This window comes from Ictidomys tridecemlineatus, chromosome 15, assembly GCF_052094955.1.
Source record: "Ictidomys tridecemlineatus isolate mIctTri1 chromosome 15, mIctTri1.hap1, whole genome shotgun sequence".
In the NCBI taxonomy this organism is placed as follows: domain Eukaryota; kingdom Metazoa; phylum Chordata; class Mammalia; order Rodentia; family Sciuridae; genus Ictidomys; species Ictidomys tridecemlineatus.
In genome coordinates, this window is record NC_135491.1 from 4,310,943 (window position 1) to 4,383,031 (window position 72,089).

A 72,089-nucleotide genomic window follows, 5' to 3' on the forward strand; every position below is an offset into this window, starting at 1 on the left:
AAAAGACAAGAAAGGATTACATGGAAAGTGGTTATCAAATGAAACATTAGATTTGCACATGATTATTGCTCAAGTATTTAACTCATTAGCTATCTCATCAATTTGATCCATAGTATATGGAGTAATAATTTTATTGGGAGAAATTCCAAACACTCCCTTTGCTGCTTTTATTCCTTTGAGTATTAATGATCCTACAGCCTCAGGATACCTAGTAAGAATAGTGTTAGGAGAATAAGATAAATGTAACCACAATAATGGACCTTCTTGCCAAAATACTCCTGTAGGAATATTTTTTATTGGTAGTACAATAAATAATAAAGGCAAACTTATATCAATTCTATCCAAATGCATATTTTCCATATATGTTTCAATGCTTTTTAATGCCTGATGGACCTTTTAGGATATCAAATAAAGGTTCCAACTCTTCTGTTTGTATGCCTAGATAAGGCCTTATCCAATTTATGTCTCCTAATAACTTTTGAAAGTCATTAAGTGATTTGTGTTGATCTACTCGTACTTGAATTTTTGGTGGAGAGATCATGGTTGAAGATAATAGAACTTCTAAATAATTATTTGGAAAATTTAATTGTACTTTATCTATTGCTATCTCAAGATTATAATTTTTAATAAGTCTCTAAGTGTGGCATATCATTGTAGCAATTTGTTTTTATCTTTGTGTGCTAATGATACATCATCCATATAGTGAAATATTTGTAGTTCAGGATTTTGATTCTAAGTGGCTGGATTACTTTGTTAACATAAATTTGACACATAGTTGGGCTGTTAGCCATCCCTTGAGGGAGTACTTTCCATTTATCCCTCTGATCAGGACCTTCATGATTTAGTGCAGGGAATGTAAATGCAAAACGTGGACTATCCTCAGGATGAATTGGAATTGAAAAAAAAAACAATCTTTAATATCTAAAACTAAAACGTTCCAGGTTGTTGGCAAAGCAGACAATTAGGGAATCCCTGAGTGAGCAGGTCCCATAATACTCATCTCATTATTACTGGCTCTTAAATCTTGCAATAATCTTGCAAATTTACTAGATTTCTTTTTGATGACAAAAATGGGAGTATTATGGGGAGATATGGAAGGTTATATATGTTCCTTCGCTAATTGTTGTTTGACAAGGTCATGGGGTGCTTGTATCTTTTCTTTAGTCAGGGGCCACTGAAAAACACACACTGGTCTTTCTGATTTCCAAGTAATTTTTATTGTCTCAGTGACCCCTCCTGAAAATCCAACCCATGTCTGTCTGTTCCTTGATCTATTTGTATTGGTGCTGCTATACCTTGTTCTTGTTCTCCTAATCTTTTTCCTTTCCTAAAATCTTGTCTAGCCATAATAGTGGACACATTTGAATTGATGTTATTTGTTAATGCTAGTCCTAATTGATCTAGGACATCTCGTCCCCATAAATTTACGGGAAGATGATCCAATACATATGGCTGTACATTTCCTTCACATACTTCAGGATTCTTCCAATCTAATACCATTGCACTTCTATGCAGATTAGTCACCACTCCTAGGCCTCGAAGTGTTTGAGTGGCTTGTTGTAATGGCCAATGTTTTGACCATTCTTGATGAGAGATGATTCTAAGGTCTGCACCTGTATCCATTAGCCCATTAAATTCATATCCTTGGATATTTAGTTTTACCATGGGGCGAGAATCTGAATTTAAAGAAAGCATAGCCCAATCTACACCTGTGGAGCATAATCCCCTGGAACCTCTTTCTACAGTATGACTGGAAAATTTATCATGTAGGCTGGGTATTTTTAACAACTGTGCTATTCTATCTCCTGGTGAAATTACTGATATACCCTTTGGAGAACTAGCTATAATTTTTATTTCACCTTCATAATCGGGATCAATTACCCAGGACTTATCATAAGTCCTTTTAGAGTAGAATAACTGCATCCCAATAATAAGCCTACTTTTCCTTTGGTAAGAGGCCCTTTTATCGATGTGGGAATGATTTGAACTCCTATCTCTGGAGTTAGTACTGTTCTGGCAGAGGCACAGATGTCCAATCCTGCACTTCCTCTGGTTTGTCTAGTGAGGGATCTAATGGATAATGTGTCCTGGGCACTACCCTGATTGTGTTGCTGGGTTCCTCCAGTGCCCCGTATATTTGTGGTTGTGGGCCCTGGAGCATCGGGCCCCCCAGTCCATTTTTTGGCAATGGAGCTCGATGTCTTTCTCCATGATATCGTGAATAGACACCTGGTCCTTTTTCGTATTTTGATATTGGAGTACCCTCTATGGTGGTTTGAGAACAGCATAGCCCAATGTCTCCCTCTACAGCATTGTGGGCAAATACCCAGTATTCTACTCCTTTTATACCTAGTTTTGTTAAACCCTCCTCCTATGGGGCAATTCCTTTTAAAATGTCCTGTTTGTTCACAATTATAGCATGTTTACGGCCTGGCATCTAAAGCCTGTTGTACTGCAGCTGCTATGACTTGCCCTTGTTCATTAATGTCTCTACATAACTTAACATATGTGTTTAAATCTTCATGTTTTCATGGTCTAATGACTTCTATGCACCAACGATTACTTGCTCATAAGCCGGTTGTTTTATTAATGACATTATTTGTTCTGTATTCCCCAAAACTCTGGTAGCTCTTTGAATAAGCCTATCTACAAATTCAGCATAAGGTTCATTAGTCCTTGTATTACTTTAGATAATTGACCTTATAAACCTCCATGTCCTTGTAAAGTCTTCCATGCTCTAACCGCATCTACAGCAATTTGTAAGTATATGGCAGGATCATATGCAATTTGTTGCTGCTGACCCTCATAAGGTCCCTTTCCTAATAGCATATCTAGATTTTTTGGAGGATATCCTGCTGCTGCATTTTTCCTAGCCGTCTCCTTGCAAAATTCCTCATTGGCAACCTTCCATAACAGATATTGTCCTCCATTTAGCACAGCTTTACACATACTAGTCCAATCTGCTGGCATCATGTTCAAGTTGGTAATGGATTCGACCATGCTTACAGTGAAGGGTGCTTGAGGACCATAGGTTGTTACAGCCTCTTTTAGCTGCTTCACTGTTTTGAAATCTAAAGCACAGTGAATTTGCTGCCCTCCTACCTGCTCAAATACAAGGCATGTTAATATTTGAGATCCTGTCTCAGGATCCCATCTATCAACTGCGGGTGTTGGGGGCCTCCCAGCATATGGATGTGGCCTTGTTGATTGGACACTTATGCCTTCTGGTGATAAAAAGGTGTTAGTAGCAGTCTCCTGTTGTAACTTTTCTCCTGATGGCTTCTTCTGCTCTAAACTTTCTTCCTCTGTCTGACTAGCTCGATAGACCCTTCTCTTTTAGTTGATTTTTTTCCTCTGTCTGACTAGCTCGAGAGACCTTCTCTTTTACTTGAATCAAAATGTCTTCTTCCTCTACCATTGTCTGAACTGAAGGCTTTGGAGTAAGCAAACAAGATACCAACGTCCACAATGACAATGTACCAACTGGCAGAGTCCCTGGGCTTTTCTTTTCTATTCTTTTTAAATCTTCACCATGATGGTTCCATTGTGATATATTTAACAACTCCTCCTTAAAAAGCCATATGCTACATTTTTGTGTTGTATCAACGTGTGTCCTGACTGTTCTTGATTTTACTGAGATGCCCCCTTCCTCTAACAATTTACTTAACATTCTTTCGGGTTTTTTTTTGTTTTTTTTTACTAATTTCTGATCCCATATTTCTACTATAACTAAAACACAACCCAACAAGATAACACCAAACAAAACTGAAACAGAATGAAACAAAAAAAGGAACAAAAAATCATTATATCAGCTTTTCTATCCTCCTGAAATGTACTTCTCCCTATCTGCTCCTCAGATGCAAATAGTTTTTCCTCATATATGAGTGGTTTTTCTTCCAACTCACCCATCTCCAGGGACAGGCAACTTAAAACAAAAGCAAAACAAAATGAAAGAAGAATCTTAAAATGGGTACACATCCTCTCGCCCTGCCCTCAGGGGCAAGCAGTTTATCTTGTCACTTACCCTCATTCATTCCCCGTGCAGGCCACCAAATGCTGCAGACTGGCTGGGCACAATTCATGAGCCACTTGTCAAGCAGAAATGTTCTTTATTTTTAGAACACACACACCACACCACAGAAGCTCTTCAGGATTTTCCTCAGAGCCCAACTGCCACCACCAGCTTCCTGCGAGTGAGTCTCTCAACCCCCACTCCTCTCGCTCTTGAGGCCGATTGGATGTGCCATGTGGGTGGAGCCAAAAGAGTCCCTCAATGAGCAGCTCCATGGTCTGAAAGGGCAGGGAAACAGCCCATTGAGCATCACCACAGAGGAGCCAATCAGCTGGCAGCTGGAAGTTTGCTGGGGCCACTGTGAGCCAATCAGCTGGAAGTTTGCTATGGCCCCTTCAGCTGTGGCTCTCAACACTTCATGTTAGTTTTTAACACTGAGAATTGCATGCCTGACTTTTACATAAAAATATCTAAAAACATGTATCCGTAACTTAAGAGCCAGGTGCAAGGAAAACATTACTATCTAATACTATATAATGTCAAGGCGGACAAAATGTACTTTATGAGTATACATTTTAATGAATTTTGAAAAATGAAATGTATTTGAAATGTATTCTACTTTGGGGGAAAAAAGAAGAAACCATCATCAAAAATGAAATAGAACAGGTGTCATGGAGTGAATATTTGTTAATCCTTGTTTTCCATAATGCACAATACTTATAAACATGTAAGACTAGTTTCACTTGTTAAAGGCAAACATTGTTTGAATATACTTACATTTATATTTCTTTCATGACATGCAGTTCACACATAAACAAAAGTAGATAAATAAAAATACATTTCATATAATTTAACAAATAAATCAATATTGGGAAGAAAATACAAAAGAGTATATTTTATGTGTGAACAGATGCCATTGCTGAAATCATTATTTTTTCAATTTCAAAATTTATGTTTGTTAAAGACAATTTTCCAGAGTTGTTGCTTTATGCATAATAAGTATCATTCAAGTGATGTCTGCACAGGTGCTCATGTCCACACAAACACACACCACACACACACGCACACACACACGCACACACACACACACACACAAACACACACACATACATTTAAAGTATAAAAGAGTATTTTGGTTATTGGGATTTTAATGGATTTTTGACTCTTTATTTTCTTTTGTAACTAAGTCTCTTTTTGCAAACCAGAGAACAGAATCAACCTCAGGATCTAGTCCTCTAGGCATCTAGGCCAAGTCTTGAGATCTTTAGGAGAATGGTACAATGTAGCAGTGATCTACCTCATGTTTTAAATATAGCTCTTGCTGCTTATCCACTGAGACTTATTTTTAAATGTATAAGATTTCTTTTCTTCTTATCCCTCTTCCACTCCCAACCTGGGGGTAGGAAACAGGAATACCCATTTCCTTTCTAGAATAACTTATCCATCTTTGAGCACATGCTCACCACAAAAATCAAATAATTCAGACTTTAGGGATCAGGCAAAAGATCTAAGAAATTACTATACCCCAAATTAACAAGAGAATCACCCACCCACCCCCCCACACACACAAACACACACGGGGAACATCTGGAATGAATCACTTCTTTAAAAACCTTCTCTTGGTCTGGGGTTGTAGTTCAGTGTTGGAGTGCTTGCCTTGTATGCATGAGGCACCAGGTTCAATCCTCAGCACTGCATAAAAATAAATCAATAAAATAAAAGTATTCTGTCCATCTAACTAAAAAAGTCTAAAAAATCCACCAAACTCTCTGTTTTCCCTGATGGGCAGCATCAGAGCATCTTGGACAGTAGTCCCTGTGCTTCTCCTTTGATAATAAGCAATAAAACTTGTTTTTCCTTTTTCACAAAACCATGAGCTTGTTATTGAATTGGCCTTGGGGACAAAGAACAAGCTTTCAGTAACAATACTACCAGGTGCTAGCAGCAGGAGTTATAAATTCTGAAAGGTAACCACTTGTCCTCACTTCACATTAGGGAACAGCAAATAGTCCAGTCCTTAAGGGGAAGATCCGAGACCTACTTGATCTACAAAGGATAAACTTACCCATACAATATGCAAGCTGCTTAGTCAGTTTTTTTTTCTCATCACTGTGACCAAGATACTGAACAAAAACATTTAAGAAGAGAAAAAGTTAATTCTGACTCACAATATCAGAGGTCTCAGTCCACAGAGAACCAACTCCATTGCTGTGAGTCCAAGATGAGGGAGAACATCATGGAGGATTGGCATGAAGAAGGAAAGATGGTCCCCTCATTGCAAAAAGAAATCAGAAGGCAGGAAATGAGACAATTAAAACCACTATTCTTCCATGATACATGTTGCCATGAAAACTCTGTTGTGCTTTAGTCAGGAAAGGAAGCGAGAACAGAGCATGATGAATAAACAGAGCATCACTCGTAATTTCAGTGAACATTTTTGAGATGGACCCAGGATATCTTGCCACCATTTTGTCACACATCTGTAAACTGCAGGATTCCAAAGACTTTAGCCATACTTTCTGCTCCACATTCTACAGGTGGGTGCAATGCCACTGTGCCTCTTCTCATGGCTGAGGTGGGTGCTGGTCACTGATGTCTGGAATCTAAGCATATGAGAAATTCAGTTAGCATGCACAGTAGATGTGCAGATGGTGAAGTCCTGGCAGGAACACCAGAGTGCCAAGGCTCAGCACAAAGAAAGACAAGAATTCCCTAGATACTGATGCATACTGATGCATTGCCTGTGGCAATGGAAGGTACCAAAGACGAATATCACATAGGAAGAATAGTGCCTTGTAAGATTCAGGAGGTCTTCTGTTAAACTGAAGGTCAGCAACCTCATCCTCTGTGCTGGAGACTTGAGCTTTCTACTTCACTCCTGGTAATGACAGCAACCAGGTTTGAAGGAGAAGCATGAAGTTCCAATTAATCACATCAACAAAAAATCCAAGAGTGTAAGGCAAAAAAAGAGGAATGCTTGTTTAGGCAAAGAGAAATTATTAATGGCTGGTGAGCACATGCTTCACATAGAGGACTCAGGATTGCTCCAAACATGGATGCAGAATTTGCACCAGAAAAGTGCCTTATTACAGTTCCCACATACCCCAGAAAAATGCCAGGCTCCAGGTATCCAGAAATCTGAGAGCTTTCTGCCCAGGTGACCTAGGGTATAGATATTAAACACCATTCTCACGTGACGTAACTATATAGAACCATGCTTAAGATTTGGTGAGTTAGAATAAATGAATAAGAATTGTGCAAAAACTCTCAATTTAATTGTTTGTCAAAGTAACAGTTTTTTTTTATTCAGAAACCAAGCCAAGGAGAACCTGAATGCACTATAGCCTTGGCTCATGAGCAGGAAAGGGCTCACAGCTGGGAAACACCCAGTCAATACGGCAGCCGTGCTCACCAAAAACCAGTTGGGATTATAAACAACAGTCAAGCAACTTTGATAGATACAGGAAACTGTGTAAAATACACAAAGGTGCTCACCAGGAGGAGGATGGTTTGGGAGGCTCTGGACTCAGGGGAGGACCTGAGGGAGCTGGTCTTGTGAATGTGCTGCATTCTCTGCTTGTGCCTGTGCAGGATGAGCACCATGGAGCTGCTGGCCCAGAGCATGAGCCCCACACACAGGGCATCAGGGAAGGTTAGCAATGCTGCAAAGAGTGAGTCTGTGGTTATATTATGACTAACACCAGAACAGTATCCTTAATCTTTTTGATTGATGATGGTTTTGTTTCTCTTGTTTCTATTTGTGTACATAAGAATAATGACATTTATAAGCATGTACAGGATACAGCTCAGGAACATGGAGAAACCAATGTACCTGGGAGCTTTCACTTTCAGCCCTGCCCACCTGGAGTCCCAGGAGCTGATGGTGATGGCCCAGGAGACACTCAGAAGGCACATGGTAACAATGGACACACCCCTGCCCACCCTGTGAAGATAGAATAGTAGTTTGCATCCAAAATCACTAAGTGAAAATCCCAGACTAAATGCTGCCACTATCTGGGGAACTCCTCTACACAGGAGAGTTAACAAGTTGGCCACAATCAAGTGCTGAAGAATCAAGTCTGTGTGTCTTACCCTGCACCCAGTGAAGTCAAGGACCAGGTAATGGAGGAGAAGAGAGGAATTTCCCAGAGCTCCAACCACAGTCTGTGCCAGGAAGATGATGCCTACAGCCACATCACTGGCTGCCATCCTGCCAGTTTTCTGCTGTCCCATCCAGAGGGTCCTGCAGGAGAAGAGGAGGCTTGGGCTGCATGTGTCCTCTCAACTAAAATCCAGTATTGCCCACTCTCCAGAACCCAAAGTAAATGTGAAAATTTACTTTGAGTTCTTTATTCTATTAGGTTTATTGAATTTTGTTCAAACAGTTAAAAGCATCAATTGTGCATAAATTCCTGGTATGAAGGTCATATACATCATGACTTCTTGAATCTTCACAACATGAGGCAGGCACTGAGCGCTTTGCATAACAATCCAGAGCAGAGGAATTGCAGAGGTCCAGTGTCTGTTGAATTGTACAGCCTGAATAGGAACAAAGTGCTCTTGAACCTGGCTGAGCTGTAACAGAGACTCTACAGTGAAACACCAAGGATTCCTATGCTAGTGAGTGAGATTCTTTAAATAATTCTACTGTATGTTTAGTGTTCTATTTTAAAATTCCTATTATCTTCTAAACTGCTGGTATTTTAAGTTTTCATTGTAACATGTTTTTATTTTCTGGAAAGAATTACTCTATAAATCAATATCACTTATGAAGGTACACTGAGTCATTTTATTAATGCAGATGCACCACGGGAAAGGTGCCTGCTCTATTATAATTTCTTTGGTGCATTCACATTAATAAAAGGTGAAAAGGTTTACCATACATCTCTAAACACTCCACAATAAAATTTCTACACCAGGTTGTGTACTTGATACAACAAGAAGAATATTTTCCAAGAGGTGAAAACAAGATGATATATGGATAACAGGTGGATGTTGGAAACCCATAATCATTTTGCTGACCTATACTCATGAATTCCTTAGCACTTCAAGAGGAAAATAACCTTATCAAAATCTCAAATCACGTGGTTTTAGGATTGGTACAAAGGCCGTCTTCATCTGTTTTTTTTTTTTCCCAGAATTAGAGAAAAATTTCTGCTCAAGAAGTTACCATAAGATCACTTTCTACACAAGGCAAGAGGATATCTGTAAATTTGTCTTACTCTAAATAATAAACATGTAGAGACTACAGGTACACCTCTAGAAATCATGAAGATTCAGTGTAGAACTCCTATAATGGAGAGGAAGCACCTGACTGGCTTTAAAACAACCTCCACATGCACTTTAACAAATCAGTAGAGTCTAGTTCAGCAGTGACCATCAGTGAGGATTACTTTTGTTCAACTAGGAGCCATAAGGGATTGGTGCAGGACCAGCCCAGTGCTCTTCACTGCCTGAGCCCACTCCTCAGGAATTTCTCAGCTTTCTCTGTGTGATTTTCACACTCAACCAGGTTCCATCCACAACCCCTTTTTCTGATGTGAATATTTACCCAAACTCTTGAAATGGGTCTTCCCTCCTCACAGAGGCTCCACTCAGACTGACCTTTCCTCACTCAGCAGGTTCTTTCTCTTCACCAGGATATGATCTCAGTGCAGAGACTTCTGTGACCAGGACATGTGCTGCAGAGATGTGGACAGCTCCTGAGATATAGGTCTGTGACGCTGTGACCTCACCTTTCCTCGGACCAGTAATTATCACTGTGCCTGTAGCAGCAATGGGTTGCAGAGGACAGCAAACTGTCTTGCCAGGTGACACTTACCAAAAAACAATTATAAGTTTCTTCCTAGAACCTCTTAAGGAGATTTTGGAGTGTTTGGAGAGGATCCTAATTATTTATGGTCTTTAGAAGAAGATCCTCACCTACAGAGGGGTCAGTAAGTTCTGTGGTCTGACATGTGAAGGCCTGGCAGTGAGCTATGCCATCCTATGGCATTCCTTGATTCCAAAAATCCAATTTCCTTCTATTCATCATTTGCCCATGTGGAATCATCCTTTAAGCTATTAGTGGAGAAATGGAAAGATGAAATAACCAGAGAGAATATCAAAACAGACAGAAGTAAAAGGAAAATGTGATACCAAGCATTCAACTGGAAATTCAGTGGACTCATCTGTGTAAACTTGAGTCAACCAATCTATACTTGCTTGTAAAATTCAATTGTAATTCATATAAAAATTTATAGGGAAATACACTCTATCTACATTGATCCTATTAGTGATAGGAGGGAGAAAAATACTCATATAAGAAATGGAGAATGCTGTACAAGGTCCCTTACCAGTGTGGCATCAGATGGTTTGAGAGGTCAGATCTACCACTTCTGTAACTACTAGATTCACCCCTGCTACAAACATTAATTCCAGAGCAACCAAGTGTTCACCCTTTCTATTGTTTCTATTTTCTCCAAATCTGCAAGAATTTATTTCAATAAATAGATTTGAAAATATCTGTTGTCTTTCCCATTCAGGTCCAGACTCGTGGTAGTAGGGTGCAGTGGGTTGGGCAGTGAGTGCACAGGTGTGAGGAGGAGGCATGAGAAAGACGACACAGGGGCAGGGCATAAAGAGAAGGTGATCCAGTGGTTCCTGGGGAGGTGAGGAAGAGAAGGGGAGGTGGGTGGGAGGGAAAGGTGGTGAAATGCAGAAGGAGTCAGCACACAGCTGGGCTTAAGCACACAGGAGCAAAGTGCTACTGGATGAGGACACAGAGCCCCTTTGACACTGCAGACATGGGCTGCATATACTTATTTTGGTTTAGATATGCGTTGCCCCATGGAAGCTCATGTGTGAGTTATTACAGGAATATTCAGGGGTGGAATGGTTGGGTTTTGAGTGCCTTAACCTAATCAGTGTATTGATCCCCTAACAGGAACTACCTGGGTGGTAACTGTGGGCAGGCAGGGTGAGGCAGGCAGGGGTGGTTTCTGGGGCATGTCTTGGGGCTTTTTTTGTCTCTGTTGAGAAATAGTTTCAGGGTCTCTCTCTCTCTCTCTCTCTCTCTCTCTCTCTCTCTCTCTCTCTCCTTTTTGATTTTTCTGACCTTCTTTCCTCCTCTGCAGACTTACATCATGAAATGCTACCGCATCTTGGGTCCAGAGCAACTAAGTTGGCCATCTATGGACTGAGACTGGTGAAACCATGAGCCCAATAAATTTGTCTCCTCTAAAGTAATCTTTCTCAGGTCTTTTCATCACATCAGTTATGGTGGTTTGGATGTGTGGTATCCTCCAAAAGCTCATGGTTGAGACAATGCAAATTTAGAAGAGAGATTGATTATGAAAGACTTAGCCCAATCAGTGACTTAATTTCCTTATGGGTTAATTGAGAGGTAACTCAAGGTAAGTAGGGTGTGGGTCATTGGGGGCTTGCCTTTGGGGTATAAAATGGAGGAGGATGGGTTTGGCAGAGACGGTTTGAGGTTGAATTGGGAATTCAGGATTTCTTCTTTATCTTACAAATGGAGTCTCTCTTTACTTCCCAATCATCATACGAGCAGCTTCCTTCTTCCACAGTCTTCCACCACGTTGTTCAGACTCACCTCCAGCCCCAAAGTAAGGAGCTGGCTGTCCAGGGCAGAGACATCTGAAACAATTAGAGCTGACATCATGTTTTTTCTTAATATTGTTCTTGTCAAGTCTTTAGTCACAATAGCAAAAAGGCTGAATAAAATAGCAGTAAAATCCTTGTCTAAAATGGTTTTCTTGGGAATAAAGGGGATCCTGGGGATGGGGTGTGAGTGAGAACAATACTAACGGTAGGTGTTTGGCAACGTTAGAAGATGTAAGATCTCTGAGCTTTTAGTAAACAGGATTGAGGGTGGGCTTGCTGTCCTGGACTTAAGTAGAGGCTATAAACAGAGTGGCTGTAAAGGAGGCAGAGACTGGGGAGAGACAGTGGGTCTTAGAGACAAGTTAGACACAGGGCATTGAGGGAGCTGGAAGGGCATGCGTTGGGAGAACTAGGAAGGCTAGGAGAACCACAAATAGCAAAGACCTCCTTCAAAGGCAGACTCTTCTAGTGTTCAAGGCTAAGTGTGAAGAGATGTTGCTCCGCCCATGTGGCATAGCTGAAGGACAAGAAGAGACACCAGAGAAACCAAGGGTCATGTCCTAACTGACCCCACACATATGTTGAACACAGAGCTCTGTCCCCAGGAGAAAGATGGAGGAGGATGGGGTTGGAAGAGGTGGGTTTGAGGTTGAATTGGGAGTTGAGGTTCCTGAGGTGAGTTCAGGATTAAGGAACTCTGCCCTTATTTTCTGCTCCAGTGACCAAACTTCAAGCCTCTCAACATCTCAGTGTTCAATGATGACAGTTAGAGCATTTGCCCTGTCACCACCTCTCTGGTCAGCTGTTCCTTATCTGCCCTCTTTCTGGTCTGTGGTGGGTTCTGGGTCTGCCCTTCCATCTTCCTCCTTTGCCTCTATTTCTATCTTTGTCTCTATTTCTATCTTTGCCTCTATTTCTATCTTGTATATTAATGACTCAGGATATTTCTACCCCTGCATTTAATACATTGGAGTTTTAAAGTTTTTCATGTTGATATAATTGGGAGGACCTGGCCAGAAGAAGGTCAGTTCCCATTCTTGATCAGCTGATTATGTACTTTTTCAAACCACCTCACACACTGCCTACTGTGCACCTGACACAATTCCCTGAGGGCCTGGTCCAGACAGGGAGAGTCCCTGAATGCCAGATCCCATGGAGTTGTTCAAATCAGTCAGTGCCCATTGCCCTGGGACCCCCACCCTGGTTACCCTATTCAAGCCATCCCCATCTTACTGTTACCAGGTCTCTAGAAACAGCTCCTCTGTGGTCCCCCCACTTCCTCTCCATGGCTGCAGTAAATAGAGAGGAATAGGTTATTCTTCCATCCAGATGTCAGGGGCTTGCATCTTTCCTTTATCTTTGAATCAAATAGATGATAGGTACCTCCTCCCCTTTTCTATAGTCCCTGGTGAACATTGGGTTTCCAGCACCATTTCCTACCCCTGCCCATTGGTGACATCAGCCCATGGTCATCTTTCCTTTTTCTCCTTTGTTCCTTTGACTATTAATCTCTTTACCCCAGACTCAAATGTCTCTCACTCAATTTCTTTGCACATCCTTTTTTATTGTGCCCCCAAACACCTGGAGCACATAGGAGACAAATCACCTCTTAACCCTGTGTGCACTTCACCCACTGCCGTCTCTCCCTATCCCACTGTTTACACCACCTGGCCCCACCCTCTGCACCTCAGGTGAGCACGGGACTTCCACTTCCTGCACTCTCCCATCTGTCACCATGTCACCACTCTCAGAAATGGCCCCACACTTCAAATTACTTACCACACCACCCACATTGATAGCAGTCATCATCTGGTAAATGCTGTGTATGTAGAATATTTCCCTGCTGTGGGGCAGTGGGATTGGGTGGAATATAAAGAAAGAATGTGACCACCCTTTCCCTGGCACTCACTGGCTGATATGCATAGTTTCACACATGTGCAGAGTTACTGAGCTGCACACACACCACCTGCCATGGGAAGGACCAACATGTGAAACTGGGTGTGTGTGTGTGACACTTGTCTACTGTTTGCTTGTGGGTTCCAGGGCTCCACTTCATGTTTTGAGTAGAAGCCTGCTGCTCTGCCACTGTGGCTCATTTTATTACTGACACCTCCCCGTCCTTCCTCTTCTCCCTGTTCCCTTCCGTAACCATGGGGGAAGCAAGGTGAACCTTCTGCACATCCTAAGAACAGTTATGTTCCCCAGCTCATGGGGACAGGAATGAGGGAATCTAGACTCTGGGGATACAGTGGAGAACTAAGCAATGGCTGTCCTTAAGGCCACAAATGACCATGACTCCTGACGGCACAATTGGATTGTTGCCTTGTGTCTCCTCTTTAAAAGCTCAAGGTTTTCCTGGCAGTGAGACTCACAGCCTCTGGGGCAGAAGCCTTCTGCATTTCTCTTTTACCTGCAAGGCATACGTTTTTTCTTGCTCTTGTCAAAACTTTGTCCTCGTTATTGAATTGGAATCAGTGATAAGAATAGGATCAAGCTCTTAATATCAGTTGCACATGAAAGTGAGATTGGGGAATGAGGGTGTGAAGGCAAATAATTGAGTCCCTAGAGTATGTGAGAATGAACTACAGTCTTACATATTGATCTGAGTGTGGAAATGGATTCGCTTTTGTGTTGTCCACCATATGGCTCTATTCCATGATACATGAATGGAGTGCACACTGAAGAATTAGTCTAACATGGTGATGTTGGCAGGCCAAGGAGATAAATGTGCAATCCAGATGAAATGGAAATTTGAAAATGTGTGTAATGGACTCACAGGATAGAGTCACTGCTTCATTAAAACTTCCTCTGCCCCTTTCTGCCTCCTCCAAGTGGTGTTCATACTCACATGATTCTTCTACTGCCTGAGTCCTGTCAGTGATGAAAAAATGCAGATTTCCAGGGAAACATGCTCACTTTGCTGTAAGAGAGCCATCAGGAGAGACAAGGAGGTGGACTGAAGTGGAGAATCAGCCTTACCTCAGTGAGGTCAGGCCTTTGCCTTTAAGCTACCAGGCAGTGGTCTCCAGGCCCTTGATCTCTCATTCCTGAGAGGAGGGGCTGTGTTTGCTTGGTCCTTGGCCACCAGACACTCTCAGGATGTGTTCTGTGCTGAGTTTGTAGCCATGTGGTAAATGCCAGCCTCTGGAGTGGCTGAGGCTAAACACAGCCATGTGGACAGCGAGTGACAGGCTCCAGGAGCAGCTCTGGGCACCAAGGCTTGGGTGACCTGCCCTGGTTGACAGAATCCAGAGGTGCTGGGAAGCAGAGCATCTGTGACCCACAGGGAGGAGGATGGGAAGCTCCACACATGAGCCTCCTCTGGACTCTGCCTGTTAGCATCTGCCCTGGGCTGGCTGAAACCTGCCTCACTAACCTGCAATGAATGGAAATCCTGGGCACAAGGGTGTTCTGTGGATGTCATGAGTGCTTCTGGGGAGTTTTGGAGTCAGAGAGCGCTTGAGGGAACCCCCAGACTGACAGATAGGTCAGAGGTGATTGTTGTCTTGTTTCCTGTGTCCCTCAACCTCTCCTTCAGCATAAAACCCTCATGGGCAAATGTACGGTGGACATTGTTTAAGTTTTCAAAACCAAAGGATTGCTTTTGACCATGAAAATTCACCTTTTCCCCTTACTTCCTTAGTTACCTGTCAATACAAATTTCTTTAATTTGCCTGCAAAAGTATGTGTAACGATTCTGAAAACCTTTTAGTGCTGTGGATTGAGGTGGTAGCATCTGCTTGTATGAGACTCAATAAATATGATCCTCTAATGCTGGTGAGTTTGTGAAAGAGTGTCATAAACATCTCTCTTTTAGTGATACACTTCTGATTGGACTACCTACCACCGCTGGGGTAATATTCATAAAGTAATTTTCCTACAATATTTTATATCATAATATTTAAATTAAGTCATATTCAATTATACAAATAAGTCCAGGGCATTCTAAATCATGACATTATATTTTTGCTTTTCCTTTTATCTCATTAGACATCCTTCTCAGATTTCTCCCATTTTACTTATGCAAGTATGTATTTATTTATTTTATCTTCTTCTCTTCTTTCTTTTTTTTTGAGAATCAGAAACTCAAATATCTGAATATTAAGAATTAACAACAATTAGGGTAGAAGAACTCAGGCAAGCCTGGAGTCCAGTGAGACACAAATTCTTGGCACGTCCCTCATAGGTCACCCCTCAACATTTTCTGAAACTTCCATATGAGACCCTATGAGCCTCCAGGGATCATGGAAAAGCAGCATCTTCTCTCAAACTCCTCAACTTACTAACAAGGAACTCATGATTGCCTTAGTAATTAGCAAGTTAGAGAAATGTTTTTGAACAGTGTCCCCAGGCCTGCACTGTCCTTGCCTCTCCAGGTGAAGTGATAATTGCAGCCCTGAGGGGAAGTGAGGTCACAGGAGCACAGACCTTTATCTCAGGGCCCAACTCCCTCCCTGCCTCCATGCTGGGTGTCAGGACCTCACACTGAGCCCAGCATCTTGCAAATAGGTATCATAGTGATTGTTTTCTGTTTGCGTCTCTGAGGCTGAGTGTGTAAGGAGGGAAGTTTGAGGAAGAGAATTTGGGATAGGTATAGATTCAGAGTAGGGAGAGGGATCATTTTTGTGTTATGAGCTTAGTTAGTAACAGGGGTGCTGTCCCTGACCCTGTGTCAACCCAGGATGGCTCCAGATGGAATGTAATAAAGTCCCCACTGAAGTTGACTATTGTTAATAATCCCAGATGTTAATACTGAAATCTGGTTGTGTAGTGCTGAAGCACTGTGGTGGTTAAAGCACCCTGCTGACCATAGTACATCATGAACTAAATTATTGGTATCAATGTAGCTGTGTTTACCATGCTTTCATGCCTACAGTGAAGATGAAGATAAAACCATGAGAATGTCCTAATCCTGAACAGAAATGCAGACCAGCATCCATTTCTGATCCTCTCAGTGGAGATAGAAATTGTATCCCCACAGAATCACCTATGGTGTGTGATGCTCGAGGTGAGAATTCCTCCCCTGATGAACTTGGAATGCACCAGGTAAGGGACATATCTTTATGAGTGTTGGACAGTGGTTGTCAGGACCAAAGGTACTTTGTGTTGTTTCCTCTGGTTTGTTAATGTTCTCACCTTAACTCAAGTCCCTGGCGTGTATTGATTTGTGTTTCAATCCACACAGTGCCCAGGAGTTCCTGGTCTTCATATTCCATGTACATCTTTCTTTTGTCTTTCAAAACTTGCATTTTTATCAGAAGGTTAATAGGTATTGATAAATATAAGATTTTAGCATGGAATTTCTAGGGACTTAATTTTATCCTCTTTTATAAGCAATTAGTATTTCATGTTTCATGGTTTAGGGAAAAAGTATTTTTCAATAATTATTTATTTATTCCATATTATTCTATAGTATTATTATTATATAATTATTTATAAGATTTAATTTTAAATATAAATAAGTATTTATTTATTCTATATATTATTCTATAGTATTCTATAGTATTTTACTATACTTTTGTTCTAGTATAACTTTTGCTTTTATTGGTACATTATAGTTTCACAGTATAGTTGCATCATTTTGACTTAACCATACATGCACGGGATTTAATCAACTCCATATCAGTCCCCAGTGCTTCCTCTTTCTCTCCCCTTCTCCTTCTTTCCATTTGTCTTTGACAACTGTACTGGTTTTCCTTTTATTTATCAATTTTAATTGGCCCTTTATAGATATGCATACAGGTGGAATTCATTGTGGCCTATGTATGCATGGACATAGTGTGATATTGTCAAATTCATTCCCCATTTTCTCTCTACTCTGTCCCTTCTCCCTCCCCCTTAATCTGATTCTCCTGGCCCACCTGTCTTCCCTCATAAGACCCCTTCCCTGATCCCCTTACTTCACACTAGTTTCCACCTATGAGAGAAACCATTCACCCCTTGATTTTCTGAGTCTCTTATTTCACTTAGCATGATGCTCTCGAGTTCCATCCACCTATTGGATATGACATAATTTCATTCATTTTTATGGCTGAGTAAAACTCCATTGTGAATATACACCCCATTTTCTTAATTTCTTCATCTCCTGATGGGCACCTGGTCTGGTCCATAACCTGGCTATGATGAATAGCTCTACACTAAATATTGATATGCCTGCACACTCTAATATGGTCAGTTTTGTTCTTGTGGATAAATACCAAGGAGTGGGATAGCTGGGTCATATGGTGGTGCCATCTCTGATCTTTTGTGAAATCTCCATACTGCTTTCCAGAGTAGTTTTACTGATATATAGTCACACTAACAGTGAGTGAACCTCCTTCCGCACTTACCTGCCACCATTTATTATTGTGTTCTTATGATTGCCATTCTAATTGGTGTGAGATGGAATGTTAGTGTACTTTTGATTTGTATTTCCCTGATTTCCAGATTGTTGAACAATTTTTTTTTCATATATTTGTGTGCCATTTATATTTCTTTTTTTGGGCAATGCCTCTTCATTAACCCATTTATTTTTTTTATTGGTTGTTCAAAGCATTACAAAGCTCTTGACATATCATGTTTCATATATTAGGTTCAAGTTGGTTATGAACTCCCATTTTTACCCCAAATACAGATTGCAGAATCACATCTGTTACACTTCCACATTTTTACATAATGCCCATTGGTAATTGTTGTATTCTGCTACCTTTCCTATCCTCTACTATCCTCCCTCCCCTCCCCTACTTGAGTGAGTTTTTTTTTGTTTGTTTTAATAGCAATTGAATCCAGGGACACTTAGTTTTCAACCTACATCCTCAGCCGATTTTTTGCACTTATTTTGAAATAGGGTCTTGCTAAGTTGCTTAGGACCTTGCCAAATTGCAAAGTTCTGGAATTGAATTCCCAATTCTATTGGTTAACCTTCCAAACTGCTGGGATTACAGACTTGAATCACTGCACCAGGGGATACATGTTTGTTTTGTATTGTGGCATTTTTACTTTTGAAGTTACACATTTTGAATTCTTTATGTATTCTGAATGTTAACCCTCTGTCAGAAGAAAATCTAGCAAAAGTTATCTGCTCTTCTGCAGAATCTCTCATCATGATCTCCACTGATATTAAAAAGCTTTTTCATTTGATGCCATCTCTCTTGGTTTTATTTCTTGAGTAATGGTATCTTGTTAAGAAAGTTGGTGTCTGCAGCAATATGTTGCAATGTTGAATCTATTTCTTGTTCTAGCAGTAGCAAAGGTTTTAGTCTTTCATCCACTTATTTAACTTTAGTTCAGGTTGGAGATAAGGATCTAATTTTATTCTTCTACACATGGTTTTCCATTTTTTCCAGTTCCACATGTTATAAAGACTCTCTTTTCTCCAACATATATTTTGGCAGTCTTGTCAAGTATCAGATGCCTGTGACTCTGTGAGTCAGTCTCTTTGTCTTCTATTTCACTGGACTTCATATCTTTTTGATGCCAATATCTGCTCTTTTTCTCCTATAACTCTATGATATAATTTGAGGTACAGTATTATGATTTCTCTAGCACTAGTCTTGCTCCTGATTGTTTTGGCTCTTCTGGGTCTTTTATTTTTTTGAGGGAATTTTAGGACTGTTTTCCTAGTTACATTGAGAAAGTTTTTTGGTATTTTGATGAAGATTTCAAGGAATAATGTCTTTAAAAATGTAGACATTTTGACAAAATTATTTCTGCCTATCCAAGAATATGGGAGGTCTTTCCATTTCCTAAGGTTCTTTTCAATTTCTTTCTTCAGAATTCTGTACTTTTAATTATAGAGATCATTCACCTCTTTGGTTAGATTTATTCACAAGCATTTTTTCCTTGAGGTTATGTGAATGGGATGGTTTTCCTGATTTCTTTGCCAGCAGTGTCACTGTTAGAACATGGGAAAGCTATTGATTTCTGAACATTGATCTTGTAACCTCCTACTGTGGTGAATTAATTTATCAACTTCACAAATATTCTTGTGGATACTTTAAACATAGGATCATGTCATCACCAAATGATAATTTGACCTCTTCTTTTCCTATTTATATCCCTTTAATTTTATTCTCTTCGATTCTACAGCCAAAATCTCAAGGATCATACAGAATGGAACACCCTTGCCTTGTTCCTGATTTTAGAGCAAATACTTTCAGTTATCTTCCTTTCATGATGGCGTTGCCACTGGAGTGGTCTTTCATGAACTTTATGATATTAAGGTCTTTTTTCTCTATTTTCCCCAGTGTTTTTAACTTGAATGGATGCTGCAATTTGTTCAAGCAACTTTCCTTTTTTTTAAACTTTCTGTTATTTCTTACACAAGTGGAGCACAACGTTACATTTTCTGGTTGTACATGATGTAGAGTCACACATTAATGCAGTCACACCTACAGGTATGTACAATAGGGTAACAATGTCCCCCTTATTCCATCATCTTTCCTCCTCCACCCTGTCCCTTCCCCTCCCTCTTCTTGTCCAATCCAAAGTTTCTCCATTCTTCCCTTGCCACCCCCCATTATGGATCAGCATTCACTTATCAGAGAAAAATTTAGCCTTTGGGTTTTGGGGATTAGCTTATTTAACTTAGCCTGATATTCTTCAACTCCATCTATTTATCTTTAAATGCAATAATTTTATTCTTCTTTAAGGCTGAGTAATACTCCATTGTGTATATATATACCACAGTTTCTTTTTCCATTCATCTAATGAAGGGCATCTGGGTTGGTTATTCAGTTTAGCTATTGTGAATTGAGCTGCTATAAATATTGAGGTGGCTGCATCAATGTAGTATGCTAAATTTAACCATGTCAAAGCCTTTTTCTATTTCTATTGAGATGATCCTATGATTTTGTCCTTAATTTCTTTTTATGGGGGGCATTACATTTATTGATTTGCATATGGTAAAACTTCATGAGTCCCTGGTATAAAACCTACTTGTACATGGTATATTACCTTCTTGAAGTGTTTTTGAAGGAAATTTGCTAATATCTTAGTAAATACTTTTACTTCTCTGTTTATCAGAATTATTGGTCTGTAGATTTTTTCCCTTGGTATTTCTTTGTATGATTTTGCTATTAAGATTATAAATCCTTCATATAACATAAAGTATTCCTCCTTTCTACTTTATGGAATAATTTGAGGTAGTCTTGTGTTAGTTCTTTTTTAAAGATATAATAGAATTCAGTGGAGACTCTATCTGATCCTGGGCTTTTCATTATTGAAAAGAGTTTCATAGCTGATTCAATTTCCTTACTTGATCTTGGTATGTTTATGTTTTCTCTGTCTTCCTGGTTCAATTTGAGCAGGTCATATATGTCTAGAAATTTGTTGATTCTCCATTTTAATAGAGTATAACAGCTGGGTGCCGTGGTGCATGCAAGTAATCCCAGTGACTCAGAGACTGAATCAGGAGAATTGCAAGTTCAGAGTCAGGCCAAGAAACTTAGTGAGGCCCTAAATAAATTAGTAAGACTGTCTCAAAATTTAAAAAATAAAAATTGCTGTGGAGGGCTGTGGAGAGAGAGAGGGAGAAGGAGAGACAGAAATAGAGGGAGAGGGAGAGGGAGAGAGAGAATGAATCAATATTCAATTAGTTTCTAATCATCCTCTGTAATCCAGAATTGTCTGTGGTGATAGTTCCTTTTGCATCTCTTATTTTGTTGATTTGGGTTTTCTTTTTATTTTAGTCAGATGGCAAAAGGTTTGTAAATCTTTCCAAAGAGTCATCTCTTCTTTGTTCTATTAATCATTCATATTGCTTTTCTTCCTTTATTCTTTTTTGATACCAGGGATTGAACCCAAGGACCCTTAACCCTTGAGCCACACCCCCAGCTCTTTATTTTTTGTTTTTATTTTTAAATCTAGAGACAGGGTCTCGCTGAGTTGCTTAAGGCCTAGCTATGTTGCTGAGGCTGTCTTTGAACTTGGGATCCTCCTGTCTCAGCCTCCTGGGCTCTTGGAATTTCAGGTTTACATTACCATACTCTGCTGTATTGCTTGTTTAATCCTAAATTTTATTAATTTTGGTTCTGATGTTTATAATTTGAATGGTTTGAATTCTGATAATTTCATATAAGATTGTTCTTTCTATTCTAGGTCTTGATGTTTAGCATTTGAGATATTTCTGATAATTTTTAGTGTAGGAATTCAATGCTATGAATTTTCTTCTTAGAACTGCCTCTTAGAACTGTCCTAGGAATTTTAGTGTGTTTTGTCTCTGTTCTCATTTGTTTGTAAAAACTTTTTTATTTCTTTTCTCATTTATTCTATTATTAATCCCTCACTTAAAATATGTTTTTCAATTTCTGTGTATTTTTATGATTTCTATATATCATGTTGTTGATTTGTATTTTCATTGCATTCTGATCTGATTGGATTCACAGGATAACATCACATTTTTTTTGTATTCGTAAGACTTACACAGTGACCTAGAATATGATCTATTTTAGGGAAAAAAAGTGTCCTGAGAGATCTGAATTGAGAACTTCTCATGGGTGTGCTGTCTTTGGGTTACTTCTCTCTGTTTCAACTACAGCATTGGATGTCCATAGGTTGGACCTGGGGCCTACCTTTAGCTGTTTCTACTTGGGGCCTAGTCATTAGTTTGGCCTTTTGTCTCTTTTATTCTTTGTATTAAGGTATAGCTGAAGATTGAGTGTCATTAACTTTTGTGTCATTGACTGAGTTTATTTTAGCAGCAGAGATTCTACCCTGTGAACTCATGGGGTCATTATAGTTTCCATAAAGTCACAGAAAAGGGTAAACGAACAATAAACAACAACCTATGTAAACATTAAACAGCATTAAACTAAATACTTGGTTCCTACTATGCCATTTACTTTGTAAATTGAAATAAAAAACAGAAATGGTAGGGTCAGCAATTTCCAGCAGCAAAAAAAAAATAATAATCATAAAAAGTAACCATGAACTGGATCTGCCATTAATGCAACAAGAGAATGGCATTAATGGTGGAGTCAGGAGTTATATAAACAATTATGCTAAAAGGTGGTAAGAGCAGAGTTAACTAAGAGAAAAGGACATATGATAAGAGGGTAGAAAAGAGTTCATGATATAAAAGATTGAACAGAGAGAATGCAGAGGATATGTATCATGTGATGATTTAAGGGAGGAGGAAAAGGGCTAGGGTTGTAGTCAGTGGAAGAGCACTTGCTTAGCATGTGTGAGGCCCTAGGTTCGATCCTCAGCACCACATACAAATAAGTAAAATAAAGGTCCATCAACAACTAAAAATATTTTTAAAAAAGAAGAATGGAAATTTTAAAGTAACAATGTAAAGTAAGAATGCAAGGGAAAATTGTAGAATTGGCTGTCACAGAAGATAAGAGAGAAAATAAACCATAGAAACAGACAAATGAAAACAATAGAAAACAAACTCAAATTACTCATCAAAACCCCAACCCTCAATAGACAAGGCAAGAAAAGATTTTTAAAATTGATAGACATTTAAAAATGCCACAAGTGAGGGGAAAATAAACAAATATGTGTATGTATATATGTGTATGAACCAGTGAGCACAGCAAAACACATAAAAGAGGACAAAACAAAAGAAAAAAGATAATGAAAAAGTAAGGACTCATTTCCACTGATGGGATCAAAATAGTTCTCTTTTTCAAAATAACTATCAAATATCAGTTTGTACTGCACATGTTGAGTTATGCTTTCTCTCCACTGCTCTCAATTTCCATTGCTTCCTCTAGGTTTTCATCACCTGATTTTTAAAGTTGACTTCTTTAAGAAATCAATCTGGGAATTCCTCCCATTCATATGTACATCTCAATATTTTAACAATGAAAGTTGTACTTGGTGTTAAATACACACACACACACACACACACACACACACACACACACACACACCACACTTCTACCCCAGCCTCCTGAGGAGCTGGTGACTACAGGTCTAAACCTCTGTGCCTCACTACAAAATTTTTAATGAGTCATTTTGTTCACTGGAAGAACAGTTGCAATCATTCAAAGGAATATGTGCTGAGAGAGGGAATGGACTCCAGAGACGTGGCCATGGGACTGATGTTCTTATCACAGACTGCAGTTGGAATCCTGGGAAATTTCTCTCTGCTTTATCATTATTTAGTCCTTTTCTACAATGAGGGCACATTAAGGTCCACTGATTTGATTCTCAGGCACCTGATTATAGTCAACTCTTTGGTCATTCTTGGCAGAGGAATTCCCCAGACAATTGCAGCTTTTGGGTTAAAGTACTTCTTCAGTGATTTTGTATGCCAACTTATATTGTACATGCAGCGAGTGGGCAGGAGTGTGTCCATTTTCATCACCTGCCTCTTGAGCATCTTCCAGAACATCACCATCAGTCCCATGAACTCCTGTTGGAAGGCTCTCAAAGGAAGAGCTCCCAAGTACATTGGCTTCTCCATTTCCCTCTGCTGGATCCTGTACTTAGTGGTGAATTCCATTTTTCCTCTCTATGTGCTTGGCAAATGGAATAGAAAAAACCTGACAAAGAAAAGATATTTGAGGTACTGTCTTTTCATTGGTCTTGACAGCATAACAAACTCATTATATGCAGCATTCTTTGTATTTCCTGAAGTGGTATTGTCCTTGCTCATGATCTGGTCCAGTGGCTCCATGGTTCTTCTTCTGTACAGGCACAAGCAGAGGGTTCAACACATTCACAGCCTCAGAGTTTCCCCCAGATCCTGCCCTGAGTCCAGAGCCACCCAGAGAATCCTTGTCCTGGTGGGCTCCTTTGTGAGTTTCCACACACTCTCCTCCATATTAAATGTTAATGTTGCCCTTCAGTTTAATCCCAGTTGGTGGTTGGTGAACATCAATGCCCTGATCTCCATGTGTTTTCTCACTGTCAGCCCTTTTCTTCTCATGAATCATAACTCCATTTTCCCCAGGCTTTGCTTCTAAGGAATATAAAATTCTTAATTCTGAAATAATTATGTGAATTGTATGTATTGAGACAATGTGCAATTGTTTAGTCATTCTTCATGCTCAAAACATCAATCCAGAAACTATGGAGGAGTCACTTGTCTTTCCATTGTAAACTCCAAAGGGCATTGGTGTACCCAGATGCCTGAATGTGGGAGCTACATATTCTTCATGGAAGGAAGTAAAGCTGATTGTGTTCATGCTGTTGCACAGCAACCTGAAGATTGTCATTGGAATTCATATAGCTGGACACAGATGAAATAAATGAGCCCCAGTCCTTGAAAGTTGGTTTAATCACAATGACTGAACAAGTGGTGTACTCCTGAAAACATTTGATAGAAGAAAATACAGTGGAGAAATGAGTGATGGATAAAGGAGTATAACAATTATCCATGTATTTATCTCAAATGTTCCTATCATGTGTAAAGCTTTTGTTGAAGAGTGAAACCAGATCCAGAAGGTATCTGGGATAGATGTGGAATTAATAGATATGTTTTTTTAAAATAGTATCATTAGTGTGATCAGAGGATGAACATGAAAGAGAGGCCCAGAAAACAGTAGGTAGATGGTGGTGGTCCTGCAGGTTGGAACTGAGTGCACCACACAGAGGAGCAGTGTCATGCAGGCATCCTGCCTTGTGCAGGGTAATGCAGTCCAGTCCAAGATCCCCAATGCAATACAGAACCCATGTACACTACTGAATCCTATAGTAGTTTGGAGGCCCCGGTTAAAAACAATGTGGTTTGGAATCTAGAGCAGCCAATCAAGTCAACACCAGAAGGAACAAGAGGCTTCCAACATCTTACTTACCTTGATCCTATCTCCATTATCCTCAGCTTACAGTCTGAAAAAGCATCCACTGTTCAACTATAGCATTCCTGAAAATCAATATCCTAGCAGGGGCTGAAGGGATCAGTTATGGTGCTGAAAACCAGCAAAAAAAAAACATATCCAGAGAAAATTTTCACTAACTTCTCTGAAATTCATTTCTCATAATTTTTCTCCATTTGACCTGCCTCAGAATTTGATCACTGTGCACACACTCCAACTCTTGGGGCACATGTCAACAATAACCAGCAGCAATTGTTTAATAGTGAAGTGTTTAGAAGGGTGAGAATTTCTGACTGTGTGACAGATGAGAGCGACAGAGGACACAGGGAAATGGGATGACAGAGTTAAGATGGTGGAGCAGAGAGCCTGGAGGGCGGGTTTACAAAGTGCTGGGGAAGAGCAGAAGGTGGAGAGTGAGAAGGCAGCAGGATACCACATGTTGCTCAGGGACTCAAGTCAGTGCTGGGCTTAGGTCACAAAGACAGCCTGTGTGTGAGCAATTTGAGGATACTGGGTTCTGGAGGCGAGGAGGATGACAAGGTGTCCCGTTAACAGAGGGTAAAATGACAATGCATGGTTAAAAGGCAAAAGAAGGTTATAGTTCATTGGAATGTGATAAAGTGTGCTGTGGGGAAAGGAGCAGGAGAGGGGGAGGTCGATCTTGGTGGGCAATGGACTAAGACACATACAGGGTATAAATAAAGAAAGTGGAGCTGGGGGACATGATAGACAAGGGGAGGGAGAAAAGACCTGCAGAGAAAAGGTAGTGAGCCTGACAGAGGATGGGACCTTGGGCATGAGTGGGCAAAATCACCCAGGAGCAAAGTTCAGGTCGTATGGAGTTATGGGTACTGGGTCAAGGTCATGCATGCAGGATATGGAGGAGCTGAGGATGCCTGAAATTTGACCACCATGGGAGGCTGCCTGCCCATGGGCTAGCTTCCTCTTTCAACCTTGAGTAAAGGGGGTGTTTGGTCTGGCATCCCCTCACACGCACTGTGTGAAGCAAATGGCCTCCATCTTCACCCGGCAAAGAAGTTTATTCTTATCATGGACTTGGGTGTTACCCAATGGGTTTGGACAACCTTCTTTTGAAACCCTATCTTCTGCCTTATTTGGTGAAGAACATTCCAGCAAAGCTCTTTTGTGTGTCCCCCCTATAAAATACATTCCAATTCAGGCTGTCTTTCCAGCACTGTCCAGCTTGGAAGCTGACCCTTATGGTCTCAGAGCCATTCTACCCTCGACCTGAAAACCTCATGTCCTTGTGAGATATAATTTCTTCCCAATGTTGCTCTTTTGAAACCAGCTCATCTCACCAATATTGTCAGGTGGCAAGAGATCTTTTTGGCTTTTCACATCACCCCCTGTGCATTCACAGCAAACATCAGAGGCTGTTTAAATGCTGCATGTGGACAATGCTGTCCAGATTGTGTGTGGTAGGTTGAAAGGAATGTAAAGAACATACAAGGACAACTTATTTATGGAATTCACAGGCTTGTAGATAAGCACAAATTTACATATCTGTACAAGGTACTGAGAAACACAATGAAGATGAATGTGTGAGTGATTATGTGACAGAGTGGGACTTGACCTTTGTGTTGGTGTCTGCATTGTGAGTGTGTGTGGGTGAAAGCGAGAGTCTGGGAATGATGGTAAGTATGTATAAGCTCCAGTATTCCTGAGTATGGGTGTGTACACTCTGTGTTGAAATATACACGAGTTGTTGATACTGGGCATAGCAGAAGATGCAGGGGAATGTCAATACTTAGAATTTTCCCAGCCTGGAGCAATTAATTATCATAAAGAAGCTCACTCAATAGTACTTACATAAAAGTAGAAGATGTAATCACCCCTTCAGAGGTATAGAAATACAAACAACCTAAAAACCCAGGGAACAACCCCTTCTCCCACTTAGTCCACAACACTACAAAACCTGATCCCATTTACAACACAGTGCAGAAAATATTAAATAAAGAATTTAGAAAGTTTTCAAATATTAGGAATGAGAAGGAAATCCAAATGCAAGAGGCATTTTAAAATCCAAATAGATAATATCCAAAATAAGGTCCTCTTTATAACACATCAAATTAAAATTCCTAACATAGTTAGAATTTTGAAAACATGAAGATAAAAATGGCACATCTCTTTAGAAGTAAAACAATTAAAATTTCTACTGATTTAGTAGCCTAAAATGTAAAATCCAAAAGGATCTGAAAAATACTATGGATCCCTGAAAGATAATAAGTGTCATAGTTTCTATGTCAATAGAAAACTATAGTTCAGAGTTGGTGATGAACAGAAACTAAAAGAATTCATAGCCACTAAGCAAGCAGTACAAGATTCACTAATGAAATATTATACACAGAAGAAATGAAATTAGAAATCACTAACAAGACAAAAACAGCACCCATCTAAACTGGAGATTAAATAATACATATATGAATGAGTAATGAGTCACAGAAGATAACAGAAATCCAAATGGCAAGATATAAAATCATTTTCCTATGAGAACATGAAATGCAAGAGGTATAAATGCTTCAGTCAATAATGTAGACTGGAAGTTTGGATTTAAAAATCCCCCAACCATATGCTGTGTACATAGACTCAAAATAAAACACACATAGAATGAAGTGAATGCATGAGAAAGGATAGATCATGAAAATGGAAACTGGAAACAAGAAGGGATAGGTATTCTATATCAGACAAAATAAACACCAAGCCAAAATTAATCAGAAGATTTAAAGAAAGTGATATACTGGGGAACAATCCAAAAACAACTTATTGTAACTATTTATGCCTCAACAATGGTGCCTTTATGGACATAAAATAAACCCTTATCAATAATAATAATCTAGTAGACCACAAGACAACAATATTGGGTGAATTCAACACACAGCCTCATACTAGAGAGATCATCCAGACACAAACTAAATGGAAATTTTTCACAACTAAAACCCACTATTAATCAAAGAATCATTAAAAAATCTTTCATCCATCAACAACGGAATTCCTTTTCTTCCCAATGTTTCATGGAACATACTCTAAAATAGATCACATTTTTAGGGCAAAAAACCAAATCATAATAATTCCTAAAATAGACATAATTTCTTGGATCCTTAGAAGATGGAAAGAGTTCCCATGATATTGGGTTGGCAGAATTAATATTATAAAACTGCCCATAAAACCACAAGTGTTTTGCAGATTCAGTGCAATATCCACCATAATATCAGTGACATTCTTCCACAAAGAGAGTGACAGAAAAATTTCCCTTCAAGAAATGAGATAAGCATCATCATATGGGAAATCACACAGGAGCCCAATAGACAAGATCGAAGAAACTCTCCAAGACACATCATAATTAAGTTAGAAAATAAGAAAAAATATTAAAATCCACAAGAAAAAACATTCTAAGTCACAATGGATGTCCTAGCAAATAAAAAAGATACAATCTCATGCATCTTATCAGATCTAACATAGGGAACCTAGGAATGAACCACATGAAAAATGAAAAAAAAAAACATACATGAGATTGAACCATACTCCTTTAATAAAAAATGGATCATAGAATACATGATAGGATAAAACCAGGAAATTCTTAGACACAAGTGAGAACAGAGATACCATATATCAATCTCTGGGTCAGTATGAAAGTGATTCTAGGAGGAAAATTTATAGCATTGAGTAAATACTCTTAAAAAACAGAGAATTCTGAAATATCTGAATATTATTAACAAGATTGGACATAGAAGAACCCAGGGAATTCTGAAGTCCAGTAAGATGCACAAACACTTGGCCCCATGGTCACACCTTATTATTTCCTGAATCTTCCATATAAGACCCTGTCAGTCTGCAGGGATCAGGGAAAAGCAACAACTGCTCAACACTCGTTTAGAAGTTACAAACAAAGAACTCATAATTGCCTTATTAACTAACAAAGTGCAGAGAAAGTTTTTCAGCCTTGTCCTGGGCTCCCCAGGCCTGCACTGTGCCTTGCCTTCACTGCCATTTCTCTATTACAATATGGTGCTCAGCCACAAGCCCCCTTCACCCCATCTAACCCCCAGGACTTCCATGTGCTCACTCATTATCTATTGCACCCTCTCAGCCTACCCCCACATGTCAACTGTCACACCATATCCCCTCACCAAGAGCAAACCCAATAGCCTGCTTAACTGCCACACTTGTGCAATGCTGTCCTGGTGGGCTGTGGGGGGCTTGGAAAAAATTTAAAGGGCAGACATGACCCACCTCTTCCTGGGGTTCTTGCGCCTAGATATAAGCAAATATATATATATATATATATATGACTATCACATACATATTTAAGTCCACATGGTATGAGTGTGCACAGCGTGTGTTGAATTATGCATATGAGTGTCTAATGCACTGTGTGTGTGTGTGTTAGAGTGTGAATTGTTAACAGATTGCTCTTTTTCATCACTTTCAAACAGTGTATGCAGTGAAGAACTAGGAAACCCAAAGTGATTTTGGTAGATCCAGGAGATAAGTGGGTAATCAAGATATCATGGATATTTGAAAATGTACATATGGATGCATAGAGTGGAGGCACAGTGGGGCTGTGGCTGGGGCTCAGAGGTAGAGTGCTCTCCTAGCATGCATGATGCTCTGGGTTCTATCCTCAGCATCAAGTAAAAATAAAAAATAAATATATTGTGTCCACCTAAAAATAAAAAATAAATTTTAAAAAGAGATTGGAGGCACTGTCTCATTAAATCTATGTCTGCCATTCCTGGATTCTCCAGATAATGAATGTACATCAATCCACTGCTGCCTGGGTCCTTCACTGCAGCAGAAGGACACAGATTTCCAGGCAGCATGCTCACGTAGGGAAGGCTTCACCTGAGAGCAGGAGGGGGCTAAAGTTTAGCCTTAGCCAAGTGAGGTCAGGACTCTCCCTGTTGTTACTGAGTGGTGGTCTTCAGGTCCTTGAAATGCCAAGACTGAACAGTGCTTTGCTTGCCTGGGTGTTTGGCCACCAGACAGCCCAATGACGTGACTTGTGCTGAGAATTGAGGGCCATATGGCAAATTCCCAGCCTCAGGAAGACCTGAGACTACACTCAGCCACGTGAACTGTGTGAGGGGTTCAGGAGAAGCTCTGGGCCCCAAGGCCCAGGTGAGCTGCCCTGGAGGACAGCATCCAGTTGTTCATCTCATGTGGTGGGGAAGCAGAGCATCTGTGACCCACAGGGAGGATGACAGGAGGCTGCACACTGGGTATCTCTCCTGGGCTCTGCCTGTCAGCATCTGCCCTGGGCTGACTGTGACCCATATCCCTTCCCTGAATTTAACTATAACCATGTCCATAAAAGTATTCTGTGAATGTCACGAGTTCCTGTAGGGAAGCTATGTGTGATTCAGGGACCTCCAGACTGAGAGCTGCGTCAGAAGTAATTGTTGTCTTTTGTGATCCATGAACTTTAAAATTCCCAATTATCCTAAAACCCTCACAGATCAATGAATATAGCATATATAGGTCGACTTTGAAACAGCTAAATTTTGAGACAATTTTATTTTATATTTCCTCCTTAATCAAACTATCAATGCATACTCTTTGATTTTCTGTGCAAAAATAATTGTAATTATTCTGTTGGATTGAGAAGAGGGCACTCACTTATTGAATACTAATGAAAAATAGAGAATTTTCTGGCTGATCTTCTAATGCTGCTGATTTTATTTGTGAGAGACTGTTGTAAACATCTCTCTTCTAGTGACAGTGTTCTGTTGAGATTTCCTCCTACTGCTCAGGCAAAAATCATGAGTAATTTTTTTTACAAACATTTACTAACATTTCCAAATAAGTTCACAATTGTACAAATGAGTCCAGGGTTTTCTAATGTAGATTAACAGTTTTAATTTTTTACTTTTACCTCATTAAACTTCTTTCTCAAATGCTTTCTTTCTGTTCGTTTTAGTATCTTAGAATCATGAATCTTCAATTTCTAAATATTAAGATTTAGCAAGATTTGGGGTCAAGCACTCAGGGAAGCCAGGAGTAAAGTGAGACACACAATCTCTCTGTAAGTCCCTCATAGGTCACAGAAAAGTATTTCCAGAACCTTCCATATGAGATGCTGTCAGTCCCCAGGGATTATGCAAATACAACAGCTTCTCTCAATGTTCTTCACACTAATTCTGAAGTTACTAACAAGGAACTCATAATTGCCTTATTAATTAGCAAGTGTGGAGAAAGTTTTTCAGCCTTGTCCTGGGCTCCCCAGGCCTGCACTGTCCTTGCGTCTCCAGGTGAAGTGATAATTGCAGCCCTGAGGGGAAGTGAGGTCACAGGAGCACAGACCTTTGTCTCAGGGCCCAGCTCCCTCCCTCCCTCCATGCTGGCTGTCAGGACCTCACACTGAGTCCACCAACCTGAAAACAGAAAACAGGGTGAGTGGTTTTTATTTCTGTCTCAGAGGCAGAGTGTGTAAGCAGGGAAGTTTGAGGAAGTGCTCATTTCTGGAAAAGGATTTGGGGTAGAAACACATTCCCTTCCACTGTAGACAAGGGAGAGAAACAAATTTTTTTTGGTTGTTCACAACATTACAAAGCGCTTGACATATCATATTTCATACATTAGACTGAAGTGGGTTATGAACTAGCAATTTTACCCCAAATGCAGATTGCAGAATCATGTCCGTTACACATTCACAATTTTACATAATGCCCAATTAGTAATTGGTGTATTCTGCTACCTTTCATATCTCCTAGTATCCCCCCTCCCCTCCCCTCCATTCTTCTCTCTCTACCCCATCTACTGTAATTCATTACTCTCCTTGTTTATTTTCCCATTCCCCTTACAACCTCTTATATGTAATTTTGTATAGCAATGAGGGTCTCCCTTTATTTCCATGCAATTTCCCTTTGGGAGAGAAGCAATTTTTTCCAGGTTGTTGGACATTTTTTCATATACTTGTGTAAGGGTATGGCGAAACGTCGGAGTAGAGACCACAAGAGACTCTCTTATGCAAAAGCAGAAGGGTGGGTTTATTTGGAGACCAGCATGCTAGGGCTCTCTCTAAAGCAAAGAGAGAGAGAGCCCTGAGAACAGCTTGAGCAGAGCTTATATACTTTTCTTGGAGAGGGCAGGGAGGGAAGTTCATTGACAGGTCAGGGCGAGTGGGCAGCTTGCCTGCTACCGAGTGAGGGAGTGCATTCTGCAGCTTGGCAGTTGGGGACAGCACATTCTGGGAACAAGATTAGCAAAAACAGTTCTCAGGAATTAGCAAAAACAGTTCTCAGGATTTTAACAGTGTTTGTTAAGCATATAGAAAATCGGAGTGACAAGTACCTATTTTATTAACCTTTCATTTTTCACTTCTTCTTCTGACTGCTTTTAATCATAAAAGTGATCATTGGGGGGTGTCACCTTCTGTGTCTGCTAGTGGGGTATATTGTTGTCTGATTACCATAAGTTTGACTTGTCCAATTTGGGATTGGAGAAAGGAAATTACACGATTGAGCAAACAGGGTCCTAGAGTTAGCAACAATATAAGAATTATTAGAGGGCCGGCCAGGGCTGATAAAAGTGTAGTTAACCAGGGGGACTGTGTGAACCAAGACTCATACCACCCTTTTGGGGCATCTCTCTCTCTCTGACGCTCTTCAAGGCGTTTTTTTAGTTTACTCATAGATTCTCTTACAACTCCAGTATGGTCGGCATAAAAACAACATTCTTCCCTCAATGCAGCACAAAGGCCCTTTTCTCTCATGAAGAGGAGGTCCAACCCTCGCCTGTTCTGTAAAACAACTTCAGAGAGAGAGGTTAAAGATTCCTGCAAAGCTGTGATGGAGGTTTCTAATATCTTTAAGTTTTGGTCCATTGCTGTTTCTAATTGGGTCATTTGTCGTGTCCCACGGACCAGGGCAGTGGTCCCTGTGCCCACCCCTGCAGCAATTCCCATTCCTAATAAGATGGCTAAAGTGAGGGATACAGGTTCCCGGCGAAACTGGGTTGTATGCCCCCCTATTTGATCTTCAAATGAATCTGCATCATGATAGAGCACTCTGGGAAATATCTGCACCATTACACAATAATTTACAGAGTTGTTAAATATCTGGGCTGAAATGCAAGGAGTCAACCCTGTGTCACAGGCCCACAAAGTTCCATTATCAGGAGTAAGGAAGCCCTGTGTGATGTCAATATTTTTTGTCTGGATACATAAGTGTTGTTTACTTTTAGGTGGAGACCCTATACATAAGCCTGCCCCAGTTACTTCTGGGAGGGTTAACTTAGGATTTTCACCCCAATTACAGGAGGAACTCTGCACTTTTATTACATAAGTCCCATCAATTGCTATCCCTTCATAGTAAGGAGGAGCAGAGGAGAGACAGAGCCAGCAGGACTGAGTGAGGTCTGGCTGTGTGAAATTCAGCACCGCAAAGGCTCCTTCAATTAGCCTCCAGGGAAAGGGGTTGACTTCACTCTGGATTGGGGAAGTAAATAAAGGTGAAACTTGAGGAGTATGGGAAAGTGAAAGATCCCTAGTAGGTTTAGGTTCGGATGGTCTATGAGGCCTGATTACTGGCTTGAGGGGATTGGGCCCTATGGTCAAGGGAATTTCTTTTTTTTCTAACCTGATAGTGAACCACAGGCCAAAATCATATCCTGTGGTGTAAAATAGCATTCCATAGGTTTTTCCTGAAAGCCATGCCCAGATATTTTGGTTTCTTCCTTTGGAGGTGAAAGTTATATTTAGGGGATTGCATAGGCTATTTGTGTCACATGGAGTAGGGTCAACTAGTTTAGAAGTCCCCGCTTGGGGGCTCCGTTTAAATGGGAGACATTGTTTGGGATTTAACTTAGTATTATTTCTTCCTACCCGAATCAGACTATCAGGAGAGTTTGGGTTCCACCAGACAGCCCCTGTATGCTCACATCCCCATGACTTACAGAAGAAGTCGGCTTTTCCCCCACACAGCTGTGACTGTTTGTGGCTTCGACAGTCCGCCAGGCATACATAATAATCTAGGCTAGCCAACCTACATCTGGCTTGTATGTCCCTACATCCATAATGTTTGTTTTTATTATCTATAGTACGGGGGGGATTTAATGGAATTTTAGTGGGATCTTTTTCATCAGGGATGTCCCAATAGGAAAGACCTATAGCCAGCTGACAAATATCTGGGTGGAGAGATGGCCACCAGGTCCCTAAGGGGGCTGTATGCGAGATAGACCATACTTCCTGTCCAGTAGGATTTATGATTAGCCATCGCTGCTGAATGGGCTGATGAGGGTTAGGACTGCTGGTGGTCAGGGGGAGAATCCATAGCCCTATCCACATGGCGAATACGCAATTTGAGAGGGTTACCAGTCTTTTCCAATTTCCAGCCAGAGTCTGGACAAGGCGCAGGCTTGAGATGAGAGGCATGGATCCAGGAAGTGATTCCATCTACTTTTACCGCTGTAGGTGTGATAAGTAGCACCTGGTATGGTCCTTTCCAGCGGGGTTCTAGGGTTGACACCTGATGTCGTCTTACATAGACGAAGTCTCCCACTTGATATCAGTGTGGAGTCCCTTCGTCCCCAGGTTGGTAGGCAGTGGCCAGCTGTTTCCACAGGTATCGCTGGGTTCTTTCAAGAGCTTTAAGTCTGTCAAGCAAGGGGGTGTGAAAGGAATCGTTAGGTCTTAGAGTTGGGGTCAGGTCCCTTACTGGAGGAGGGGCACCATAGAGAATTTCATAGGGGGTGAGGTTACACAAAGAAACAGAGGGAGTATTTCTTACACGAAACAGTGCATAAGGCAGGAGCATAGTCCAATATTTTATGCCGGTCTCCAAGCTTAATTTTGTCAAGGTCTCTTTAATGGTTCTATTCATTCTTTCTACCTGTCCTGAGCTCTGGGGTCTATAAGCGCAATGTAACTTCCAATTAATCCCCAGGGTCCTGGCTAACCCCTGACTTACCTGGGCCACGAACGCTGGTCCATTATCAGACCCTATTACCTTGGGCAGGCCGTATCTTGGAAAAATATCTTCCAGGATCTTCTTGACCACCATTTGTGCTGTTTCTTTTTTTGTGGGGAAGGCTTCAATCCATCATGAAAATGTATCTACAAAGATTAGGAGATATTTAAGTCCATACCTTGCTGGCTTAATTTCAGTAAAGTCCACTTCCCAAAATTGTCCTGGTCTGGTCCCTCGAAGGCGTCTTCCTACAGGAAGCTTGGAGGGGTATGCATTAACCAATTGACAGGCCCGACAGGCTTTTGTTACTTGTTCAGCTATTTTCCTTCGCTGTGAGCCAGTTAGTGGAAAACTCTGTTCTTGATCCTTTAGGAATGCCTGCAGTTTCTTTGAACCAAGGTGAGTGAGTTGGTGTACATTTTTAACGTAGTGTAGGGCTTTCTGAAATTGCAAGCTGGGTTCAGTGTAGTCAAGGAGTTCAGTGTCACTGTCCTTTGTTAAGTTGTTGGGATGCTCTCCTGACTTATATTTCTCCCGTGTGGAAAGTGTTAACATAGTTATTCCGTTTAGGGCTGCCAATTTAGCCTCTTCATCCGCCCTTCTGTTCCCGACCGCTACGGGATCATTTCCTTTCTGGTGTCCTGGACAATGCACTATAGCTAGTTCTTTAGGGCTTTGCACTGCTGAGAGGAGGCGGAGGATCTCATCTTTATTTTTTATTTCTTTTCCCGCCGAGGTTAATAGTCCCCTTTGCTGGTAGATAGCCCCGTGTATATGAGCGGTAGCAAAGGCATAGCGGCTATCTGTATATATGGTGGCCTTTTTGCCTGCCGCAAGCTCTAATGCCTTCGTGAGGGCGATCAGCTCTGCCTTTTGAGTCGATGTTCCCTCCGGGAGGCTAGAGGACCAGATGACTTTAGTTCTGCTAACTATTGTTGCCCCAGCCCATCGCTTACCGTCCTGGAGAAAGCTGCTGCCGTCAGTGAACCATATGACCTCAGGGTGGGGAAGTGGCTGATCCTTTAAATCCCGTCGTACACTGGTTTCTTCTGCCAGTATATGTTGACAGTCATGAGTGACAGGTTCTGATGATTGTTCAGGTAGTAGTGTAGCTGGGTTAAGCGGGGCAGGGGGTCCCAGTATTATTCTGTCCTTGTCAAGCAACAGGCTCTGATAGTGTGTTATTCTAGAGTTTGATAACCATCTGTCTGGTGGCTGGCGGATGATGCTCTCTAGGGCATGGGGGGCTATAATGGTTAGCTTCTGCCCCAGTGTTAACTTATCAGCATCTTTGATTAATAGGGCTGCTGCTGCTATAGCTTTTAGGCAATGGGGCCATCCACTAGCCACTGGGTCCAGCTTTTTAGATAAGTAGGCTACAGGCCTTCTCCAAGGTCCTAGAGTTTAAGTAAGCACTCCTCGCGCTATTCCTTTTTTCTCCTCAATGTAGAGAGTAAAGGGTTTTTCTACATCCGGGAGTGCTAAGGCCGGAGCAGATAGCAGTGCCCTTTTAATGTTATCAAAAGCTTGTTGGTGCTCAGGGTTCCATTGGAATTGGGCATTTCCCTTTAACAACGGGTATAAAGGAGCAGCTAAGGATGCAAACCCAGGTATCCATAACCTGCAAAATCCAGCAGTTCCGAGGAACTCTCTGAGTTGCCTCTTATTAGATGGGGGTGGTATCTGCACAACGGTTTGTTTTCTGGGCTCAGTGAGCCATCGTTTACCGCCCCTAAGGGAATAGCCCAGGAAGATTACTTCTTGCTGGCATATTTGGGCTTTTTTGACAGAAGCTCTATACCCGAGTTGAGCAAGCTCGGATAGTAGTGCTTGGGTCCCAGACTCACAGTTTTCTCTGGTGTCTGCTGCCAGTAGCAGGTCATCCACATATTGGAGTAGGGTGACTTCGGGGTGCATGGTTCTGAAGTTGTTGAGATCTCTGTGAAGGGCTTCATCAAAGAGAGTGGGGGAGTTTTTGAACCCTTGTGGGAGTCTAGTCCAAGTTAGTTGACCGGACGTTCCGGTTTCTGGGTCTACCCACTCAAAAGCAAACAGCAATTGACTATCTTTATGCAGAGGCAAGCAAAAGAAAGCATCTTTTAAGTCCAGAACAGTATACCATTTTCGCTCAGGGTTCAGGGTGCTAAGCAGATTGTACGGATTAGGTACTGTGGGGTGAATGTCCTGTACTCTGTTGTCGATCTCTCTTAGGTCTTGAACAGGGCGATAGTCCCCAGTTCCTGGCTTTTTTACTGGTAGCAGGGGAGTGTTCCAGGCCAATTGGCAAGGCCTTAGGACCCCCAAGTCCAGATATTTCTGAATATGGGGCCTTATCCCATCTTTAGCTTCTTTGCTCAGAGGATATTGTTTAATATTAATTGGGGAGGCTGAGGTTTTTAACTCCACCATTATTGGAGGTTGTTTTACAGCTAGGCCTAACCCAGCAGTTTCTGCCCAGGCATCTGGGTAATCTGTTATCCATTTCTGGGATAGCTTGCCTGTTTGATCAGTCTTGGGGGGTGTGAAGAGTTGATGTTCATCTTCTACTGACATAGTTAAAGCCATGACTATAGGAGTTTTTACTAAAGGATTTAGAAATTCCATTTGGGGGCCTTCAGGGTTAAAAGTTATTCTGGCCCGGAGTTTGGTGAGCAGATCTCTGCCCAATAATGGGGCTGGGCATTCTGGGATCACTAGGAAGGAGTGACGGACTTTTCCTTTTCCCAGGTCCATGGTCCTTTTAGTTGTCCAAGCCCGATATTTACTGCTGTTAGCCCCTTGAACTAGAGACCTTTTAGTTGATAGAGGGCCCAATGGGGCCTTGAGGGCTGAGTATACTGCCCCTGTGTCCACTTCAAAGTTTACTGGGGTCCCCTCCACTTCAAAAGTTACCCTGAGCTCGGGGAGGGGATCCGAGCCCCGACTTTCCTAATCATCCTCCAGAGTTAGAATGGCTGACTGGTGTGGCTGTTTCTTTCTAGGGCAGTCTTTGGCCCAGTGTCCTTTTTCTTTACAGTAGGCACATTGATCTGAGGCCAGATGTGGCTTCTGGCGTGGACCCAGGTATCCCTTTCTGTCTCCCTGTCTCTTAACTTCTGGCCTATTTATTGTTGTGACCAGGACCTTAGTCAATGCCTCAGTCTGTCTTTTGTTTCTTTCATCCTCCCTTTGCTCCCTTTCTTTCTCCCTTTCTTTCTCCCTTTCTTCCCTTTCTTTCTCCCTCCTTTGTTCCTTCTCCTCCTCAGTTTCTCTCTTATAGTATACCTTCTCAGCTTCTCTGACTAAATCTCTCAAAGTCATATCTTGTAATCCATCTAAGCATTGTAACTTTTTTTTAATATCCAGGGCAGCTTGCCCAATAAAGGCCATCGTGACAGATGCCTTTTGATCCTCTGCCTGGGGATCAAAAGGAGTATATCTCCTATATGCCTTCATAATTCTCTCCAGAAACATAGAAGGAGATTCATTAGGCCCTTGAATAATTTCTCTTACCTTGGCCAAATTAGTTGGCCGTCTAGTGGCTGCTCGGAGACACACTATTAGAGCCTGGCGATAAGTGGACAGATGCTCCCTACCTTCAATGGTGTTGGGGTCCCAGTTGGGTCGGTTCAAGGGAAGTCAGCTTCGATTATATTGGGAAGTTGTGTCGGTCGCCCATCTGGTCCGAGGATATTTTTTCTTGCTTCCAGGAGGATTCTCTCTCATTCCTCTGTCATGAAGAGAATGTCTAAGAGTTGTTGGCAGTCATCCCAAGTAGGCTGGTGTGAAAACATCAATGACTTAATCAGACCTGTGAGCCGGGTGGGGTCCTCGGAAAAAGGGGGATTGTTATTTTTCCAATTATATAGATCTGAAGAGGAGAAAGGCCAATACTGGTAGGCTTGCATTTCTCCACCATGGTCATCCTCTATCATTGGCCCATAAGGACGGAGGGGAAGTATCACGGGGGCTTCAGGGTTTTTAATTATTCGCTGCCGGCGAGTTCCTTTAGCCGGGCCAGCTTCCTCCAGGGGAGGAGGGGCTATGTGTGCCGTGGGGGAGTCATCTGTAGGGCACTGAGCTGGCTTAACCTCCTGTGGTAGAGAAGCTGAGTCAGCAGCAGGGGAATCTCTTAGAGGGTGTTGGGGGTTGGGGAATGAAGGCAGGGGATAAGGAAAGGGAGGAGAGTCCAGCAGAGTCAAATCTTGAGACTCAGGGAGAACAAAGGGTGGAGAAGGAGCAGAGGGTTTGAGAGATAGAATCGTGGGAGGAGGAGTAGGAACGGGGATAAGAAAAGGCTTCACCCACGGAGGAGGAGATTCACAGAGGTCCTGCCAAGTTAAGATATACGGCTGTAGATCTGGATGGCTATGTGGCCCCGGCTGAAAAACAATATCTCTAATTTTTCGAATTAGTGGGGAGTAGAAAGATCCTTCTGGAGGCCATCCAATTCCAAAGGCGGGCCATTCTGAGGCAGAAAGAGTCTGCCAGGTCCGACGTTTTACTGAAAAAGAAAGATTTTGAGCCCTTATGCAGACTTCAGCCCAGTGATCAAGGGTCAGGGACAGAGGCGTGGAATGACTCTGTCCCATAATGAAAGTTACTTGAACAAAGACAGGGACAATACAAATGTGACACCAACACGGACACACAATGAACACACAATGAACAGTAAATGTGTAACACAAATCCAGAGGCAAAGATTAAAAACAGACAGTGAATTCAACCTGAGAGAAAGAATAGTTGCCGGCAAAACCAGACGGGTTGGCAGCAGAATACAGATGAGGGCACCTCCATCCCTCCCAGATGGGGGCACCTTCGTCCCCCCCAGAGTCTCCCAAAGCGTCCCTTGAGGAGACGTGGTCTGTGGCTTCAGGGACATGTCTATCCACCATTGCCAGGGAGAACTTACGCTCTCCGCTGACAACCACACTCTGCCAACCCAAAACCAGAAAAACCAGAAGCTCTGAGAGCTTTCGCTCTTCTCTGAGCCAGAAACCAGAAGCCAGAAACCAGAAGCCAGACAATCGCAAAGGAAAAACAAGGAGGAGAAGAAGAAGGAGATAAGGCGCCTTACTTACCCCCCCTAAAGGAGTCTTGTTGAGGTCTCCCTGTCCGGCGATGCGCAGTTCCCGGCCAATGCACCAAATGTAAGGGTATGGCGAAACGTCGGAGTAGAGACCACAAGAGACTCTCTTATGCAAAAGCAGAAGGGTGGGTTTATTTGGAGACCAGCATGCTAGGGCTCTCTCTATAGCAAAGAGAGAGAGAGCCCTGAGAACAGCTTGAGCAGAGCTTATATACTTTTCTTGGAGAGGGCAGGGAGGGAAGTTCATTGACAGGTCAGGGCGAGTGGGCAGCTTGCCTGCTACCGAGTGAGGGAGTGCATTCTGCAGCTTGGCAGTTGGGGACAGCACATTCTGGGAACAAGATTAGCAAAAACAGTTCTCAGGAATTAGCAAAAACAGTTCTCAGGATTTTAACAGTGTTTGTTAAGCATATAGAAAATCGGAGTGACAAGTACCTATTTTATTAACCTTTCACTTGTGTGCCATTTATTTCTTGTTTTGGTAAATGCCTGTTTGGTCCATTAACCCATTTATTGATTGGATTATTTGGGTGGGACTTTTGTTGTTGTTGCTGTTGTTTTTGGTGTTTTACTAAGAATAAAAATCAGGGGCACTTAAACTTAGCCACAGTCTCAGCCTTTTTATTTATTTATTATTTTGAAACAGGGTCTCTCTATGTTGCTTAGAGAAGTTCCCTAAGCTGCTGGAGTTACACACTTATTTCACTGCACCCAAGGGTTATTTGGTGTCTCTGTGTGTGTGTGTGTGCGTGTGTGTGTGTGTGTGTTGTTTTTGCTTTTATTGTGGTACACATCTTGAATTTTTTGTATATTCTGAATATTGACTCTGTCAGAAGTGTAGATAGCCAAGATTCTCTCCCATTCTGTATGATCTCACTTCAAGCTCTTAGTGATATCCACTGATGTTAAAAAGATTTTTTATTTGATGCCATCTCTTTTTCTCATTCTTGGTGTTTATTTCTTGAGTGTTAAGGATTTTAAGAAAGTTGATGTCTGCACCAATATGCTGTAGTGTTGAGTCTGTGTCTTCTTCTAACAGTTGCAATTTTCAGTCTAATTCCTATGTCTTTGGTCCAATTTGATTGACTTTTGTTCAGATGGAGAGATAAGGATCTCATTAAATTCTTCTGTGCATGGTTATCCAGTGTTCCCAGGGCCATGTGTTACAAAGGCCATCTTCTCCAACATATATTGTTGGCACTTTTGTCACATATCGAATGGCTGTAACTGTGTGAGTTTGTCTCTGTGTCTTCTACTTCATTGGTCTTCATGTCGTTTTGATGAAAATGCCCTGCTCTTTTTGTTACTATAGCTCTGTAGTCTGATTTGAGGCACAGAATTGTGATCCCTCTACATAACTCTTCTTGCTCAGGATCGCTTTGACAATTCTTGGTCTTTTTCCCTTCCATGCATTTTTAGAACTCTTTTTCTAGTTCAGTGAGAAAAGTCTTTTGGTATTTTGATGGAGATTTAAAGGAATCCATGTAATGCTTTTAGAAATACAGCCATTTTGACAAAATTATCTCTCCCTACCAAGGATATGGGAAATATTCCCAACTTCTAAGATCTTTTTCATTTATTTTCTTCAGGGTTCTGTAGTTTTAATTATAAAGATCATTCACCTCCTTGGTTAGATTGATCCACAACTATTTTTTTCTTGACGTTATTGTGAATAGGATTGTTTTCCTGATTTCTTTCCCAGCAGATTCATGGTTGCAATATAGGAAAGCTATTGATTTCTGAACATTGCTATTGTATCTGCTACTTTGCTGAAATTTGGGGGATTTTCTAAAAACAATTACAGGATCATGTCATTGCCACACAGATAATTTGACTTTTTCTATTCCTATATGGAGGCCTGCAATTTTATTTTCATGCCTGACTGCTATAGACAGAGTTTATAGAATTATATGGAATGAAAGTGGTCATAAGGACATCCTTTTCTTTTTCCAGGTTTTAGAGGACATGCTTTCCTTTTTCTGCATTGAAGATGACGTTGCATTTCAGTTTGTCATATATACAGTTTATGAAGCTGAGTCAACTTTCTTCTATCCCTAGTTTCTCCAGTCTTTTTAACTTGAATGGTTTTGGATTTTACTAAAATCTGTTTCTTCTCCTACTGAGATGATCATGTGATTGTTGTTCTTAATTTACTTTTGTTTGGGGAGTTATTACCTTTATTGAATTGCATATGGTAAACCAGCCTTCATTCTCTGGAATAAAACCCACTTGTTCCTGGTGTATTACCTTTTTGAAATATTTTTGAAAGGAATTTGCTAATATCTTATTGAGTATTTGTTGTATCTATGTTTATCATGATTTTTGGTTTAAAGATTTTCTCCATGTTGTTTCTTTGTATGGTTTTGCTATCAGCATTATAAATCTTTCACAAAATGTAAAGTTTCCTTTCTTTCTACTTCATGGAATAATTTGAGGAAGTTTGGTGTTAGTTCTCTTTAAAGGTAAAGTAGGATGTAGCTGAAAATCTATCTGGTCTTGGGCTTCTTATTATTAAAAAATCATTAATAGCTGATTTAATTTCATTACTTGATATTGCTATATTTATGCTTTCTCTGTCTTTCTTGCTCGATTTGAGCTAGTCATATATGTATAGAAATTTGTCAAATTTGCTGATTTTCCAGTTTAATAGATTTTAACAGCTAGGTGCAGTGGTGCATGCCTATAATCCCAGTGACTCAGAGACTGAGTCATAAGAATGGCAAGTTCAGGGTCATCCCCAGAATTTAGCAAGTCCCTAGGTCACTTAGTGAAACTCTGTCTCTAAATAGAAAACTAAAAAGGACTGCGGATTTCTGGGGATGTATTTATGTAGTAAAGTGCCTCTGTGTTAAATCTCTACTATAGGAGAAAAGAATAAAGGGAAGGAGAGAGAAGGAGATGGAGAGAGACTGGAGGGAGGAGAGGGAGTAAATGTTCTAAATTGTTCAAATATTTTCTAACCTCTGGAGTTTAGAAGTGTCTGCAGTGAGATGATATTTCCTTTGATATTTTGTTGATTTTGAGTTTCTCTATTTTTTTAGATGGCCATAGGTTTATAAATTTTATTTATCTTTTCAAATAATCATGTTTGTTCTATTGATCCTTTGTATTGCTTTTAAAGAAAATTCTCAGTTTCATTAACCGTGGCTCTGATCTCAGTCATTTCATGTGTTCTACTGAGTTTGTATTAGTCCTTCCTTTTGTAGGTCCTTGATATTAAGCATTACAATATTTATTTGTGGTCTTTCTGGTATTATTTTTAAAGTAGGCATTTAATGTTATGGAATAATCTTTACAAAATCCCTTCCTACTATCCCAAAAATTTTAACACAATATCTCTGCTCTCATTTATTTCTAAATAAATTCTTGATTTCTTCTTTCATTTATTCTATGATCCATTTCTCACTTAAAAATGTATTTTTTCAATATATATGTACTTGTATAATTTCTATGCACTATGCTGTTGATTTCTAGTTTCATTACATTCTGATCTGATAGAATTCAGAGGATAACATCAATTTTTTTTATATTTGATAAGACTTACATTGTACCATAGAATATATTTTAGTGAAAAGTGTCCTAAAATGATGTGTGTTGAGACTCTCTCATAGGTTTGGTATTCAGAGTCTTTGGTTACTTCTCTCTGTTTTTGCTATAGATGGATGTGTGTAGGTGGGGCCTGGGACCCACCTTTAGTCATTTCTACTTAGGGCCTCGTCATTAGTCTGGGCTTTTGTCTCTTCTGGTGTTTATGTGAAGGTGTAGCTGAAGACTTTCAGTACTTTGTGTGTGAAACAAGGTGTACTGTCTTTTGGCTGAGTTTAGTTCAGCAACAGAGTTTTTACTACAGGTTCCAGTACCTCCCAGAATAGGGAACACAAACAATTAGCAACAACTCTGCAAACAATACACGACTTTCAATGAAATACTTGGTTCCTACTGTTATCTACAATGTGAATTTGAAACAAACAAACAAAAACCCCAGAAATGTTAGGGTCACTGTTTGGTACCAGCAAAACTCATAAGTAACCAAGAACTATATCTGGGAGTAAAGCAAACAACAGGTGTCAACTATCAGACCCACAGAAGTGACAAATGCAACAGCATTAATGTGGGGTTGGGAATCATATAAACCAATTAGTGCTAAAAATTATAAGAATACAGTTAATTAACAAAAAAGATCATGTGATTGGAAGACAGAAAAGAGTTTATAATTTCCAAATTTGAACAGAGAGAATGCAGAAGAGATGTAGCATGATGGTTAAAAAGGAGCAGAAAAATAGAAGTCACACAGTAAGTGGAGGGTGAAAGAGAGAATAATAGAATTTGTCTTTCAGAAGAAAGAAAAAGATTAGAAACAGACAAAAAAAACAATACAACACAAAACAAAATATACTAATCAAAATCCCTAGATTCAGAAGACAAGGAGAAGAAAAATGTTTTTATAATACCTAACATTTCCCAAACTGCTAAAATTGAGGAAAAAGAAACACATATGTGCACGTGTATGTTTCCTTGAAAGCACCATAACAGCAACAACAACAACAAAAAAAACATCATAAAAGGTAGGGTGGGGAAAAAACATTCTTAATGAGAAATTAAGGAGTCGTTTCCACTGCAATGTTCAGAATAGTCAGTGAGACTAGACAGTCACTCCCTGGGACGGTCTTTCTTTCATTTCAAGTTGAGCCATGTACTGAGCACAAGAAGGAGGGTTGAGGGTTGCTAAAGCCTTCCAAACTGGACCTTTTAGGTGTTGTCCCCCTGAGGCTCTATATGCTGCTCACTGTGGATGTCCATCACCTTTCTTAGGCTGGAAATTTTCTCTGCTATTTTGCTGAAGAGGTTCTTAATGCCTTAGTCTGTATCTGCATGTTCTCTCCTCTCCCAGGGACTCTCTGGTGTTGTCTTTTGATGTTGTTGTGAATTCTTGTGTATTCTCATCCTGTTTTATTGGTTTGTTTTTTGCCCTATTGCATATTGAATATTCAGGTTCTAAGACACCTGTCATCAAGCCCTAAGTTTCTGCCTTCAAGGAATGAAGTTCATTCTCTCTGTAATCTAATCTTTGGCCATACTTTGAAGTGAATGTTTAATTTGATTCATGAGGCATTTTATTTCCAGGAGCTCTGATTTGTTTCTTCTCACTATCTCTATTGTTTTTCATTGAAATGGGCTTTCATCTCCTGTATTTGTTCTCTTAAGTCATTCCTTAGATCTTACTTAGTACATTTTAATAATCATGGTTTTATGGTATTTCTCTGGAATTTAATCTAGGTCCACACCTGAGCGTTCCTTTCTTGGGGGATTGTGAATTTGGGGGGAAACTTGTTTGCCTGTTTTCTCATGTTTTTGAAGGTCTCAAACTAACACATCTGTTGTGAAAAATATTACTCTCCCTCATTTCTTCATGTGTCATTTGATGAGTAATAACCATTTTTTTGTTCTTGGGACTTTTGTTTTTGCTGAATAAGATGCCCAGGAGATATGACCTGAGGTCCCCTCTGGTTGTTCCTGCCAGAAGCCTGGTTCTTGGTCTACAGTTTCTGGTTCCTGTATACTTTGTGTTGAAGTATTGTTGGTGCTCAAGTGGGGCTAGTGCATGTGTGAACAGAGATTCACTGTTACTTGACTGAATTGTGAGTGCAGCTCAGCAGCAGGATCTCTACTCTCTTCCTCTTCAGTGTCTATCCAGCTTAATAAGCCCAAGGACTCCATGTGGATAGAACAGATAATAAAGGTCCAAATATATTGAGTTTTTTGTTCCTCCATACATGCCTGCGTATACCAGTAAATATCATTTTCTTTCCATGTATGGGCATCAAATTGAGTGGCTAAAATAAATTTTTTAAATGAAAATACTTACATACTGTTCTGTTGAACGTTATGATCTGAATATATATTACACTGGTGGTAAAGACACTCTCTGTTTTATATATAGTTTACCTAAGACCACCAAAATGTTTTTTTTATAGAAGTTACATTCATTTTCTTTAAGATTTAAGCCAGACATTCATCCACAAGTGATATGTTTTGTTTTGTGAGTGGTGACAGAATTCTTCTCTTCTTCAAAATGACTATAAAATATCAGTTTATTCTGGAAGTGGCAAATTCTCTTTTCTATTCCCTCCACTCCATTTTGATGATTTCTCCAGGTTATCATCAACTGATTTTTAGAGTTGGCTTTTCTATGAAAGATAACTGGAAACAACCCTCATTCACATGTGCACCTTGATGTATTTTAATTCAATATGTGCATACAGTAGAAGTTATACTTCATGTAAAAAAATATTATATTTTGAGAAGGTGTTGCAATGTTTCTCAGGCTCAGTTTTACTACCTAGGATAAAACCTAACTTCTTTCTCAGCCTCCAGAGGAGCTGGGAACAACAGGTGTACACGACTGGGCTTCCCTTCAAAAATTTTAATTTGTAATTTTGCTCATAGGAAGGACTATTGCTGTAATTCAAAGGAAAATATGAGACTGAGAGAATGGACTCCAGAGACGTGGCCATGGGACTGATGTTCTTATCACAGACTGCAGTAGGAGTTCTGGGAAATTTCTCTCTGCTTTATTACTATTTAGTCCTTTTCTGCAATGTGTGCAAATTAGGATCCACTGATTTGATTCTCAGGCACCTGGTCATAGCCAACTCCTTGGTCATTCTCTCTAAAGGAATTCCCCAGACAATGACAATTCTTGGCTGAAACATTACTTCAATGACTATGTGTGCAAACTTCTTTTCTACATGCAGCGAGTGGGCAGGAGTGTGTCCATTTTCATCACCTGCCTCTTGAGCATCTTCCAGAACATCACCATCAGCCCCATGAACTCCTGTTGGAAGGATCTCAAAGGAAAAGCTCAAAAGTATATTGGTTTCTCTATTTCCCTCTACTGGATCCTGTACCTGGTGGTGAATTCCATTTTTCCTCTGTAGATATTTAGCAAATGGAGTATCAAAAACCTGACAAAGAAAACAAATTATGGGTACTGTTTTTCTCAAAGTGGCGACAAAATCTAGAATCAATATATGCAGCCTTATTTGTATTTCCTGAGGTTGTCTTTTCTGTGATCATGATCTGGTTCAGTGGCTCCATGGTTCTCCTTCTGTACAGGCACAAGCAGAGGGTTCAGCACATTCACAGAATCAAAGTTTCCCCCAGATCCTGTCCTGAGTCCAGAGCCACCCAGAGAATCCTTGTCCTGGTGGGCACCTTTGTGAGTTTCTACACCCTCTCCTCCCTATTAAATGTTTGTGTTGCCCTTGATTTTAATCCCAGCTGGAGGTTGGTGAACACCAATTCACTCCTCTCCATGTGTTTTCCCTCTATCAGCCCCTTTCTTCTGATGAGCCCTGACTCCTTTCTATCCAGGCTCTACTTCTGAGGCATAAACCAATTTTAACTTTGTTCTCAAGTATATGAATTATTATTTTTTTCCAGTTTGAAACCATATTTTATTTTTAATATAGCTAGAAATTTCCAATAACTATATATTTTTAAGCTGAAAACTTTCTTTTCCTTCTTACAGCATCATTAGCAGAAAAAAAGAACATTTCTCGTTTTTAGAAATGATACTGGGTCTCTAAAAAATGAAGACTATCTGTTGTATTTATGGAACTTAAAGTCTAAAAGCACAGGACACATTTTCAGAAGAGTAATTTACTTTTACCCATTTAAGTTCGTAATATTCGAGTATAGTTAGGTCATGTACAATTAAGTCAATCAAATCAGGAATCCAAGAAGAAACTATTCTTCTTGAGATAAGCACAGCATACATGAGATTTTGAGAACATACATGAACAACAACAACAAAAAACACCGGCAAGCCCAGATCCAAGTATAAATGGTGTTTTTTTCCAAGGGTTTTAAAAGCATGCTCCATGAGCATACGACTTTTTCTCATTTTTGTAACAGATGCAGTTCTGTTTACTCATGTACAGTAAAGGGTTAGAACCTGTATAAATATTAGAAATGTACTACTTTATAAATGTACTCCAAGGAATTTATCATTTCCTTTATCTTTGCAGGGACAAAAGGGAAAAAGAGGTGGGGGTATGGTCGCAGTATTTAAGGAAGAGCTGAATACAATAATGAATCTTCATGGTGCCAAGAATGCCATAATGAATAACCAGGCTCTCATCTATTTTATAATTCATATTAGATCAAGCAGTTAAGTTCTTGTATGGTTACCAATAACTCAAACCATATACTCTTCAAAATACAAAGATCAATAGGTACTTCCTAAATAGAACACCAAACACTAAAAGGAAACCTTCCTTCCAATGTTTTTGACATCACAAGATTTTGCCAGAGTGGAAGTCTAATAACATTTAAATAAGCAATCTCATGGCTAAGAAAAAACTACAGCTCTTATGGGTATTATTCCACAGCTAGGATATGTATTACATATTAAATTAACCCCAGCATTAAATATGCTTTGCACAATTATGGTATGATAGCAGTGATGATGCTAGTGAGAAAAGATTATCTTTAGTTCAAGAAGGAGGGAAATACAAGAAGCAGAAAGCAGACATAGTTGGTCATTTTCTGATGAGAAAAGGTAAATTTTAAACATAGAATATAAAAAGAAACCTACTCCCTTATTTCCCCACGGTGGAAATAATATGAAACATTTATTTGATATATTGAACAAAAACAGAGCTAAGTAATCCAATTCCATTGAAGCATAACAAAAAAAAATCACCTCTTCAACACAGTGTAAGATTTAAATGCAACCTGCATAAGGGCACATGTCATATAAAATAGTAAGACTGCTGCTGCCTTACCAAATACTTCCAGTCCCTACCCAGGTTAGAGTGAAATACTGGTGGTCCCAATAGTTTTATTGAAATTAATCATTTAAAAAATATTTTTAAATGACAAATCAAAATGCCTCAGTCTCAGTAGCCATATATTCAACTGAAACTTTTATCTATGTAAATGAGATTTATTTACTTCCCACTAGTAAGTCTTTATTTCACTCACATTACAGCTATGTATTTTCCATACTTAGTATCTGCTTTGCCCAATATCAAAGAAAAAATCCAAAATGATTAGTAAATAAAAATGTAGGAAATAACACCCCCTTGAGTTTTAAATATTTTTAAGGTTTAAAAAGTGTTTTAACTTTGTAATTCCTAGTAGGAAAACATTATCTGAATGAACATCCTAGTGGCAAATCATTGTAAAATGCTTCAACTGGATTTGCTGCAGAGGGGTAGGGATTATCTTCAAAGCACCCCAGCTCTTCTGATGAGGTCAGAGGTACACTGGTTTGTATTATTGCGACAGTCATTAAGTGATCTAGGTTGCTTTTCCTTCAGTAAGGGTTTTGTCAGGTGGGTATTACACTTGACCTCCAAATTTGGCTGACAATTTACTGATGAGATTCATAACCTTTGGGTTGCTTTGATATTTTGACATATTTGCTGGGTTCTGGGCCACATCCTGGAAGGCCACCATAACTTTTGGATCCTGCATGGCTGCAAGAACCTCCGGATCACTAAGAATTTCATTGAGCCCAGGCATTCCTGCCATTCCAGGCATGCCCCCTCCCATTCCAGGCATTCCTCCGGGAAAATTACCAGGCATTCCTCCAGGAAAGCCACCTGGAAAAGAGCCAAACTGAGCTACTGCTTGTCGTCTGGCTTCTTCCTCCCTCTGGGCTCTCTCATGTTCTTCTCGAGCCTTCTTAACTCTTTCTATTCTTTCTTTGATCTCTCGCTCTTCACGTTTTCGTTCATATTTTCTCCGATGTTCAGCAATTTTCTGGGCCCGTGGTTGAACTTCTTTCAGCATTGCACTAGCATCATCATCATAATCCAGTTTACAGGCAAGAGCAAGATCATGGGCTGCTTCTTCCCAGTGTCCCAAAAGTCTGTGGGCTTTCCCTCGCCACTTGTAAGGCTGAGCTGAATCAGGATTTATTTCAATGGCTCTGTCACAGTCTCGAATGGCAGCATTTGGCTTCTGTAATTTGATGAAGACACTGGCTCTCTTGGCATACAGAATGGCCAAGAGAGGATTTAGCTTGATAGCATCTGTGAACAAGTCAATGGCTTTCTGTAGTTCACCATCATTCAGGGCTTCAATGGCAGCCCCTTTCTTTTCATTTGCATGATCCATCATCTCCTCGGTTATTTCCGCATTTTCATCTCCCATTTCTTGAGGAGCATCAGTGTCTGGTTCAATTACACCTTCATTATCAATTTCTAGATCACTTTCCTCACTTGATGGCTCATCTCTCTTAATGTTTTCTTCCGATTTCTTGCTATCTGTTTTTTCTTCCTTGGTATTTTCTTCTGATTTAGCTTTATGAGTAGCAGGTGGTACTTTACCCCACATGCTCTCCACCCACTCTCTCAGGAAGCGCATCTCCTCGGTGTGCAGGATGCTCAGATCCTGCTTACACATTTTCACGAAGGCCCGAAGCTCGCTCACTTTGCGGGGATCCATGGTCAAGGAGAGGAAGGCGGATGCGGCTGCGGCCAATTCCCAGGCCCCCGGGCGCTGGCTCAGTGTGACAGCGCAGAAGCTCAAGTATATGAATTATGTTTTTTGCACAATATGCAATTGTTTTGTCTTATTCTTACTCAAAACACCAATGAAAAAACTTAAGAAGAGTCCCTTCTCATTCTATTGTAAACCCCAGAGGACATCCTGTTTCTCAGCTGTCTGAATGTGGTGTCAACATGGCCATGGTGCTGGAGAAGACTGAGTGGAAGGTGAAGAGATCTTCCATGTGCCCTGAACAAAGTACAGGTCTGCTCCATGGTCCTACCCTAAACCATGGTGCATTAGATACCATGCAGAGAATGTTTTTAAACAGAAGCAGGGTGATAGACATCTGGCAGATAATGCTGGAATACCATGATAATTTAGCTCCTTTTTCATACACGTTGCTTACCAGGCTAAGATGTAAGTAGCCTCACCATTACCATAGAGCACTGATGGTTTCAGGACTGTCCTCATTAACTGCACCCTGCCCAGAGTCACAGAAAACATTCAGCTCAAGCATCACCATCAATCACTTCCCACAAAGGGCTAGAGGATTCCTGTGAACTTTCTACCCCATACAACAGGCTTGGAGAGACTCTTGGTCCATCTCTAGAATCCAGGCTAGGATTCTTATCATGGAGGCTGAACAGGAGACTGATTTTAAAACATTCTCCTTCTGAACCTTGAGAATCAGTTTTCAGTTTTACTTGGATTAAACCACACCAGTCACTGTCAGTGAGGATTACATTAGTTAAATTAGGAGCCATAAGTAAGGAACTGGGGCTGGGGTTGGAAACCCATTTATATTTTCCGTCTTGAGTCCATTCTTCAGTAAGTGTTCTACTTTCTCTGTGGCTCTGAAATGCTATTGGATTCAATCCAGAGTTCCCTGTTATTACGTGATCACTTACCCAGACTCCTGAGATGGTCTTCCCTCCAGATGCTGGTCTCACACTGCCATTGCCTTACTCAGCAGGCTTTCTCTTTACCAGGATGGTGACCCCAGTGCAGAGGCCTCTGTGAATAAGACACCTATTGCAAGGAGGCTGCCAGCTTTTGAGATATGGGTCTCATACTGTGACCTCCCCTCCCCTCAGACCTGGTGTCGTCACTGTGCCTCTAGTAGCAATGGACATACAGGTTTGGGAACTTGAGGACACTGCTGAAAACTGTCTTCCCAAGGGACACTTACCAAAAACAATTATAAGTTTTCTCATAACCTGTCTTAAGGGGATCCAGAGTGTTTGGAGAGGCCCTTCCTTATCCAGGGTCCCTGAAGGTGGAGTGGATCTCACTTGGAAGGGGCAGGACACTGATGTCTGTCATGTGAAGGACTGGCAGTGAGCTGTGCATATCCTGTTGGATTCCTTGCTTCCCTGAGATGTTTTCTACCCCAAACCAAGTGACATCCTGCTCTTCATTTCCCTGAGTGGCACCATCATTGAAGGTATTAGCAGAGAAATGGAATGAGTGAAAATACCTGGTAAGGGTTTTCAAAGATTCACAAGTAAAAACAGAACATGATGCTGATACTTCACCTAGGATGCTATTGGATGCTTCTACTCAAAAAAACAAGTCAAGTTATTTGGACTCACTTGCATAATTTAATGACCGTACCTAAATTTTTAGCAAAATATAATTTTACACCCATCGGCCCCTATTGGTGACAGGAAGGAGACAGATCAACACCCAAAGCAGAAACAGAGAAGCTTGAGAATTTTTTCACATACATAAAAACCCCAGGGTAAGATTGTTTAGTAGGATGTTTGTATATATCAGACAAGCAGTCCTAGTTACTTAAGAACATCAAATGGTGCTGAGCGTGGTGGTGCAGGCCTGTGACCAGAGTGCCTCACGAGGCTAAGGCAGTAGGATCTCGAGTTCAAAGCCAGCCTCATCAAATTGAAGCACTAAGCAACTCAGTAAGAACCTGTCTCTAAATAAAATACAAAATAGGGCTGGTGATACAGCTCTGTGGCCAAGTACCCCTGAGTTCAATCCCCAGGACCCCCCAGAAAATCAAAGAGTTACCTTTAAAAATTGTTCACCATTTTTTATGTGCAGGATTTTCAGTAATTAGTGCTTTGTTGTTATGGTAAGAAACAGAAAGTATTAGTTGAAATTGACTCTGTCTTTTATTTATTTTATTCTAATTAGTAATAAATGATAGCAGAATGCATTACACTTCATATTACATATGTAGAGCACAATTTTTCATATCTCTGGTTGTATACAAAGTAGAGTCACACCATTCATGTCTTCATACATGTGCTTAGGGTAATGATGTCCTTCTTATTCCACCATATTTTCTACTCCCATGCGCCTCCCTTCCCCTCCGATCCTTTTGCCCTATCTAGAGTTTATCTATTCTCACAAGTTCCCCACTTACCTGCATTATAAATCAGCATCCTTATATCAGAGAAAACGTTCAGCATTTGTTTTTTGGAAGGATTGGCTAACTTCACTTAGCATTATATTCTCCAACTCCATCGATTTACCTGCAACTGCCATCATATTTTATTCTCTTTTAATTCTGAGTAATATTCCATTGTGTATATATGCCAAAGTTTTTCTATCCATTCATCTATTGAAGTGCATATGGGTTGGTTCCACAATTTAGTTATTGTGAAATGTGTTGCTATAAACATTGATTTGACTGAATCTCTGTAGTATGCTGTTTTTAAGACCTTTGGATATAAACTGAGGAGTGGGAGAGCTGGGTCAAATGATGGTTCCATTTCAAGTTTTCTAAAGATTCTTCATACTGTTTTTCATATTGACTGAGCCAATTTGCAGTCCCACCAACAATGTATGAGTGTACCTTTTTCCCTACATCCTCACCAACACTTATTGTTGTTTGCATTCTTGATAACTGCTATTCTGACTGGAGTGAGATTACATCTTAGAGTAGTTTTGATTTGCATTTCTCTAATTGCTAGAGATGCTAAACATATATATATAATTTTTTCTGAGAAGTGTCTGCTCAGTTTTTTGGCCCATTTATTGATTGGGTTATTTGTGTTAAGGTTTTTGGGTGATTTATATATCCTAGAGATTAGTGCTGTATCTGATGTGCTTGTGGTAAAGATTTGTTTCTCTTCTGTAGGCTCTCTATTCACCGCACTGATTGTTTGTTTTGCTGAGAAGCAACTTTTTAGTTTGAATCCATCCCATTTATTTATTTTGGGTTTGAATTTTTGCACTATAGGAGTCTTATTAAGGAAGTTGGGGCCTAATCTGACATGATGGAGATTTGGGCCTACTTTGTCTTCCATTAGGCACAGAGTCTCTTGTTTAATTCCTAGGTTCTTGATCCACTTTGAATTGAGTTTTGTGCATGATGAGAAATAGAGGTTTAATTGCATTTTGTTACATGTGATTTCCAGTTTTCTAAGAACCTTTTGTTTAAGAGGCTATCTTTTCTCCAATATATGCTTTTGGTGCCTTTGTCTAATATAACTGTAGTTATGTGAGTTAGTCTCTGTGTCTTCTATTCTGTACTATTAATCTACAGGTATATTTGGGTGCTGATATCATGTCATTTTTGTTACTATTGCTCTATAGTATAATTGAAGGTCTGGAATAGTAATGCCACCAGCTTCACTCTTCTTGCTAGAGATTGCTTTAGCTATTCTGGGTTTCTGATTTTTCCAGATGAATTTCATGATTGCTTTTTTACTTGTTTGAGGAATTTCATTGGGATTTTCATTGAGATTGCTTTGAATCTATATAGTGCTTTTGGTAGTATGGTCTTTTGACAATATAAATTCTGTCCATCCAAGAACAAGGTAGATCTTTCCATCTTCCAATGTCTTCGTTAATTTCTTTGTTTTGCATTCTTAGTTTTCATTGTAGAGGTCTTTCACCTCTAATTGATTCCAAGTATTTTTATTTTTGGATTTTATTTTCAGTCTATTGAAAATGGCGTGGTTTTCCTAGTTTCTCTTTTGAGGATTTGTCACTGATATATGGGAATGCCTTTTATTTTTAGTTGTTGATTTTAATTCCTGCTACTTTGATGAATTCATTTATTAGCTCTAGAAGATTTTTGGTAAAATATTTTGGGTCTTCTAGGATAGAATCATATTGTTGGAAGATAGTGATATTTAAAGTTCTTATTTTTCTATTCATATTCCTTTAATTTCCTTCATCTGTCTAATTGCTTTGGCCAGTGTTTCAAGAACTATGTTAAATAGAAGTGATGAAAAAGGGCATCCTGTCTTGTTCCAGTGTTTAGAGGGAATGCTTTCAATTTTTCTTCATTGAGAATGACGTTGGCCTGGGGCCTAGCATAGATAGCTTTTACAATGTGGAGATATTCTCCTGATATCCCTAGTTTTTCTAATGTTTTGAACATGAAGGGGTGCTGCATTTGTGAAATGTTTTCTCTGCATCTCTTTAGATGATCATTTGATTTTTATCTTTGAGTTTATTGATGTGATGAATTACATATATTGATTTCCATATTTTGAGCCAACCCTGCATCTCTGGGATGAACCTTACTTGATTGTGGTGCACTATCTTTTTGATATGTTTTTGTATTTGATTTTTTACAGATGTACTTGTCAACTATACCTTAGGGAAGCTGGGCAGTGGGGAAGACTCTATATTATCTACCCAGATTTTAAAACCAGGCTAGGGCTGATTGCCTTCTGTTGGATTTCCCTAGGGGTATGTCCTGAAATGCACACTCTGCTCCTCTTTTGCCAGGTCTGAAGAAGGGCCAGCTCTCTAGTGGAGAAGCTTTCACTCACTCTCCACTGGGAAGTGCTCAGAGAGGGAAGTGAGGCAGGTGGAGCGTCTAGAGTGCTTGGTGGACAGTCGGGCTGGCCCATGGACCAGAGACCCCATCAGCTAGGGGGCAGATCTGTAGAGGAGCCCTCACAGTTACCAGTAGTGCTCAGAACTTCTCATTGCTGCTCACACTCTCCTAACTACTCACTGCACCTCATCCTCAGTGTTGAAGGTGGCACAGGAGGAACAGGACTCTTGGTCAGTAGGCCACCAGCTGTTTATACAATACATTTTTCTCTCCCCCATGGAAAAACAGGAAGCCTTCACTGCTGTCCCCCGAAAGGGGAAGAAGAATAAATATAAAGGGGAAATGGAATTTTTTAACCCTGAATTCTGGCTATTTTTGTTTGTTTGTTTTACTCCTCAGTGGGGAGTTGGCAAAAATCAAAGCTTTTGTAAGAGATTAAGATTAAAAACCTCCTATTCTGCAATCTTTGCAAAATCATTCCACCTAATGTATTATATTTTTAAAATGTCAAAACAAACAAAAAGACAAAACACAACAAAATACTTCCACTGTGTTTGTGGTGAGATTTTAAAATTTTGAGGTATTAAATTTCTTCAGCAGCAAGTACTAGCTGTGGAGGAGCCCTGAGCTCTGATATTATTGAGAACATTTTAGAAGAGGAAAGAAATAAAAATAATCAAAATTGACGTTGTCTTTTTGACTTATCAGAAACATCTGAGGCTCTTTCTGGTATTATAAGAGAAAAGAATTTTTATCTTCCTTCATACTTTTTGAAGCTATTGCTCATCTGATACTACCCACCTTTCCAGAATTCAAAAAACCCTTCTGCTAAAAATAACAAAACAAACTGAAAAGCAGCTTTGAGAGTCAAAAGCTTCCAGATTATAAGAGAATCACTAGAAAATGACAGTTTATGTCTTAAAATCTAATTTTGTATTTTTAGCTTTTGTATTTTTTCCATGGAAAAATAAATTCCTTGCATTTTGAATTGAGGCATCCTGCACTTGTTTGTCACTTGTTTTCTGATAAATGGCAGTTAAAAAAAACAACTAAGTAATACATGAGTGTCTAATTCAGATTGTTTGGGTAGTTCTAAGTGGGTGCTATGATGCAGAAGCAGCATTTTGCATAATTTTTCAAGACATACTCTTCATATACAGTGATTCAATTTTGTACCAGCAGCGATGTGCTTACCATGTGGTTGATCACAAGGAAACTTCCAAAAATGTCCATATTTGGTGATTTTCCAATCAGGCTAAATATACCTATTTCACAGTATATTTTATTACATTTAGGTTTTGTCTTCACTTTGCATTGATTTTTTTTTTTTCGTACAGGGTGGGTGTCATTTTTTGTCAGCATGTGGACACTCAATTTCTTCTCGACCATCAGTTTAAAAAGTTGTCTTTTATCCAGTGCAACTTCTTGGCACTGCTGTGGAAGGTCAGTTAGTTGGCTATGGAGGCCTGGGCCCACTTCTGGGCTCTCTTTTTTGTCCCACTGGTCTGTGTGTCTGACTTTATGCCAACACCTGGCTGTACTGATTCCTACACCTTTGCAGTATATTTTAAAGTCAGGTTGCATCATGCCATCTGCTTTGTTCTTTTTACTCAAGATTGCTTTGGGTATTCTGCTACTTTCAGGGTTCAAATAATTTTTTAAATTATTTGTAATAGTTATGTGACGTACAATGGATATTTTCATACAGATTGAATTGTATCTGTAAATCACTCAAAACTTCGTGGACACCTTAAATAAATTCATTTTTCTAATCTATGTATATCGGATGTCTTTCCACAAATTGCGTTTTCTTTAATTTATTTTTTAAAATCCATGTTTTAAAGTTTTCAAATCATGGGTCAAATTTATTTTGAGACAATTTTTATAGCTATTGGAATGATATTGCTTTCTTGATTTCCATTTCATATAATTTGCTACTCAGTTTTGTGTGTTGATTTACATGCAGAAACTAAAATTGTGTATTAGGTCTAGTAGATTTTGAGAGTCTTTTGGTTGTCCGATATGTAAAATCATCTCATGTGTAAATACTGGTAGTTTCACTTCTTCTTGCCCGATTCAACTGTTCTGTATTTCTTTCTTTTGCTCAGGTTAGTCATAGCAGCAGCACTGCTTCTTGCTACCAATTTCTGTTTTAGTCAGATTTTTATTTCTGAGACTGAATACCCAAAAAGAACAACCTAGAGGAGGAAAAGTTCATTTTGGTTCATGGATCTCAGGTCTCAGTCCATAGGAGGCTGGCTCCATTGCTGTGCTATTTATCAATATAAATAAAGCTTGGCAGTTTGGCCTCTCTGCCTTTCTGCCATATTTCCTGCCTCTGCTTCTTGTCTCTATGTCTATTTTTATTTTCCTTAAAGGATTCTGATAAAAGAATTTATTTAGCTCACAGTTCTAGAGATTCAAGAGCATGGTGCCAGCATCTGCTCAGCTCTGGTGAGGTCCTCACAGCCAGCTGAATCACAGTGGTGGGAGCATGTGCAGAAGAGACCTAAGGGAAGGACAGGGGTACCAGAGAGTGGAGACAGCTGCAGTCTATAGGACAACCCATTCTCCTGAGAGCATTACAGTATACTCCAGGAGACCATCACTTATCCCTTTAAGTGTGTCCTCCCCAGGACCCGACCCCCATCTCCTTGCCTCCACTCTCAAAGTTCAGACATCCCAACACATCACACCAGAGGCAAAGCTTTCAATTCATAAATCTTTATAAAAAATTATGTCCAAATCAGAATACAAGTACATCAATAAAGGATTGTTAAAATCAACTATTTGAAATTCCTGCAGTTTAATTCTACCACTGATAACAGGTAGAAATACAAATTTTAAAACTTATGGGATTTTCTAAATCAAATATGAAAGAGTGCAAACTGAAGTGTTTCTGTTATGTACAATACAAAAGAGGTGACTGTGTCAAATGCTGGTCACTTTGGCGATACTTAAGGGAAGGCAAGAAGAGTCATCTTAATAATCAAGGGTAGGTTTTTTTCACAAGAAGCTTCATGTGAGGTGTGTGGCTGGTTTCTGTAATTTTATTGAGCTATGCATGCCCAACTTCTTCATAAGAATGCTTTAAAAATATATAGCAGTAACAAAAATACATCATTTTTAGTGTCATATAATGCCAATGTAAAGTGTAAATGTATTAAATAAGTCTGTGTTCTGATAAGCTTTTTAAAAAGCAAAATGTAATATTATAAAACATCACAGTGGAAATAAACAAAGATTAGTTAATGTAACTTGTTTCATGAAGAAGATGTTATACAATTGTATCCCAGTATGCCCAATATTATGTGAAATGTAGAGGTCTAATTTCACTGACAAAAGATGAAGATTGTTTGACAAACTTCACCTTGATATTTTCCCCAAGAAACATAGCTAAGACAAAAATAAAAATAGATAAATAAAAAATATAGCCCATTTGTTTTAACAAAATATCAACCAAGATATCAGGAGGAAAAAAATAAAGTTTTAAGTAGTATTACATTTAAACAGAAATTGACATTTGCTACAAAAAAAATTCCAGAAATATTCCTTGATGGCTATAAACTAAATCCACAGACACACACACAAATATACATGTGCACTCATACATAAACACAAGAGTGCATATATAAACTGCATTCACAGTTGACATCACTGTGCATAAATTACTCTTTCAATTTTGTGGGTAAGAATGGATAAAAATTAAGAATTGTACAAAATCTAACAATTTACATGTTCCTCATAGTAACAGGGTTTTCCTATTCCTTACCCAAGTGAGCCAGAGCTTGGATGCATTGGAGTTGCTACTCATAAGGAGAAAGGGGCTGACAGCTGGGAAACACCCAGTGATTACTGCAGTTGTGTTCAACAGGAACCAGGTGGGATTTGAAATCAGAGTCAGACAAATCTGACAGATGCAGGAAATTGTGTAAAAAGAGACAAAGGTGCTCACCAGGAGGAGGATGGTTTGGGTGGCTCTGGACTCAGGGGAGGACCTGGGGCACCTGGTCTTGTGAATGTGCTGCATTCTCCGCTTGTGCCTGTGTAGGATGAGCACCATGGAGCTGCTGGCCCAGAGCATGATCCCCACACACAGGGCATCAGGGAAGGTTAGCAATGCTGCATGCAGTAAGGCTGTGGTTTTGTCACGACGAAAAACAGAACAGTATCCAAGAATTTTTAAACTGGTGATGTTTCTGTTACTCCCTTTTCCTGTCATGACCAGAGGAAACATAACATTTAAAAAGATGTACAAAATCCAGCTCAGGTGTATGGAGAAACCAATGTACTTGGGAGATTTCACTTTAAGCTCTGAATACCAGGAGTCCCCAGGGCTGATCTTAATGGCCTGGAAGACACTCAGGAGGCAGGTGCTGCCAATGGACACACCTTTTCCCACCCTGTGAAGATAGAAAAGCAGCTTGCACCCCAAATCACTGAGGAAACCTTTCATTCCAAAAGCTTCCATTGTGTGAGGAACTCCTTTACACAGGAGAGTTAACAAATTGGCCACAATCAAGTGCTGAAGAATCAAGTCTGTGTGTCTTACCCTGAACCCAGTGAAGTAAAGGACCAGGTAATGGAGGAGAAGAGAGAAATTGCCCAGAGCTCCAACCACAGTCTGTGCCAGGAAGATGATGCCTACAGCCACATCACTGGCTGCCATCCTGCCAGGTCCCTGCTGTGCCATCCAGAGGGTCCTGCAGCGGAACAGGAGGCCTGGGCTGCATGTTTCCTGTCAAAAACAATTCAGTATTTCCCACTGTCCAGAGTTCCTGCTCATAACATTTACTTCACATATTCCCATTTCATCAAGTTTTCATGTGGTTTGTGTGAACAGGGAAAAGTATGAAGTCTATAAATTCCTGCTATGAAGGTGGCACATGGTTTTTCTTGAATCTTCATGACATGAGGCAGTCACTACAGTGGCTTTTCATAATGACCAACAGAACTTGAGTACACAGAGTTTAAGTATCTGTCTAAATTCACACTCTGATTAGGAGACTAAAGGGCCTTGAAGCTGCCTGAGCAGAAACAGACACAGAATAGTACACCACACATCCCTAAAGGTAATGAGCAGAGTTCTTCAACCAGATTCATTATTTACTTATGCTTTTCTACATTTCTGTTATCTTCAAACTAGCTGTATTTTTATAACTTTTTCTAATCAAATGTTTCTATTTGCTTTTAAGATATATATTTGTACATTGATTGATATTGATCCAATATAAATGGTGAAGGAACATTTAGATATTGTAATAACTGCAAGTGTCCTGAGGAGACTGTAGCCCTGCAGGCATCTGTCTGATGATGAGTTACCTGCAGGACACAGGACTGGCTGCACATCAGGACAGCTACCCCATGACTCAGGTCGTTGTGTGTTAGGAACACAAATTCAATAGCCCCTATCACAGAATTGTGTCACATTCCCAGGCTCTGTCATATGACTTGGGATATTAAGCAGCAACATGGGATAAAATATTATACAATAGAAACAAGATATTCATTTATTTCAACAGATACATATGAGTTAATTAATTACTAAGTTAGGTAAAACTCGTTTAAGAAAGCAAGTCTGGACAATGATATTATAGTAGGAGTCATCCATTGACATATTTGTGCCTTTAAGCAGTAGAATTCCTGCAGCCATTTGAATTCATGAATTAAAATGACTTCATTTTTTGTAGAAACGTTATGTTCAAAGAAATTTGAATGTACAGTGAAGAGCTCGCCTACATGTCCCCTGCATACCCAGACAGCTGTACAGTCAAATTCCTAGACCAGAGGATGAATTTACTACAATCAGGAGAATATTTTTAAAGGAGAAAAAAAGATATACACTTGAAATGTGGTGTTGGAGACTTTTAAAAATTAAGTTCATTTTTTCATACATGTTTCATTCCACATTAAAGAAGAAATGACCTTACCATAATCATAGAACATTGATGGTTTTAAGATGGGTGCAAGTACTGTCTCCGTTAGCTGCACCACGCTCAGAGTCAGAGAAAATGTACCGTCAAGCATCCCCATTAGATCACTTCCTACACAGGACTAGCAGATTTGTGTCAATTTGTCCTATTCCATATAATAAACATGAGAGATTACAGGTTTATCTCTAGAAGCATGAAGATTAAGTGTAGCATTAATAGAACCTGAGCAGCTGAGTGATTTTAAAACAACCTCCTCTGCATCTTGAGAATCAGTTTTCATTTTCACATGAATTAAACCACGGCAATCTCTGCCAGTGAGGATCACCTTAGTTAAATTAGGAGCTACAAGAGATTGGGGCTGTGACTGGAATCTTATTATATTTCCTGTCTTGAGCACAGTCATCAGCAACTGTTCTACTTCCTGTGTGGCTGTGGCTCCTATAGGGCTGGATCCAGAGTTCCCTGTCCTGATGGGATCACTTACCCAGACTCCTGAGATGCATTTCCCTGGAAGATGCTGCTCTCAGACTGAGGTTGCCTTACTCACCAGGCCCTTTCTCTTTACCAGGACGGTGACCTCAGTGCAGAGGCCTCAGTGGCCACAATGTATGCTGCAGGGAGGGGATCAGCTCCTGAGATATGGGTCTGTGGCTCTGTGACCTCACCTCCCCTGGGACCTGCAATTATCACTGTGCCTGTAGCAGCAATGTGCGTGCAGGCTGGGGGAGCTGAGGACACTATCGGAAACTTCCTCCCCAGGTGACACTTGGAAAGAACAATTATAAGTTTCTTCATGCCATGGCTTGAGAGAATACTGGGGTGTTTAGAGAGGCTCTTCCTAATCCCTGATCCCTGGAGGCATGTAGGGTCTCAGTTGGAGAGGGCAGGAAATACTGAGGTCTGTCTTATGAAGGACTGGCAGTGAGCTATGCATTTCTTGCTTCCCTGGGAAATTTTTTTACCACAAATATAGTTGCTTCCTTATTTTGCAAGATGAAACCATAATTTTAGCTATTATCAGACAAGTGGAATGAGATAAAATATCTGGGAAGTTTTTAAAACAGATACAAGTGAATGAAAGAACACATGCTAATGATGCAACTTGCAAGTCAGTCATTGGACTCATCTGCAAAATGTTAATAAAATATTTTGGATTTTGTTGCATAATTCAATGCCAATTCATATCAGAATTTTATGAATACATACAGTCTGGCAATATGGGAGCCCATTAAGGACAGGAGGAAGAAACAGAACAATACCCATACAATTAACAATGTAATAATAATCTCCCTCACCAGGGCCAGCAGCAGGATCAGAGGGTTTGACCAGCCTGATTTAACATTATTTGTTGTTTTCACTTATACCAGAGCTACTAATATTAATTCATCAACCTCAGGGAAAGAGCACAACATAGGAGTCTCCAACCCTGCAAAAACAATTATGACAATGGGTCATTTTAATAAATGCAGTGAGGTTTACCATTCAGGAAAACTCCTGTGGCTGGAAATCAGGTGTGTTTTTGGCAGTGATGCTGGTGTTAGATAAAAGGGGTAAAAAGGGAACATGGAAAAGGGGCAATGGGGACAGGATGATGGTGCAGGGACTGTGAAGGGGAGAGCAGACAGCGAAAGAGAGACGGAAGAAATGGAAAGTGAATAAGTTAATGTGCACTGCTGAGTGTGAGTGTACAATGGGCATAGAGCTATGAGGTAACAAGACATAGGGTTCACCAGGTAAAAGTGACAAGAGGTGCACGGTTACGTGGGAATGAAGGGACTCCTGGGAGTCGGGTTCCTTGAGAGTTTGGAATTGATGTGATGTCTCCTAAAGCCACTCACAAATCAAACTGTCAGAAAACTCAGTATACAAACAAGAAGAAATGCAAGAATTCTACCAGACTGCATATTTCAAGGCTGGTGATCACCCCCTATCACCGGAGGACAAAGGCTGGACCTCATATTGCGTAAGTTTATTTCATCACTAAACAAGTCATTTGGACAAAATTAATATTTTTTTGAAGAGAACTCTGAAAGAATGGAAAATTGAGGTAATGTATATCAAGATGATAAGGACACATGCCACAGGTCTCCAGCCCACAAAATACACAATATTGAGAAGTCAAAAGCATTCTATGTTAAAAAAAAAACCATCCAAGGATGTTCATCATCACCACTTCTGTTTAATATCATACTAGGAGTCCTATAAAGAGAAGTTTGAAAAGGAAAGCAATAAAATAAATACAAAATGGAAAGGAAGAAGTAAAATTTTCTGTTTTAAGATGATGTTATATATCTAAATGCATTTTTATATCTATTCCAAAGACTCCATGAAAAGCTTTGAGAACTAACAAACATTACAGTGAACTCAAACTGCAACATGTGAATTCATCATAAAGATCAGTGTTTCTCTTGCCCAAAAAGCAATCTAAAAAGGAAAAAAAATCACATTTACAATAGTCTCAAGTACAATAAAATACTTAGAGATAAATTTAATCAAGAAGGTGAATGATCTGCATACTTCAAATGATAAGACATTCACAAAAGAAACTGAAAAAGAAGCAAATACATGGAAAGGCTTTCAATTTATATGGATCAGAAGAAACAATATTATTACATGTCCATAACCTAAGTGATTACAGATTCAATGACATCCCTCTCAAATATCTCTGGACACCTTACAAATATGGTTTCTTCCAATCCATGAACATGGGATATCTTTCAACTTTTTGTGTGTCTTCTTTAATTTCTCTAATCAATATTTTATAGTTTTCATTGTAGAAACCTTTCACTCCTTTGGTTGAATTTATTAGTAGACCATTTTATAGTTATTGCAAGTGGAATTGTTTTCTTGATTTCCTTTTTGCGTAATTCACCAATGCTGTATAACAATGCTACTGACTTTCCCATATTGATTTAAATCCAGCAATTTTACTAAAATTGTTTAATAATTGCAATTGTTTTTCTCAATGTCTCTGAGTTTTACTCTGCATAAGGTCATATTGTTACAGTGGTTCACCTCATGCTTTAAATATATTTTTTTGTGTTGCGGTCACCAAGGCTTATTTTAATAGGGGCATTTTTTTCTCTCTATTCCCTTTCTCCCTCCCTAAAAGAATTATGGAGACAAGATTATTTTTTTCTTATCCTTTTTATGCCTAGTTATCTGTCCTTGAGGACATACCCACCACAGAAATAGATATAGGAGGATCTAGGAAGTAACTATCTCCCAAATGAAGAAGTTAATTTCAACACACTACCAGGGTTCACCTGGGACCTCTGCCAGGACACTATTGGATTAAAGCTTTTGAATGTTCTTTTAAAACCCCTGCATTTCCCCTGATGAGGATAATCACAGGCCCTGGGACAGGAGTCCCCTGTGTTTCTCCTTTGCTGGCAAAGCAATAAAACTTTCTTTTTTCCCTCCAAAAATTTGTTGAATGGAATGGCACTGGAGACAAGAACTGCAGTTTATGTAACAATGTAATATGCTGACAATGACATTTTGACTTCCTTTTTCCTATTTGGATGTCCTTTATTTCCTTCTCTTACCTAATTGCTCAGGTTAGGATTTCAAGTAGTATATTGAATAAAATTAATAAATGTGGTCATCTATGTATTCTGTAAGAGGAAATAAATTGCTGCAATCTACATTATTTTTTCTTCTACTAAATCTGTAGAATAGAGTCAGGCTGAAAAAAATGTGAGTTTGGCCTTGTGATACCCTAATCGGAGTACCCAGCCTAGCCCTCAGATTTCTGATCAAAGAATGATTAGAAAATTAATCCTTCTCTTTGAAGTTGCTACGAAATTTAAGCCTTATCTTTGAAGTTGCTGAGGTTGTAGGAATCATGACAGTCATACAAAAAATACATACAGGGACATACTTAATGGTAAAATATTTTAAATTTAAAATCTGGGCCAATAGGTTACCATAACGCATGATTAATTCTATTTTGATTGTTGGACATAATAATTGTCATAGTTACAATGTTTCTTTCTTCTCTTGCAGTTTCAAGATGTATCTGAAATCCTACAATAATCTGTCTGCTGCCCTCTAACTAAGCATCAAGTGAAATTTCCATTTTAGTTATTGTATAGCTACAGAATATATTTCAGAATTTTTTTAAATAGAATCTTATTTGACTTTGGCATTTCCTTGAGTGATTTCTGTAAGCCTTCTTTTGGTATTTAGAATATTATAAAGATAGTTTTTGAAAAAAAATTTCTCTGTTAGGAACACCATACAGCCTTTCTCAGGAATAATCTTTGTTGACTTATGTATTTATTTGTCATTTAAATGGGCCACTTCCCAGTTCATTTATATCTAACTTGATTATTTGATTATTATCAGAGTACCCAGTCTAACCCTCAGATTTAAAAAACCCTACATTTGATTATTTGGTTTAAAATTGGACATATGAATATACTATAATATCTCTAGAAAACATATTTTACCCTTTCTCCAGAATTTGCTTGTTTTGGTGTCAGTTTTGCTACTCATAGGCTGTCTTGCAAAATGATGGATTCGACTGAAGGTGTAAACTTAATGTCTTTTCAGGTTTTTCTCTGAGATGATGCCTTTTGTGTTCTGTATTGCCCTGTGTATGGAAATACTTTTAAATATCTTCATCTGACTTTAATGCTTCCCAACAGGTACAGAGGGGGAAAATAAGAGGAAATAAGACATGATAGATAGATAGATACATAGATAGATCGATAGGCCCCTTTACATCCCAGGGGCTGATAGGAAGTGTCTTGAATGCTTGGGGAGCGTGTGACCTTGAATGCCTTCCTCTGTGTCAGTAGTTCCTGACAAATAGGGCCAATAAACACTTAGGGCACAGTTTCATAGCATTTCACCTATGAAGTTATCAATGTCTGAAATTAATATTAATTTAACACTGAAACTTTCTGTTGGAAGTTTCAAACCTTCAGTTATTCCAGACAGATTCTGGAGAATCATTACATCCCACAACTGGAACAGTGCCCTCAGTGTTGATGGGAAAACAAATTCCTGTTAATTCCTACCCACAGACTTCCCAAGATCCTCTCCCACTGAAAACATTAGACCCCACAACTAGCCTAGATTGTGTGGTGCCCAGACATTGATAAGACTGAGTGAGTCAGAAGAGGAAGAAGGAACAGGAGACTGGATATAAGACCCCTGGGGGTGGTTTTTTCAGGAGGGAAGTGGTGTTAGCCTGGATGAGGCAATGACACATAAGAGACAGAATGAACATTTTCAGTGCATATTGATTTTTTTTGTTTTCTTTTGAAAACATGAATCACTACTAATATGTAAGACAAGGTAATTCTGGAAGGTCTGCTTATGTTAATTTTATTGCCTTGAACTGCCATTGAAAAAAATGAAGGAGAAAACCTCAAAAGTCTCATAATATAAAACTATGTTTTACAGAATAAATATTATTGCCTGTAGAAGGGGATGTATCCAATATTATTTATTTTAAAATTGCATCTCCTGTGTTGAAATTCATACATTCATTTTGGGAAGCTGATTGACAAGGCATACTAAAGCCAAGTAGTTTCAACATGACTCATAAGGGCACTATGACACACATACCCAGCATAAACATGTTGCAGGACCTACACATAGTGCTCGTCATGGTACTCCAAACTGAAAAGACGGTCACATTTTATTAATTTTTTCTGTTGATATAACTATATGCCATAGTGCCACCATCTGTCCAGCTCTGGTGAGAGCCTCTCATCAGTAAGAATTGCAATGGTGAGAGCATGTATAGAAGCCATCACGGGGCAAGATAGGGAGCAAGGGGTGACAGAGACATCTGAACTTGCCATAAGAAAACCTATTCTGGCGATGATGGCTAAAGAACAAACTATGTAACATTCCAGCAGGCACTAAAAGAAAGCAATTTTATAAACAATTTACATTATCCTTAATAGATTTATTAAATATAATGAAAAGGTAAGGTGAAAGTAAACAAACAGATCTGTTAACCTCCTTTTTTGTTCACATATTAAAACAATCCTCAACACCTGTTTACCCAATTTAAATTAAACCATTTAAATCACATGAATAATAAAAAATATATTTGTATCCTTTTTTTCATAAACACTTGTCATATACGATATATTGACATACGCACATACAAACATACAAAACAAAACACAAGTGTGCACACATCATATAATACATACAACACATAGCATAATAGTAAAGGCCTTGTAACATTTTAAAGGTGAAATCTCCATTGCAATACTTAAAAACTCCATAGTAAAAAAATAGAACTGATCAGCAAAAAGTTAACCTAAGTCTGTATGAGCTCAAAAAACAAAATAGAACTTTATGATGTGAGAAAGGGCAATAATAAAATAGATACCGAAAAAAAAAATCCTGGTTTCATTAGCCTCCATGTGTGGGAGAACCACTGTAGCAGATGTGAGGATAGCCAAACTGGAGTTCTGAATATCAGCTTTTATGGATTTGAGCTAAATCATCTTCTTTTTGGTCTGTAGAAATCGCTTTAGTTAATCTCTCTGGAATCCAAATAAGCTGCTGTTCTCCCTGTGGAAACACACAAACAGACCCCCGACTCCAGACAATCACTGGGTCAGGACCTTCCCATTGTCCTGTTAGAATATCCTTCCAAAGTACCTTGAGCTTATGTACATTTTTTGGACATATATGCCTTTCTGCAGCACTAAGCCATGATGAATCCAAATTTAAAACGTTTAGGGTAAAAAGGGTTATTTTAAGTTTATCTTTGGGGAAATATACCCCTTCCCAATTCTTTCTTTTTGCTTTAATAAGTACATTTTAATAGTTTGATGAGCTCTTTCAACTATGCCTTGTCCTTGTGGATTGTATGGGATTCCTGTTATATGAGTAATGCCAAATGATGAGCAAAATTGTTTAAAAGAGATAGAAGTATAGCCAGGACTATTATCTATTTTTAATTATTTTGGAATGCCTACAGTGGCAAAATTTTGTAAGCAATGTGCTATAATATCTTTAATTTTATTCTGGTATGAAGGGAGCCTATCAAAAATGTGGAAGAAGTATCAACTGTAACATGCAAATATTTTAATTTTCCAAATTCTGGCAAGTGTGTGATGTCCATCTGCCAAATATGGCTAGGTATCAGTCCTCTAGGATTGACTCCAAGATTAACTTGTGGTAAAAAGGTCACACAATTTTGACATTGTTTTATTATTTGTCTAGCTTGTTCCTTAGTTATTTTAAAATGCCTTTGTAAAGTATTAGCATTGACATGGAGCTTTTAATGAAAATTTGTAGCTTCTTCTAGTGTAGAGAAAATATGTATGTCATGTGTTGTTTTATCTGCTAAATCATTGCCCAAAATAAGGGCTCCAGGCAATCCTGTATGTGTCTGGTATGTCCTATAAAGAATGAATCTTTTCTGTCCCAGATTAAACTTTGTATAGTGGAAAACAAAGAGAAAACAGTAGAAGAAGAAGAAATCCTACCAGCACCGTCAAGGGATACTATAGCATTAACTATATAGTGACTATCGGAAAACAAATTAAATACAGAATCTTTAAACATCACAAAAGCTTGTAATACTGCATTAAGCTCTACCTTTTGAGCTGATTGTTTGGGTACTAAAAATGTAAAAGTTTGATCAGGTGTAACTACTGCTGCTATGCCATTATTTGACCCATCAGTGAATATATTTGGAGCATTCATGATAGGTGTATTTCTTGGCATTTTTGGAAAAATTACAGGATGCAATGACCAAAAGGACAATAAAGCATTAGATGGTAAGTGGTTATCAAATGAAACATTAGATTTCAACATGATTATTGCTCAAGTATTTAACTCATTAACTAACTCATCAATTTGATCCATAGTATATGGAGTAATAATTTTGTTGGGAGAAATTCCAAACACTCTCTTTGCTGCTTTTATTCCTTTGAGTATTAATTGTCCTACATCCTCAGGATACCTAGTAAGAATAGTGTTAGGAGAATAAGATAAATATATCCATAATAATGGACCTTCTTGCCAAAATACTCCTGTAGGAATATTTTTTGTTGGTATTACAATAAATAATAATGGCAAACTTATATCAATTCTATCCAAATGCATATTTTCCATATAGGTTTCAATGATTTTTAATGCCTGATGGACCTTTTAGGATATCAAATAAAGGTCCCAACTCTTCTGTTTGTATGCCTAGATAAGGCCTTATCCAATTTATGTCTCCTAATAACTTTTGAAAGTCAATAAGTGATTTGAGTTGATCTACCCATATTTGAATTTTTGGTGGACAAACCATGGTTGAGGATAATAGAACTCCTAAATAATTAATTGGAAAATTTAATTGTACTTTATCTATTGCTATGTCTAGATTATAATTTTGTAATAAGTTTGTAAGTGTGGCATATCATTCCAGCAATGTGTTTTTATCTTTGTGTGGCAATAATATATCATCCATATAGTGAAATGTTTGTAGTTCAGTATTTTGATTTCTAAGTGGCTGGATTACTTTGTTAACATAAATTTGACACATCGTTGGGCTGTTAGCTATCCCTTGAGGGAGTACTTTCCATTTATCCCTCTAATCAGGACCTTCATGATTTAGGGCAGGGAATGTAAATGCAAAACGTGGACTATCCTCAGGATGAATTGGAATTAAAAAAAAAACAATCTTTAATATCTAAAACTAAAACGTTCAAGGTTTTTGGCAAAGCAGACAATTAGGGAATCCCTGAGTGAGCAGGTCCCATGATACTCATCTCATTATTAATGGCTCTTAAATCTTGCAATAATCTCCATTTACCAGATTTCTTTTTGATGACAAAAATGGGAGTATTATGGGGAGATACGGAAGTTGTATATGTCCCTTCACTAATTGTTGTTTGACAAGGTCATGGGGTGCTTGTATCTTTTCTTTAGTCAGGGGCCACTGAAAAACCCATACTGGTCTTTCTGATTTCCAAGTAATTTTTATTGTCTCAGTGACCCCTCCTGAAAATCCAACCCATGTCTGTCTGTTCCTTGATCTATTAGTATTGGTGCTGCTGTACCTTGTTCTTGTTCTCCTAATCATTTTTCTTTCCTAAAACCTTGTCTAGCCATAATAGTGGACATATTTGAATTAATGTTATTTGTTAATGTTAGTTCTAATTGATCTAGGACATCTCGTCCCCATAAATTTATGGGAAGATGATCCAATACATATAGCTGTATAGTTCCTTCACATACTTCAGGATCCTTCCAATCTAATACCATTGCACTTCTATGGGAATCACCACTCCTAGGCCTCGAAGCGTTTGAATGGCTTGTAGTGATGGCCAATGTTTTGGCCATTCTTGATGAGAGATGATGCTAAGTTCTGCACCTGTATCCAGTAGGTCATTTAATTCATGTCCTTGAATATTTAGTTTTAACATGGGGCAAGGATCTAAATTTAAAAAAGTATTTTCCAATCTACACCTCTAGAGCGTAATCCCCTGGAACCTCTTTCTACAGTACGACTGGAAAATTTATCATGCAGTCCTTTTACAGTAGAAGAACTGCGTCACAATAATAAGCCTACTGTTCCTTTGGAAAGAGGCCCTTTTATCCCTATGGGAATGATTTGAACTCCCATCTCTGGAGTTAGTTGCAGAAGTACAGATGTCCAATCCTGCTCTTCCTCTGGTTTGTCTAGTAAGGTATCTAATGGATAATGTGTCCTGGGCACTACCCTGATGGTGTTGCATGGTTCCTCCAGTGCCTCATATGTTTGTGGTCATGGGCCCCGGAGCATTGGGTTCCCCTGTCTTTTTTTTGGCAAAGCCTGATGCCTTTCTCCACGATATTGTGGATAGACACCTGGTCCTTGTTTTTTTTTTTTTTTTTTTTTTTTTTTATAATGGAGTACCTTCTATGGTCGTTTGAGAGTGGCATTCATTAGCCCAATGTCTTCCTCTACATCATTGTGGGCAAATACCTTGTATTCTACTCCTTTGATACCTAGTTTTGTTAAACCCTCCTCCTATGGGGCAATTCCTTTTTAAATGTCCTGTTTGTCCACAATTGTAGCATGTTTTTGGCCTGGCATCTAAAGCCTGTTGTACTGTAGCTGCCAAGACTGGCCCTTGTTCTTTAATGTCTCTACATAGCTTAATATATGTGTTTAAATGTTCATGCTTCCATGGTCTAATGACTTCCCTGCACCAACAATTCGCTTGCTCATAAGCCATTTGTTTTAGTAATGGCATTGCTTGTTCTGTATTCCCCAAAACTCTGGTAGCTCTTTGAATAAGCCTATCTAGAAATTCAATGTAAGTTGCATTAGCTCCTTGTATTACCTTAGATAATTGACCTTGTAAACCTCCATGTCCTTGTATAGTCTTCCATGCCTTAACTGCGTCTACAGCAATTTGTAAATATACACCAGAATCATATGCAATTTGTTTCTGCTGACCCTCATAAGGTCCCTTTCCTAACAACATATCTAGATTTCTCTGAGGATAACCAGCTGTTGCATTTCGCCTAGCCATTTCCTTGCAAAATTCCTCATTAGCAACCTTCCATAACAGGTA

At 39.5% G+C, this 72,089-nt stretch overlaps 4 protein-coding genes and 2 pseudogenes across 6 annotated transcripts; 2 read left to right on the forward strand and 4 right to left on the reverse strand.

Moving 5' to 3' along the window:
• Window positions 1-7,295: 7,295 nt before the first annotated feature.
• LOC101977810 (vomeronasal type-1 receptor 4-like) lies at window positions 7,296-8,221 on the reverse strand (annotated as a pseudogene).
• Window positions 8,222-23,616: 15,395 nt separating this feature from the next.
• LOC101978085 (vomeronasal type-1 receptor 4) lies at window positions 23,617-24,513 on the forward strand. Its single transcript, XM_005341982.2, has one exon. The coding sequence runs from the start codon at window positions 23,617-23,619 to the stop codon at window positions 24,511-24,513; it is 897 nt and encodes a 298-aa protein (XP_005342039.2).
• A 7,835-nt stretch (window positions 24,514-32,348) lies between these two features.
• LOC144371000 (uncharacterized) lies at window positions 32,349-38,734 on the reverse strand. Of its 3 annotated transcripts, none has more exons than XM_078033038.1 (4): window positions 37,139-38,734; window positions 35,331-36,403; window positions 34,697-34,977; window positions 32,349-33,811 (listed from the first exon to the last, which is right to left on the reverse strand). In XM_078033038.1, exons 1-2 carry the CDS (start codon window positions 38,022-38,024, stop codon window positions 35,424-35,426), a joined length of 1,866 nt encoding a protein of 621 aa, XP_077889164.1. In that variant the 5' UTR covers window positions 38,025-38,734; the 3' UTR covers window positions 32,349-33,811; window positions 34,697-34,977; window positions 35,331-35,423. The 3 variants fall into 3 exon arrangements, with proteins under 3 accessions (XP_077889164.1, XP_077889163.1, XP_077889162.1); XM_078033037.1 differs by having other exon boundaries at window positions 32,349-32,572; window positions 34,697-35,232; XM_078033036.1 differs by having other exon boundaries at window positions 34,697-35,232.
• Window positions 38,735-46,851: 8,117 nt separating this feature from the next.
• On the forward strand, window positions 46,852-47,746 carry LOC106145471 (vomeronasal type-1 receptor 4-like; annotated as a pseudogene).
• A 918-nt stretch (window positions 47,747-48,664) lies between these two features.
• On the reverse strand, window positions 48,665-50,852 carry LOC101976143 (hsc70-interacting protein). Its single transcript, XM_040279176.2, has one exon. It carries the CDS (start codon window positions 50,815-50,817, stop codon window positions 49,708-49,710), a length of 1,110 nt encoding a protein of 369 aa, XP_040135110.2. The 5' UTR covers window positions 50,818-50,852; the 3' UTR covers window positions 48,665-49,707.
• An 8,511-nt stretch (window positions 50,853-59,363) lies between these two features.
• Window positions 59,364-60,290, reverse strand: LOC144371106 (vomeronasal type-1 receptor 4-like). The gene has a single exon (XM_078033317.1). The coding sequence runs from the start codon at window positions 60,288-60,290 to the stop codon at window positions 59,364-59,366; it is 927 nt and encodes a 308-aa protein (XP_077889443.1).
• Between the last annotated feature and the right edge of the window lie 11,799 nt (window positions 60,291-72,089).

Coding starts and splice junctions, on each gene's coding strand:
- LOC101978085 (XM_005341982.2), top strand. CDS start 23,617: ATGGACTCCAGAGACGTGGCCATGGGACTGATGTTCTTATCACAGACT.
- LOC144371106 (XM_078033317.1), bottom strand. CDS start 60,290: ATGGCAGCCAGTGATGTGGCTGTAGGCATCATCTTCCTGGCACAGACT.
- LOC144371000 (XM_078033038.1), bottom strand. CDS start 38,024: ATGGACCTGGGAAAAGGAAAAGTCCGTCACTCCTTCCTAGTGATCCCA. Junction 36,404..37,138: donor AGCAGACACCAGAGAAAACT/GTGAGTCTGGGA, acceptor CGCTTAACCCAG/CTACACTACTACCTGAACAA.
- LOC101976143 (XM_040279176.2), bottom strand. CDS start 50,817: ATGGATCCCCGCAAAGTGAGCGAGCTTCGGGCCTTCGTGAAAATGTGT.